Genomic DNA, 72,089 nt, shown 5'->3' on the forward strand with positions numbered 1-72,089 from the left:
ACATCAGTGACCATTGCATAGTAGTCATGCTTTTGAGAGTCACTTCAGCTAGATATTCATGCATTAGATATGCATGTTCAGTAGAAAGAGTTCAACTTTTCAGTATGTTCAGTCATGCATTCATGAGATCAGCCTAGTTACGCATCCATGCATCAGAAATGCATGTCTATTATGAGAATTCAGCTTAGGAGTAGCTTCAATCGAGTATTCCATGCATCAGATATGCATGTCTAGTATGAGAGTGTAGAATATCAGTAGTTCCAGTTGAATAGTCAAGTTTCAGATGGTCCTGTTCCTTAAGTAAGTTCAGTCAATCAGTATTCTTAGCGTATCAAGAAACATTCAAGGATGAATTTTCCAAGGGGGAGTAATTGTAAGACCCCATAAAATTCTCTCATAGTCTTACCCTTAGAGCGTGTTTAGTGAAGTGTTAATCCGGCCGTAAAATGTAGAGAAGTGTCTTCCCAAGTGTGAAGTATTTTGAACCATGAAGGAATTATGCCCATTATAACATGTTGACTAGAAATCCCCAATTGCGTGCAAGCCCATGCAAACCAAGTATTCATTGAAAAGCCTTAGTGAATGAATAGTGACATGATGGCATGAAATTCCCCAATTACGTACTATTTAATACATGCTAGGTATTTGATGAATGAATTATAACATGATATCATGAAGTTCCCTAATTATGTGTTCTCCGGTACATGCCAAGACTTAAATATATGTGAAGTGCTTGATGCAAGGCCTTGTTGAATGGAGTATGATCCAATGGCATTTCCCCCTATGTTATTACAGGTTTAGGATTCCTAAATGCTTGAAGTGATGCCTTAGTTATTGTAATGATAAATGATTATCCATGGTCTTGATTATTCAAGAATAGTTATGTTTTACTTTTATGTATCGAGTCCTGGGGGTATTTATACCCAATAATTTAGCTGCTATCTAAAGTTCGTGTCAGTTTTCACAATAATTCCAGTCGAGCTATGAATTTTAGAACTCAGCGAGTTATAGAACTCTGTATTCTCATACAGATATAGAACTTAAGAAATCTCAATAATCTCTGTAATTGCAATCTCAGTATGACTAGGAATCTAGCCTCAGTTCTGTACCCAACTCAAATATAGTAGTATTGAAGTGTTCAGTTCTAACCTCTATAGTAATCGAGTACTCTATTCAAGGCTCTGTATCATTTAGTAAGATAACGAGATTTAGTAGTATTTTGTTAGATACAGAACCAAGTGAATATAGCTTAAACTCAATAAGATCATTCGAGAAACATGATCAGTATTAGATTCAGCTTAGTTTGTGTTCAGTAAGAATCCATTCAAAGTCTTTTAGTTGGGACTAGTAGCTAGCACCGAGCGAGGGCAAGGATGACGGCTCCCCGTCAGAGAGGTAGAGTCATTAGGAGCAATTACAGAAATCCAGAACTGTGTAGCCAGCGTAGAATGGAGGAGTCACCCATCAGGAAAGACTGGTCATCCGTCATATAGGATTTACTATTATATTTCCTTAGGCTTGACTTCCTGCGAGGGTCACCAGTCAGATAGGCTTAACCAGAGAGGTCTTTACCCATGGCACAAAATTGACACCCTTCTACCTGGGGTTACAGGTTGGACCCCACCAGTTGAGATTTATGGCAGTTAAGTTAAATGACTACTTCCCACAGTTATAGTTTCAGTATTAATCTAAGAAATCAGGGCTGTCAGATACAGTCATCTATCTCAGTGAGGAACTCAGATAGTTCCATTGATTCATGGACTACCAGTTAGATTGGCTTGGTCCCATAAAAAGTTATTCAGTATCAGATCTAGAGATCACCCATCAGATAGGCTTGATCTCAGTCCCAAATTCAGTTGAGTAATCTCATAATTAAATCCCGAGATCAACCGTCAGATAGGCTTAATGTCGGCCTCTGATTCAGTTGAGTAATCTCATTATCAGATCCTGAGATCACCTATCAGATATGCTTGATCTCAGTCTCAGATTTAGTTGAGTAATATTTATTATCAGATCCTGAGATCACCATTTAGATAGGTTTGATCTTAGTCTCAGATTCAGTTGAGTAATCTCATTATCAGATTGTGAGATCATCTGTTAGATAGGCTTAATCTCTGTCATAGATTCGGTAGAGTAATCTTATATCAGATTCTGAGATCACCCATCAGATAGGCTTGATCTCAGTCTCAAATTCAGTTGAGTAATCTTATTATAAGATCTATAGATCACCTGTCAGATAGGCTTGATCTCAGTCTCAGATTCAGTTGAATATTTTTGTTATCCGATCTATATATAACCCGTCAGATAGGCTTGATCTCAGTCTCAGATTCAGTTGAGTAATCTTATTATCAGATCTAGAGATCACCCATGAGATAGTCTTGATCTCAATCTCAGATTCAGTTGAGTATTATTTTTTTTAGATCTAGAGATCACCCGTCAGATAGGCTTGATCTCAGTCTAAGATTTAGTTGAGTATTATAGTTATCAGATCTAGAGATCACCCGTCAGATAGGTTTAATCTAAGTGTCAAATTCAGTTGAGTATTCTTATTGTCAGATTCGGACATGATCTTTTCTTATCATTGGTAGTAGATTCTAAAATCTTCCGCTAGAGAGGTTTGATCTTTGATGCAGTCAGTTATGATTAGAAAGCTAAGAATTCAGTCAATGATATGAGTATATTCAGTTAATCAGTTTTAGTATTTTGAGTCACGATGATTTTTGTTATGGTGCGTGCATTCATGCATGTGTTCTCCTTCAATACTCTCGTGATTATTCAGTTAAGTAATTGTTCGTGCATAATCCCTTGCATTTGGCCTTACCTATTCTTCATACACGGTACATTCCCATACTGATGCATTTGCGCTATGGTGTTTTATTTGACCCCATAGGTTCAGAGGCACGAGATCTAGAGTATCCTTAGTAGCTCAGTCCTAGTCAGTAGCAGTAGACATAGTAGTGAGTCCTCTTCATTTGAGGATGATCCTTTTATCATTATTACATCAGATTTTGTTTATTTTTAGTAGATGGATTTAGTTGAGGATATGTTCCATCAACTCCACAGTACAGACAGTTCAGAGGCTTTTTGGACAGATGTATCAGTGTTCAGTTTTCAATTTTGAGTATTTTTTTGATGTTTTGAATCTTATGGTCAGTTTCTTCATTTATTATCTATATTATGCATTGTTCAAGTACAGATATCAGTAGAGGGTTGGCTTGTGGTCCTTTGGGATCATGAGCACCGTGTGACATTTTGGTTCCAAAAAATCGGGTCGTTACAATCCCTATGTCAGCACTAGGCTAAGTACTACTCCCATCTTAATAATAGTTGATATTGTATGGTTCACTAAACTAAATAAGTTATAAGATGTTCATATATAAGACAAAAATAGTAGAAACTTTATCTGGAAAGCATTCTACATCTTGTAAATATAAAGGACTGAGTATTCATTACCATAAGCATATTATCTTACTTCATAAGATGTGGATAACGTGTCACCTTTAAATAATGAAACTACATATGACAACTCCCATAAATTGAAAAATGTAAGAAATTTCTAAATCAAGTCCAAAATTATGAATTACACAATATACTAAGGAATTAAAATCAAAAATATGTAATGATATTAAAATTCATCGAAAATGTTGGTTTAGGACTCAATTATAACAAGGGACTTAAATATTAAAAAAATCATGAAATTCATGAACCATAGGCTCTAGGGAATGAATTAAATTGATGAATTTAGTATACTTTGGGACTAAATGGGTGGAAGGAAACCCAATGATAAAATCACACAATCCTAGAGGTAGAAAACTTGGTGAAACCTTTGAATTTGGAGTATGAAATAAAAGAACCCAATTTTTTGTGTTGGGATAAAAAAATCACCTCTTTCTTTGTTTTCTCTTGATATATTGACTGAATTTTGAGTAAATAGAAATTTAGGGTGTTACAGTCTTATATTTAAGTCTTAGGTTAGATTAAATGGCAGATTTTTTGTGTTTTTACAGTGGAAAAGATAAAACAACCCCTTTGAAAATATGGTAACAGTGAAGAACAATTTTTGCTGATGGTTAAGGTGACGAACCTACAATACCTTGACGTCCCAATCATTTAAACCATCAAAAAATGACAAAATATTAATCTTTCTATTGAAGTCTAGATGCTTTCCTTGTAGTGTGATGGTTCATCACCTGAGTTGTCACACTCTGGAAGACAGACACCCTCTTCTAAATTAAGCGTAATGTTTTACCCTGATATCAAATTAATGAGCAGTTGGTGCTGTAAAAAAAAATACTCAAATATCTTTAATTTTGTGAGTTTTGAGACCTAAAACTATTCATGTGTAAGGATTTATGATCGTTTGATGTTGAATCTAGAAAGATTCTTCAAAAAAACTAATTTTGTAGGGAAGGTTGTGACTTGGCTATGAGTTAGGAGTTACTTGTGGCCTTAATACTTGTGTAAATCACTTCTTATACTGTCAAAAGATGATTTTTTGTTCTATATTTACTCGAAAAAGGGATTTAATCTTAGTTCACATTTTTGAGGTGTCACAGTATCTCCCCCTTGGGGTTATTCATCCTCGAATGAAAACTAAGTAAGGTGAAAGGCTTGGGAAAGAGCTGCAACCCCACTACAAAATTTTAAAGAGCTGAAAACTCATGATTGTTCAGTTTATAACTGAAACATAGACTAAATCAAATATGTGAATGCATATTATGGCATAAGAATTATTGATTGTCATTAGATGGAAAGAATTAATATAGAGAAAATTATTACCTAAATCTAAAAATGAGTTCGAAGAGAAAATATGGGGGTTATTTCTGATCATATCTGCCCTTGATTCCTAAGTATCTCCATAAACTAATTTGATCTGCCATTGAACTTTACTGAAGCGACATTGTTACTCCTCAACTAATGAAACTGATGATCAATAATCTCAACTAGGACATCCTCAAAAGAGAGACTATCTTTCAGACTAACATTATTTAAAGGCATAATCGATGTTGGATCACTAATGTATTTCTTCAACAGCTACACATGAAAAATCAGATTAACTAAAGCTATGTTTATAGGAAAATCTAACTTATAAACTACATTGCCAACGCGACACACAATCTTATAAGGACAAATAAAGTAGGGACTGAGTTTTGATTTCTATCCAAATCTCTTCACCCTTTTTATGGATAAAAATGTCCATATAAAAGATCACCGACAAAAAACTCAAGTTCTCTTCTGTTCGCTTCTGAATAGGAGTCCTGACGATTTTGGTCTATTTTCATCCTTTCTCTAATAAACTTAATATTTTTCATAGCCTCATATATTAAATATGTACCTATAAAAGTGGCTTCACTGACATGACCCAAAACCAGGCCATGTCGTATTGGAATATTAAACCCATCATGCACTTGATATCCCCCTGTAATCCCAACCTAACCATTATTTAAATCCACCAACGTCAGATGACCTTCGACCATAAATCAAGATATAGGAAACAAAGCCAATATCCTAACTTAGACAATGTGTAAACATTTCATTTACATCAACATACAAACCAACAAACCCAAGTCCACAGTCATCCACAATTCCTCTTTATAAATTTGGTGTTATATATATATATATATATACATATATATATATATATATATATATATGTATGTATATCTGGACAAGCCCCCAACAATAGCCAATAACATGTTTTAATAAGTCTATGACCAAAGATAAGAGACTATGAAAAGTATGCCTTCCGAAGTAGGGAAGCTCACCATTTCAAAGTCACAAGACAAACTGCTTCGATCACATAGTCACTATACAGGAAGAGAAGAAGAAGCTCCGACCCCTATATTACATGGGGACAGAGCGTCCGAAGATGGTATTGGAGCGCTAGCATGTAACTCAAGGTTAAGGATAAAATGGGGTCATCATTTAAAATAAAGTCAAATCATCATATTTAACCACATTCATATTCATGGGCATACATGTTGATATATATAACATGCTCACAGCAAGCTAAAGGAAAACAAGACTTAACAAGAATTTTTGATGCATTCAATTATGACTCATGAAGTGAAGGACTCTGACCTTCCACACTTATAGATTCAAATACTTCTTATTAGGCAAGGGACTTTAACCATAATTACTTTTACTAGGCAAGGGACTATAACCTCATGCCCTTACGTTAGGCAAGGGACTTTAACCTCAAGCCTTATTTAATAAGGGATAAGACATGACCTGACCTCGGGCCTTGTCGTAATGGGCATTCGAAGTCCAACCAGGACCGAGGATCGCCCTCTGTTACATAACTCAACCACCTATATCCAGCCTTAGATGGATGAAATTTTAAGCATATAACAAAATAGCATAAATGTTCTCATGAAGAATCTAGGATTGGGTCACAACCACAACTAAACCAACCGAGTCCACCCGTACCAAATCAGCCATCCAACTATACCAAGTCAAACCAAAGTCCATAAACCATTCCATAACAAAATAGAAAACCAAAACTTAAGATGTTAATCAATCCCAAAATGTAATACGATGGAACAGTCAGAAATCATGTCTAATGATGCTAGCCTCCCAGTTTATTCCAATGTCAAGGTCGACACTAATACCGATCCTGCCCATTCCAACCCCTAGAAGTGCCACAAAGCCTTTATCCAAAAGAGTAAGGAAATCAGGTTGGGAAATGCCCCCAACTATGGCCAAAACCAATATCCAACATAAAGTCAAAATGTCTAACAATATCCATAACATGAAATTATACTTTCCAAAAGGATGGAATCTCACCACTTCAATCCAAATACTGTCCTTGAGTTAATCACTATGTAGGAGGAGTTGAACGGCTAGTCAGTCGCCAGTAGATGGCTTAGCGAGTGACCGCTAGCATGAATATTAGTATAATGATAAAATAATGCTAGTTATAAAACAAAGTAAAACCATCCACTGCACACAACCATACACACACACACACACATATATATATATAACTATTTTGGGAAAACGGACAAAGTTTAGCATGCCTTTAAAACTTTTACCTGGTTTGTGTATCTTGGCTGTCCTAAACCACTCACGGGCTATACAGGTTCAGCTCCCCCTGCTGAAAGACCCCCAATGCATGTAGTAGTATGTCCAGGAAAGTATCCTATGGGATGTCTAGTACATCCCCCAAAGTGTTACATCTTACACACGGTCCACTACGAGAAATCCTCATATCGGCAAATATGACTTTCAAGTTTTAGTCCCCCCTCCCCAGACCCCAACCTTCCACGACTTTGCTACACACCTCGCCATTAATGCCTAACTAAAACCATTTCTCAATGACCAAACAATCCATTTACAATTTAGTTAACCAAGCCTAATATTAGTGGTATCGTCATACCACCCTTTACTTGCAAGTAATATCTATACCAAAGTAATTTACTTTAAGGGGACTTTCAAGTGGCCTTCCATATACCATATTAAACCATTTTGGAGACTTTGATGTTAGACATACGCATAACTATTTAGCCGTTAGCCTTTTCAAACAATTTAAACCATATAATTCTTTATTACATAAGCTAAAAACAAGCAAGAGTTTCATTAAAAGAAGTCAATGCAATGAATATACCTTTATAAGCTTTTTATCAAATATATTGGGGGCGTAATATAACAAAAACCAATTTCAAAGACCATTAAAACCTTACCATGTAATCAAATTTTCCAAAAAAACCATTAATGCATATAAAATCATAATTAAAATCATAAGAAACCATAACCAAGTATTTAATAAGAAAACTCCCAAATAATAGTTGAAAACCATAATCATGAAATAGTAAAACCATGAAATCAATCATATAAACCATGCCTTTAGTTGAAATTACAATGAGGTAAGAGAATCATGCCTTATACCCAAGAATTGATGGAAAGAAATCACAAAAGCAAGCCCTAAATTAGCCCTCAAGATAAAACCCTAGCTTTCCTGCCCCAATGCTTTTGAGAGGATTTTAGATTGTATAGGAGGAGTTTCTAAGTGTTAAAGAGATAAATAATAAAGTAACTAGCCTCCCAAATAGTCTAGAAGTCGTGAGATCCTATTAGGGTATTTAGGGAAATGTCCAGATTACCCCCACTTAAGTTGCATTAAAATCCCATCACTGGGATACGACTAACACTAATGAGTCATACCCTTCCGATACGAGTGGTAACCGCCACTCGTATCTTAGCCCAACCACTAGACCCAATATTGTCCACCATATGATTCATACCCATGACCCGTATCCCTGGCAAAATGAAATGCCAAGAGGATCAAAACAAAACCCGCTATATGAGTCCCTACTACAACTCGTACCAAGCCCTACTACTCAAACCCCTAAGTCGTACCCATTTAATGACATATTCCTTTCCACTAACTAACACTGGTTAGTATACGACATAACCATACCACTCATACCCCAATATACGGCTCGTACCCATGAGTCCTATTGGGTCCGGAGAATAAAGGTTCATGAATTTTCTATGGGACAAAACCCAGGATGTTCAAGCCTCCCCACTAGGAACATTCATCCTCAAATAATGTACAAGGTAGGGATAATAACACACAGAGTCATTCCATTATCAAACATCCTTTTTACAAAGTTTGAAAAAAAAAAGGCAAAGATGTTAATCTTTTCTTTAAAAAACTCATAAAATAAAGATGTGCTTAAGAAACATACCATATGCATGAATCCCAAGAGCAAAAAAAAAATTCGTATACTTAGACTTTATGTCCTCTTTCGTTTCCCAAGTAGTTTCTTCCACCTTATGGTTCTGCCATAGAACCTTAACCGAAGCCACATCCTTGGTCCGCAACCTACAGACTTGCCTATCTAATATCTCAACCAGGACCTCTTCATAAGACAAAGAATCTGAAATACCCAATCCTTCAAAAGGGATAACCGAAGAAGGATCACCAATGCACTATGTCAACATAGAAATATGAAAGACCAGATAAACCAAACTAAAGTTATATACAAAATCTAACTCATAAGCAATATTTCTCGCCTTTTGTAAAATCTCATAAGGGCCAACATATTGAGGACTAAGTTTCCTCTCTTTATTAAATCACATCGTTCCCTTCATGGGAGACACCTTAAGGAATACCCTATCCTCGACCTCAAACTCCAAGTCTCTACGCCAAACATCCACATAGGAATTTTGGCGACTTTAGGCAACTTAAAGTCTATCTTGAATCACTTTAACCTTTTTCATAGCTTGATAAAGCAAATTCAGGCAAAAGATGTTCGCCTCCCTATGCTCAAATGAACAAATAGGAGATGTACACCTCCTACCATACAATGCCTCAAAAGGGGCCCTACCAATACTCTAATGATAGCTATTGTTGTAGGAAAACTCCTCCAAATGTAGATGCTTAACCCAGTTTCAACAATAATCAATCATACAAGCTCAAAGCATATCCTTCAAGGTATGAATAGTTCTCTCCGCTTGCCCAACTACGAATGAAAAATAGTACTCAGACTAACCTTAGTCCCTAAACCTTTCTATAAAATTGCCAGAACTGAGACATAAACTACGTACCATGATAAGAAATAATCAACACAGGCACCCATTGAGTTTTACAATCTCTTAATGATACAACTTCATATAACTCTCTGTAAAAAAAGGTAGTCTGCACTAGCAAGAAATGAGCATACTTAGTCATTCTATCCATGATAACCCAAATCAAATCATACCGATTTTGAAACCGGGGAAGACCGGTAACAAAGTCCATATTTATCACTTTCTACTTCTATTTGGGTGAACTAAGAGATGATCAAGCCACTTCTTGCACTATCACACTACCCTTCTTAGAGTTTAAAAGAAAAACTCTAAGATTAGCTAAGCAGTGAATATGCTTCACCAATTCTCTCCTTCTATACTCTACATAAGCCAAAATCCCCATGGATAACCGTCTAAGAGCATCAACAACCATATTAGCCTTTCCTGGGTGGTAGTGAAGACACATATCATAATCTTTGAGAAGCTCAAGCCATCTCTTCAACCTGAGATTAAGATTATTCTGACTAAACACGTACTGAACTCTCTTGTGGTCAGAAAAGATATCCACGTGAATACCAAAGAAATAATGCAGCCATATGTTCAAAGAAAACACAACCGCTAACAACTCTAAATCATGAGTAAGTTAATTCCTCTCATGTACCTTCTACTGCCAAGAAGCATAGGCAATCACCCTCTCTTGCTGCATTAACACACAACCAAAACCTACTCGAGATGCATCACAATAAACCACAAACCCATCATTTCCTTTCGGCAAAGACAGGATTTAAGCTGAAGTCAATTCATCTTTCAATTTCTAAAAACTTCCCTTACAAGTATCCAACAAAGAAAACTTAACTTTTTTATAGGTCAACTAAGTCAAAAGAGCAGCTATTGAAGAAAATATTTTCATAAACCGCCTATAATACCTGGCTAAACCCAATAAGCTCCTAATATTGGATGGATTTGTGGGCCTAGGCCAACTCTTCACCACATCAACCTTTTACGGATCCACCATGATCCATTCACTAGAAATTATATGACCTAACAAAGTCATAATATTAAAACAAAACTCATAATTAAAGAACTTGGAAAATAATTGCTTTTCCTTTAAGGTCTGTAACACCACATAGAGGTAATTAACATAATCCACCATGCTATTTGAATAACCCAGAATGTCATCAATGAACACAATGATGCAGAGATACAAATATAGCCTAAACACCTTGTTCATCAAGTCCATAAATGCTGTCGGATCATTGGACAACCCAAATGACATCACAAAGAACATAAAATGCCCATACCGAGTACAAAAAGTCTTCTTAGGGATATCCACCTCCCTAATATTAAGATGCTGGTACTAAGACCAAAGATCTATTATAGAAAAGAACTTTGCACATTTTAACTTGTCAAACAAGTCATATATCTGAGGAAAAGGATACTTGTTCTAGATCGTCACCTTATTTAACTATCTGTAGTCAATGCAAATCTGAAGGGAACCATCCTTCTTGCGCATAAAAAACATTGGTGCACCCGTTGGAGAAACACTAGGATGAATAAAACCATTGTACAGGATATTGATAATTTGCTCCTTAAGTTCCTTCAACTCAGCTAGAGCCATTCTATACGGAGGAATAGAAATTGGCCGAGTGTTCGGAAAAAAATAAATACCAAACTCTATTTTCCTATCTGGAGTACTGCTAAGAAGATAATCACAAAAGACCTCTGGAAACTCATTAACCATAAGGACCAAAGATAAAAAAGGACCTTCCGAGTTGGAATCTTTAACCAAGACTAAGTAATAAAGACAACCCTTGAAGATTAACCTCTGAGATCTAAGATAAGAAATAAAGCTTCCCCTAGGAGCTAAGGAACTACCTTCACATTCTATAATTGGTTTACCAAGAAACTTAAAGATAACCTTATGGGTTTAAAATTCCAAAGATGCGTAACAAGAATGCAACCAATGCATACCAAGAATTATATCAAAATCTCCCATATCCAACTTAAATAGATCCACCAAGGTCTGCTTCCCACCAAAAGATACCACACACACCCAATAGACTCTCTTAGAAATAACTAAGTCATCTATCGGGGCAGAAATAGAAAAAGGATTTGAAATAACTTCTGGATCAAAACCAAAAGATACAGTTACATATGGAATCATAAAAGACTAACTAGAACCCAAATCAAGCAACTAATATACGTTATAAAAGAAAAGTTTTAATGTAATAGTAATGACATTAGGTGATGCCTCAGGTACTTTTTGGGATGCAAAGTCATACAAAATGTTCCAACCAAGACAAGAACTAAAAGCAGGAATAGAAGCAAATGCCACATCACCATACGTGCAGGAGTCGAAGACGAAGCCATAGGAATCTTATTCGACCCTGTAGATACCTTTTTGATGGAACAATGGCTAAGATAATGGACTGCATTTCCACATTTGAAGCATTTTCCCCATCCTTCATTGCAATAACCCCAATGAGGAAAACCACAAAATCAACAAGAAGAACATAAATAAACTAACTGACCTCTACTCACTTGAGATTGGGCAATGTGTGCCTAAGAATTATCACCATCTTAATGACGCCTATCTCATGACTAATAAGGAGCATTACTAGAAAAGGAGCAAGAACTCCCCCACTTATTTTTTTGCCACTTGCAACTATCTCTATCACCCTAAGATTGAGCACCTCCCTGATTAGAACTTCCCTACTCCTCTTTCCTATTCTATCCCAAAACTTCACCTACCTCTTCTTCTCATCCTCAACCTATGGTATATGAACAGTCAACCTTGAGATATCTATATCTTTAATTAGCAACACCGTTTTACTCTATAGAATTAAATCTCTATTCAACTTAGAAACAAACTTCCTCACTCTTGCCTTATATCAATAACTAGGTCAGGAGCATACCTTGATAGATTATGGAATTTCAAAGAAAATTCCTTTATTGACATCCTCCCTTGCCTAAGGTTCAAAAACTCCTCCATCTTAGCTTTCCTTGACTTTGAGGAAAGGATTAATCCAAAAAGATATTAGAAAAGGCCTCTCATAACCCTTCCTCTTTCATATCACATGTATCCCTATCCCATTCCTCATACCACTTATAAGCAATATCCTTGAGCTGATAATTTACAAGGTTAACCCCCTCTATATTAGTAGCCTACATCACCCAAAAGATCTTTTCCATCTCACCCAAGAAGCCTTGTGTATCCTCTTTCACCTTCACTCCAGTAAAAGTTGGAGGACCTATTTTTTTAAATTAACCAACCCTTGTGGCCTCAATAGACAAAGCACTAGCCGTACCTCGATTAGCCTAAGTCATACCCTTCCGATACGAGTGGTACCCATAACTTGTATCCTACCCCAATCCCTAGACCAAACATTGTCTAGCATACGACTCATCCAATAAAGTTGTATACGAAGCATACGATTCTTACCCATGATCCGTATCCCAGATAGAATGAAATCCCAAGAGGATCTAACACTACCCACTATATGAGTCCATTATATGACACTTGCCAAGCCCTACAAATCATACCCCTAAGTCGTACCCATTCAATACCAAAACTGTCCCACCAACTAACACTGGTTAGAATATGACATAATCATAGTACTCATACCCAAACACATGACTCGTACCCAAGAGTCCTATTGGTTCTGAAGAATGAAATTCAAGAAAATTTTCTATAGGTCAAAATCATAGTTATTTCAGGACTCTAACCCCAAGCCAACATATTAGGCAAGAGACTCTAACCACAAGCCACAATATTAGGAAAGGGACTCTAACCTTAAGTCGTCTACATAAGTACGGGACTTAAACCTCAATCTGTTATGACTATCGTTAGTCGACATTGGTACTATAACCCTTGTCCATAAATTATCATTCATTTACTGCCACACTTAGGTACTCTAGCTCATTTTACTTATTCATCACCATCTATGGACACGAGGTCTTTATGGTACCAATTATCAAACCAACACCTTATTATGCCAATGCCTTGATTCAATCAATTCAATTTAAGGCCATTAAAATGCCTATAAACCATTCATTCCTTGTTAGTAATCTTATACCACACTATAGTTCAACACACTTCAATTTCATGTTTAGGGACTTTAACCCTTTTTATCCATCCAACCAAAAAGGTCATACATTGACAAATTAAACGGCTAACAATGCCTTTTAAATACCATATACAAACTATTTACAGTTATTGGACCATTTCCCTTGTTCAAAATATTTTCATCATGTGACTAAACATTTTTCTTAAATATTTTCAGAAACACCTTTTGGTCATGCCTTTAGCATGGATAAAATTGAAATAGAAATGTCATTATTAGGTTTCTCAAAACCCATTTTATATACTACAATCAACTAGTTCCCACATGTTCAAATAACCACCACTATCATGTAAAAACGTAAGTCTAAGCAAGAGCAAACATTTCTCATCATTAGGCAATAAAACCCTTATTATTTGATATCAAAATCACCATTTAAAAATATTAACCTGTGTTTAAAATACATGGTTTTTGAGTTAATAACAAAGTAAAGAGCTACATGCCTTAATACAAGTTGATTCAAGGAAGAATTCTTGGTCTTCAAGATTTTACAAGGACACCTCTTTAAAGCCTAGCTTCAATCATGAGAGAGAAGTTTTTGAGAGGATTTTTGTGCGTTTTGATCTAGCATATGTGAAGAATGAAGGGCCAAAAGATGCTATATAAGTAGGATTTTAAGGGTTTTGGTGTATGGAAATATCCATAAAGCCCTTAGCTTTAAAGATAAAAATTGGCTTCCCATGTGGGTAAGACAAACTTAAGTAAACTATACTTTAGGGTAAAAGTGGTACCCTAATTCATACACTAGGCCATCACAAGGACCCCTACACTAACCCAGGCATGACTATAAACCCTTGTCTCATACCGAAGCATATAAATGGTACCCTAAACCATATCCATAAACCATACCTATAATAGTGTCAACTAGGGCAAGTGCTATTTATCATATGACTTGGCTTAGTACGACTCATACCTTAACATAGGATAATGGGGAGGTCAATTAGTATCTTGGATAGTTTGTAACCCCCACCACACTAGATAGGATACGAGAGGGGGTTACAGATTTGTATACAAGGGTACGACTAGTACCCTGAGCCATACCCAGTCTAGAATGGTCAAACAAGAGAACTTTTATAAGGGTCCAAATCCTAGGTGTTTCATTTACCAACCTCAAACCAGACAATAGGATATCTATACCTCCTACCATAATATGCATCAAATAGGGCCATTTGAATAAAGAAGTAATGGCAACTAATATAACCAAACTCAAAAAAAGGTAAATGGCCATCCTAACTAACCTTGAAATAAATCACATATGATCTCAGTATGTACTATAAATTCTAAATGGTCTACTCTTCTTGACCATCTATCCACAAATAAAAAGCCATAATAATATGAACTTGAGTATCAATACCCTTAAAAAAAATCTAATAGAAAGGGGAGGCAAATTGAGTACCCCTATCTTAAATGATAGTCAAAGGGACTCCATAAAATTTAATTTAGTCTCTATAATAGAGGCTACCATAATTCTTAGCTGAATCTAAAGTGAGAATTAGGAAATAGGCGGACTTATTCATTTAGTTAAAAAAATCCAAATAGAATCATATTATTGGTGGGTAGAAGGCAACCCTGTAATATAGTCCATATTCACCAATTCCCACTACCAAGTAGGCATACTGATATCCTAAATCATACCATTAGGTCTTTGATGGTCAACCTTAATAGATTGACAATTTGGACACTTAGCCATAAATTTCACAATATCATTATTAATGCCATTCCAATAAGATACTTCTAGTGGATCATGATACGTCTTAGCAGCTCCTAAGTAAATAAAATACCTTGAACTATAAGCTTATGTTAGCATCCATTATCTTGAGTCATCAATATTTGGAACATATTATCTGTCCTAACAATAAAGAACACTATCTCCCTCTTTGGAGAAAATATCAATCTTCTGACTCTAAATCGCTGCTTTCAACTTAAGCAAAATAGGATCACTATCCTTCTTTTCATTCACCCTAATTAAAATTGAAGATTCCTAACAAAGATATTACCTTAATGGTAAATCATCCAACCGAAATCCCATCAAGAAACTTAGTGAACGTTGCAAAATAACTCTTTTTTTCATCCTATACATGGGAAACATTTCCTTACATAACCTGTTAAAGGCGCCAACTACCAAATAGGATTTACCTTAATGGTAAAACGTACTCATATGATAATACTTTCACAAACTAAGCTAGCTCCTTTGACAAAGATTTATATCTTTCTGGCTGATCATATATACTAGTATTTTGGGACCTGTAAGCACATCAACATGAACCCAATAAAGATAATTCCACCAAATTATTCAGTTAAAAACCATTATTGCTAATCTAAGCTCAAGATTTAGGTAATTCTTCTCATGAAGCTTGAGATTTCTAGAGGCAAATACTATAATCTTTACATGTTACCTTAACAAACAACCAAGAAAAATTCTAGAAGAACAACAATAGACCATAAACCCATTTGAACCCTCAGTTAGACTCAAAAGTAAAACAAAGGTAGGTCGATTCTTGAACTTATGAAAGCTCTTCTTGTAAAAATTGGATCACTGAAACTTGATTTTCTTCTATGTTGACAGACATACTGGAAGTGATAGAGAAAAATCCCTCAAAAAATCATGTATAGTAAACAACTAAAAGAAAGAAACTCCTAATATATAATAGAGATATGGATCTAGACCAACTCCTAAGTTTTTCAGTTTTTTAAGGATCAGTCAAAATGCCCATTCAAAAAATTTTATGACCAAGAAAGGCTACTTATTTTAACTAAAATTCAAACTTGTGGCACTAGCAAATAACTAGTGATCTTTGAGAATTTGTAAGACAATCCTTAAATGGTCTGTATGTTCATCCCCACTCAAAGAATAAGAAAGGAAGTCATCAATAAAGAAAAGGATGAATAGGTCAAAATACTGCTTGAACAACTTGTTCATCTAGTCTATCTAAATTGTTGCATTAGTCCAAAAGAAATAACAAGAAATTCAAAGTGGTTATAGCATATTTTGAAGGCTATCCTCGGATTGTCACATCTCGTACTTTATTCTAATCATAGAAAGATCTAAGGTCAATCTTAGAGAAGCAATTTACACCCTAAAGTTTGTCAAACAAGTCATAATTACTGGAATAGGATACCTATTTTTTATTGTGACTTTGTTCTACAGAAGGTAGTATATGCATATTCCAAAACAACCATCTTTCATGTAGATGAAAAGAACTAGAGCACCTTATAGAGAGATGTTGGGCATAACAAAACCCTTGTCTATGAGGTCTTTTAATTGTTCCTTAAAATTCTTAATCTTGATTGAATCAATTCTTTAAGGGTGGTTATCTAGAATTAGATCAATTCCGAAGTCAATTTCCTACTCGAGAGGAACACTTGCGATTCTTTAAAACACACTTCTAAAAATTCATTAACCACTGGTATTTAATCAATTGATGGATTTGAAGGCTTTAAATCCATAACTCAATGTCAAGACCCTATTTCTTCAATCATGATTGAACCTACTATACCCCACCATTAGGCAAGCCAAACAGTAGCCGAGAACACTAATTAATGGGCTAATTGGTGAAGAATAGCATAAATGTCGAATATAATGAAGTGAAAAAAAAACATATGCCAAAGTTAAGAATAAGAATAAATAAATAGAAGTAACAATATAAATAACATCCCACAGCCTAGTAAAGTCAGTACAAGAGCTACTAATAAAAAGAATATGAGTACTATATAAATCAATATATATTATATCAAAAATAGAAAGACTAATAATGAATAGAAGAGGGAGAAATGATAAACTTCTACTCTAAGAGCTCACGCTATCTCTGAACTCTGATGACAATAGTGGCGGCATCAACAGTGACAACTAGTACTCATATCTACTCCAAAAAAGAATAGAAGTATAGTATGATCACTAACACCATGAGTACTCAGTCGTCATCATCATCCAATTGAGCTAATTCGTAAGATAAATGTAACAAAAATGCAAGATAAATAAGCTAAGTCAAGGGAAGAAGAAAAAATTGAAAAACATTTTAAATACTAAAGTAAATAACAACATAATAATGTTAAAGAAAATATATCTATCACTACTTAACTAGAACCTATAATTCAAAAGATTCAAATAAAGTAAGTAACCCAATTCAATTCCTCATAAGCCTAAAGGGTGCAATAAAGAAGAGGTATAATAGGTATTATGGTAATTTATCAAATCTCAAATTGTTAACTTTGGATCCTTCCATATTGTAAACACAACCTTAATAAAAAGTTACTCAATGCCAGAATTCAACAAGAACTAGTATCTTATATTTCAGAATGGGAAAAAAATTGTTATCAGAAATAATGTCGAAATTAAATCGATCTTATCATCTCCCAACATCAATATAAAATGAACCATCTTGTATCTTAATCCTCACTGGTATCTGTAATGTAATTAAAATAACATGCAGATCCTATTGAGTCTACCAGGAACTAATAGCAATAAATGTCTAAGATGGGCTGAAGGCACCCACTTCTAACTTTACCTTGGTGGGCCGATGGGACTCAATTATAACCTTACCTAACGTGAACCGGAGGAACCCACCACTGGCCCAAATAATCCATTTTAAGGAAAATTCTACACAAAGGGGGCTAGGATGTAAAATTTCACTTCAAGATACCAAATAACTCTCATTTTGTCCTATGATAGAAATTCAATGCTATGAATGAGCGATTAAGTCAGTTAGGCCTAATTATGATTATTAAATAAACTAAATTATCCAATTCATACTAAATGTAACTCCAAGTCCTGATTCCCAACCCAAATCTATCAAAATATCATATAGACTCTATAATTTAACCCTATATCGGAGAAAGATAAGCTTAGCCTACCTGGATGCCAAAGAAAGCCTAGTGAAGTCTGCTAAATCAATTATTTATGCTTTCAAAAAGCTTCTTCATGATACCATGGTATCAAAATGGTAATCTAATATTCAATAAAAGAATAACGGTGCCCATATTCCATTATTATTCTTTGGGTCTAACATTTAGCAAAAATCCCTAGTGGCCCTACTTTTAAAAGCGATAACATATCCCTCGATGCACAAGGCTCATTTAACCTAAAGAATGGGTTAATTTAAAGCTCAAATGATATTATAATCGACCCAACAATAATATAGTAATTTTTGTATAAATATAAGAATTAAACCAATAATTTAATGAAAACTTACAAAGATTTCGACTAGGAAATAATTAATCTAGGCTCACAAATCTCCAAAATCTCCTAATGAACATTTCTCAAAATTTCCCACTCTCTAGGGCTTCTAGTTCTTGAGACTTGTGAAAAATAGGGAGAAAATTGTGTAAGACAAAATTTAATTGCCTCCCAGGTGCCTTTTAAGCGGTCACCGCTAAAGTATCTACATACTACTTAAAAACTACACCTGGGGTCTTACCCTTTACTAAATAGGACAAACAACCACTTAAGCGGCATCCACTTAAGCAAACTGTGCTACACTTTAGTGACCCATAAAGGCCCTGGTGACGTAAGAAGCCTCTACTAAAGTACACAAAGCACTTCTTTAGAGGATGCATCAGCTGAGTGATACTCCAGCTAAAACTTTAAAAACTCCATGTTTTTGCTGACCTCTCAGGATTCATCCAGAATCCCATGAATGCAAATGAACTATGCAGCCTATAAAATTTAACATTTCAATCTCAATGGTGCCATTAAAATTTACATATAGGGTTATTTCAATGAAATAAAGGCCCCACACCCATAGGCTATTTTTATCAATTTTCTATCAATAACCTAAAAGTGTTTGGAAGCCCAGGACCCAAACTAAAGGCCCCATAGGCTAAAAGCGATGCTCAAAAGCTGATAGAACTGTCATAATTGGCATATAATTTGCTTATATTAATTTTACACCCAATAGACAAATTTTACCACTGAAGACGTCAAAATAAGGAATTGTCTCTAAGAAGCAAACGAATTACTCAGTAACTAAACTGTCAGCTCCAGTAAGTTATAAATGATTTTGCAAAGCAATAGAAAAGTACTTAATAGTGAAAATGCATAGAAAAATAGTAAATAACTTGGAGGGTCATTGTAATATCCACTACTAAAAGAACTTTCATCCACAAAAGTAAATAGTTAGGATGTACCTAAAGGGTCAAATAGTGAGGATACTAGGCTTGTATCATTCTCCCAATCTATCAAGTAGCCTTACAATATATGGCGATGTATCTACTGAACCTTAAACACTAGAATCTACCAAGAGCATAACCTTATGATATCCCTATCTAATGTGAAAATTGGCTCCTCCATGATGGTCAACATCTCATCTAGTTAAACAGAGTCCTACCTAAGAACATATGACACATTGAGAATATAATGCTACAACATCAAGACATAGAAAACTATCTAAATAGTAGAAAAATCAGTGGGAAGCTCTAACTCATAAGCCCTCTCTCCAATTATGTGAAGGAACTCAAAAGGTTTAGTATATCTCGGACTGAGCTTGCCTTTTTATCCCAAACCTTATCAAATATTTCATGGGAAACAAGCAAAATATTGCCTAATCCCAAATATATAAATCAAGACATAAAGTCTACGATCAAGATATGTCTTCTGCCTATTCTGAGCTTCCTTGAGTCTATCCAAAATCACCTTGACTTTATCAAATTACTCCCGAATCAAGTCATTAGCATGAGGCATAATCGTATGGGTCTCAAATCAACCTATTAGAGAATGATAATGCTTTCCATATAATGTATCAAATGATCCCATTTCAATACTTTAATGGTAGGTATTATTATGTGCGAACTCCACCAAAGCTGAGTATTTCTTACACTGATCTCAAAAATCCATAACACAAGCTTGGAGCATATCATCCAGAACCTGAATAGTCTGCTCCGACTGTCCATTGGTGTAAGGGTGAAAAGTTGTGCTAAGATTCACCTGAGTGCACAAATTCTCCAAGAATTCTCTAGATAATCTATAACACCGATTCCCTATCAGAGATGGTAGATATAGGTACTCCATGCAAGAAAACTATATCATTGATATAGATTTGTGCTAACCTCTCATCACTGAAGGATATCTGAATTTGAATGAAATGTGCTAATTGGGTAAACTGATCTATAATAACACAAATACCATCAAAACTATGGGAGGTGCAAGGCAACCACTAATGAGATTCATAGTGATCTGCTCCCTCTTCCACTCGAGAATGGGTAATTTTTTAATTAGGCCACTAGGCCTCTAGTGCTCGACCTTCACCTGCTGGCAACATAGGTAATGGCCTATGAAATCTACCATCTTTATCTAACATGACCCAAACTTTGGACTATGTCATATGGGAACCTCAAGCTCACATAAACTAGAGGTTAACCCAATAACCCAACCTATTTATCTCGACATACCATAGGAGTTAGAGAAAATCAAAATCACAAATCAGAATAACAAACTAACATATGCATAGTGTTCATTTATGGACTCCGTTCGTCCATGAAGACCAAGAATCCCTTTTCTAAATTCAAGTTAAGGATTTTCTTATGAATTTCATGATTGGGCTGCTTTTGTTCATGTTGATAATGATGAATTGAATTGTATTCCATGAATGAGTGTTAAATTCCATATGGGATGATTGGTATCAGTATAGATTCATGAAGCCCAAGGACTAAATCCTAGAATGATTAAATTGGAATTGAATCACGATAATTAATTATTGTGTGATATTGTTTACATATTCTATGCCTACTATGTGTTTGGTTGAATTCCAAGATGAAGGGAAAGTGTCTAATTAGCTTGATATCATGAAATCCCCATGTACGTACAAGCTTATGCCTATCACGTGTTTGATGAAATGCTTCAGTAAATGTATTATGATGATTATTATGTATTCAATTAAGTCATGCTTTGTTATTTTTCTTCCATCGAATCTTGGGGGTAATTGTACCTGAAACATTAGCTGTGTACCTAGAGCTATGTCATGTTTTCATGATACTCTTAGTCAAGCTATGAATTCTTAGACTTTCGATAGTCTTATGACTTAGAAAAAATCTCCATGATCTCATGACTCAGTCAATTTTCAGATATCAGTAGTAGTTCATAAGTCAATAGAACTTAGTAACTTAGCTCATGTTTAGTTCAGTAAATCCTGTTCGGTGTCCATTTAGATAAGGGCCCTATCATTCTCTTTTAGGGACACTATCAGATAAGGGTCACCCACAGCTTGTCTTTACCATTGACAAGGTATTACACCCTTCTAATTGGGGTTACAGATTAAACCCCAACTCAACCATAATGGCGTATCAGGGGCATGTTGGTTAAATACTACCTCCCATAGTTTCAGTTCCAGTTTTAGTAAAATAACTCATATAGTTTTTCAAATTCAAGACTGTTAGATACAGTCAACTTAGATGCAGTAAGGATCTCAGATAGTTCCATCAGATTCAGGACTGTCAGATACAGTCACCCATGTAATCATTTACATTTAGATACAGCTATTTATGATATTAGTTATATTAGTTATTAGTATGTCATGTCATCAGTATTCATATTCAGCAATCATAATATCACAGTGTTAGTTACAGTTACGTATTTATGTCTGCATTCTTACATTTATGTTAGATAGTCAACAAGCATTATTCATGCATATTAACCCTTGTTTTATCCTACCTCATATGTATACTTAGTACATTCCATTGTACTGACGTATTTGTGTTATGGTGTTTTCTTTTTCTATTATACAATAGGTTCAGAGACACGAGTTCCAAATCAGCAGTAGATTCCAGTCTCAATAGTTAGAACAGAAGTGAGTCCTCATTCTTTGAGGACATGATTATTTCTCCACTATTTCATTGATTAGGTATTAGTTAGAGTTAGTTGAGGATATTTTCCATCAACTCCTTATTTAGATTATTCATACAGTAGAGGATTCCTGACTAGATGCAGACTATTATGTTTCAGACTTTAGTGTTTACAGTTTTGTTTTGGTACTGTATTACCCCACAAATGTTATCTTATCTATGTTATGTTCAGTATTGAACCTTATGGCCTTTTAGTGCATGTTTCTATATTATTCAGTGTTTTATGTAGATACAGGTATAGATATAAGTTATGGATTAGCTTATGATCTTTCGGGGTTATGAGCAACGTGTAGCATTCGTGTTTAGTAAATCATGGTGTTACAAACTTGGTATCAGATCCAGGTTCAATAGTGTCCTAGGAAGTTTGAAAGCAACATCTAGTAAAGTCTTGTACATGGGTGTATTTCATGCCATATTTAGGTGCAAAGAGGCTATGAGATGTTTAGGAATAGTTTCCCTTCTTTTAGTATTCATGTCGTGCCAATGAGCATAATCACAAGTCAATCTCTTGGTCTAATACGCTTCTTCTCTTTATTTTAGAATATGCCTCCTAAGAGAAGAAATCAGTCAGCCTCTCAGCTCGAAGAACCTTTGGACGATCATGTTTCTCATGAAGAGTTTGGGACCATATTTACCACTCTTACTCAGTTAGTAGCTGCCTATAATGAGTGACCAGCTGTCATTCCGGATAACCCAGTGGGAAACTCAGCTGCAGCTAGGATTTGGGACATCACTTAAATGAATCCTCCGTCCTTCTATGGGTCTAAAGTAGATAAAGACCCTCAAGAATTCATTAATCAAGTTTAAAAAGTGACAGACATCATGGGGGACTATTGTTGAGAGTGCTCGGTTAGTCACATACCAGTTGCAGGATGTGGCTCATACTTGGTTCAAATAGTGTAAGTTAGAAAGGTCAGATGATGTAGGTCCTATAGAGTGGGAAAAGTTTTTAACTTCATTCTTAGATTCTTTCCCCAAGAACTTAGATAGGCTAAGGTCATAGAATTCATCAACCTCAGGTAGGGAAATATGACGGTGAAACAGTATTCTCTAAAGTTTACTCAATTAGTTAGATATGCCTTTCATGTGGCTGCAGAAGGTAGATTCAAGATGAGTAAGTTTGATTTAGGGGTAAATGATAGCGTGGTTAATAAATGCAGATCCGCCATGCAAAATAGTGACGTGACTTTAGCCAGACTTATGACCCATGCTCAGTAAATAGAGGAGTAGAAGATTAAGCAGAAGGAAATGAAGAATAAGAAAGGTAGGACAGGTAGCTTCAAGTTTAGTCAGTCTAAATCAGAAGGTGGAAACCATTCTCAGTTTCATCTAAAGTCATCAGTTCCAGCTCCTTCTTCAGCCAGTGCTCCAGCTTCTAAGTTCACAGATAGAGTGCCAGGTTTTAAGTCTCAGGGCAGTGTAAGCAATGCCTGAAGTAATCACCTTTGTCAGACTATTGGTAAGAACCACAAAGGTGCTTGCATAGCTGGCAACAATATCTATTTCGGTTGTGGAAAGCTAGACCACAGAGTCAGAGACTACCCTTAGTCAGGTTATCAGATTTATCTCTACTCCTCATCTTAGTCTAATCACCCAAATCAGTAGGGTGCCACCACCAGTGCTATTAGCGGGCAACACCCAAATAGACTATATGATCTTTAGACCCGATAAGATCAAGAAAATTCTCCTGATGTAGTTACTGGTACATTACCAATCTTTCATGTGCATGTTTATGCTTAGCTAGATCTAAGAGCTTCTTTGTCTTTTGTTACTCCCTATATAGAAGTTGATTTCAGAATCAGTCCTAAAATTCTAGCAGATCCTTTCTCAGTCTATACCCTAGTGGGAACAACCATCATAGCCCAGCTGGTATACAGGAACTGTCCGGTTTTGATATTCTAGAAAATCAGTTCAGCAGACTTAGCCAAATTAGAGATGAATGATTTTGATGTCATTCTTGGTGTGAATTGGCTTTATTCCTACAATGCGATAGTCGATTGTAGAAATAGAATAGTCCAGTTTCAGTTTCCAAATAAACCCGTCCTTGAGTGGAAGGGTATTTTATCTGCTTTCTAGGGTCAGCTTATGTCCTACCTTTGGGCAAAGAAAATGATATCTAAAGGATCTGTCTATCATTTAGTTTGAGCTAAGGAAACTAGTTCTGAAACTCCCAACCTTGAATCAGTCCCAGTAGTCAATGAATATTCAGATGTCTTTCTCGAAGATCTTCCGGGAATTCCTCCCGAAAGGGAAATAGACTTTGGCATTGATCTTCTTCTAGATACTCAGCCTATCCCTATTCTGCCATACAAAATAGTACCAGAAGAACTCATAGAATTGAAAGAATAGTTGAAGAATCTCTTAGATAAGGGATTCATCAGACATAAAATTTCCTCATAGGGTGCTCCAGTCTTATTCATGCGTAAGAAATATGGTTCTCTAATAATGTGCATTGATTATCGTCAACTCAATAAGGTCACGGTTAATATCAAGTATCCTCTTCCCAGAATAGATGAATTGTTTGACCAACTGTTGGGTGTCATCTATTTCTCTAAGATAGACCTTAGATCCGGCTATCATCATCTCAGAGTTAGAGAAAGTGACATTCTAAAAATAGCTTTCAGTTCTTGTTATGGACACTTTGAATTCTTAGTTATGTCATTTGGTCTTACCAATGCCCCAATAGCTTTCATGGACTTGATGAACTGCGTGTTCAAGTAGTACTTAGACATGTTCCTCATAGTCTTCATAGAGGATATTCTGGTCTATTCCTGCACTGAGCGCGTCTCGCAGACCATCTCAAAATAGTATTTCAAACACTCATAGGTCATCAGCTATTCACAAAATTTAGTAAGTGAATTTTTTCTAAGGTCAGTAGCATGTCTTAGTCATATCATTTCTAGTGATGGCATTAGAGTTGATCCTCAAATGACCAAAGCAGTAAAAAACTAGCCAAGACCTGTCTCCCCATCAGATAGCAAGAGTTTCTTGGGTTTGGCTGTCTATTACAGATTGTGGTTTAAAGGATTTTTATCTATTGCATCCCCTATGTCCATATTGACTTAGAAGAAAGTTAAGTTTTAGTGGTCAGACCCTTGCGAGAAGAGTTTTTAGGAGTTGAAGACTCGACCTATCTCAGCCCTAGTCTTAGCTCTTCTAGATTGTTCAGATGGGTTTGTGGAGTATTATGATGTATCCAAAGTTGGTTTGGGTTGTGTCCTCATTCAGCATGGTAAGGTCATAGCCTATTCCTCCATAGAGCTTAAACCCCATGAGAGAAATTATCCTACTCATGGTCTTGAGTTAGCAGCCATAGTCTTTGCCTTAAAGATTTGGAGACATTATCTTTAGGGAGTTCATGTAGATGTCTTCATAGATCACAAGAGTCTTTATTATGTCTTTTATCAAAAAGATCTCAATGTTTGTCAGAGAAGGAGGTTAGAGAACTTGAAAACCTATGGCATGAGTGTCCTCTATCATCTGGGTAAGGCCAAAGTAGTGGCTGACACTCTCAGTTGGCTATTTATGGGTAGTGTTTCTCATGTAGATGATAGTAAGAAGAAGTTAGCTTTAGAAGTCAACCAGCTTGCCAGAATAGGCATTCTCTTAGTCAATTATTTAGAGGTGGTGTATATGTTTAGAGTAGTTTAGAATCATCTCTAGTTTTTGAGGTAAAACAAAAGTAAGATAGAGATCCTAGCCTTGTCAAGTTGAAAGAGTCAGTTCAGGATAAGAAAGTATTGGTTTTCTCCCAAGGGGGAGATGGTGTTTTATGTTGTTAGGTTCATCTCTATGTTCCAGGTGCAGATGACTTACGACAACAAATTCTTACAGAAGCGAATGGTGTGCACTACTCTATTCATCCAAGGGTGACAATGATGTACCGTGACTTATAGGAAATCTGTTGGTGAAGTGGGATGAAGAGAGACATTGGAGAGTTTGTGGCTAAGTGCTATACATGTCAGTAGGTTAAGATAGATCATCAGAAGCCTAGTCGATTTTCAGGTTGGTGATCATTTCTGTCTAAAGATCTCTCCCATGAAGGGAGTGAAGACATTCGATAAGAAGGGAAAGCTCAGTCCCCGATAAGTCGGTCTGGTCCCTTCAAGATTCTCCATCATTTCGGCAAGGTATCTTATGAGCTTGAATTTCCTTTAGATCTAGCCTCAGTTCATCTAATTTTTCATGTCTCTTTTCTCAAGAAGTGCATAGGTGACCCCTTAGTCGTAGTCCCTATTCAAAGCTTTGATGTTCAAAATAGTCTCTCTTATGAAGAGATTCTAGTCGAAATCTTAGACTATCAGACTCTTAGATTGAGGAACAAAGAAGTCCCTCTAGTTAAAGTTCTTTGGCGAAATCAGTCCATCGAGGGAGCTACTTGGGAAGTAGAAGCATACATGCATACGAAGTATCCTTACCTCTTCTCTGCCAACTCATATCATGCTCAAGGTAATAGTTCTCCTTAATCTTGCTCAGTTTCATGATAAGTGTTCATCACAAACTTGGTATTTAGTTTTATGTTTATGTTCCCAGTATAAATTTGGTATCAATTACCATTGCATATTAAATCGTGCATTCATGAATAAATTTCACCTGCATCAGATATGCATGTTCAGTATGTTATGTTCATCTTGTCAGTCATGAGATCATGCTCAAGTTATTCATGTTCAGTTCAAGTTCATTTTATTGTTTCCCTTCTTAGTCAGTTTCATTTGAGGATGAATGTTCTCAAGGGGGAGATATTGTAATACCCTAAAGATTTCTAGCAAATTTCATCCCAACAATGCCTAGTATGATATTCTAAAGTGATTGATAATTATTCCACAAGGAATTTTCAAGATTGCTACTTTTTGTCATGTGGTAAATTCAATAAACTTTCATCGATATATGATTCGGTTAAATTCGATAACCGGGTAAGAAATTATGACTATTTAAAGTTCCCATCATAAAATAGCGCCATATTAGTTAGCGATGCACCTTTCAACAAGAGGAAATGGAATTTGGAAATTTCCAGTGGGTGTCTGCGATTATCGCGCATTGCAGTAGCACTTAAATTTTGAATTTGTCCTTTTTCTAGTGTGTCAATGTGATTTCCCCCACATCACACCAAAGTTCTAGGACACGAAGGAAGGGGCAACGTGATGGCTCCGTGTCACGCCATCCCTCAATTTTCCAATTGTTAATTTAAAGTGACACGACACAAAAATTGCGCGTCGCGCCAGGGGCCCAGTTCGGGAAAATTTTACTGAAATTAAATGACGCATCCAGGGTTAAAAGGGGCAATTTCCTACCCCTATTTAAACCCAATAACACATGATTTAGAAATTCTTCACCCAAACTCTATTATTAAGTTTCTCTCAAGAACAAGGTAGGGTTTCTATTGGGGATTCAAATTCAAGAAGGTTTCACCATCAATCATAACGAAATCACGAACTAAGGTATTTATAATGTTCATTCATGGACTCCTTTTATCCATAAAGCGCAAGAATCCCTTTTCTAAATTCAAGTTATGGATTTTCTTATGAATTTCATGATTGGGCTGCTTTTGTTCATGTTGATAGTGAGTAATTGAATTTTATCCAGGAATGAGTGTTAAATTCCATATGGGTTTGTTTGTATCGTTATAGATTCATGAAACTGTAGGACTACACCCATGAATGATTAAATTGGAATTGAATCACGACAATTAATTGTTGTGTGATGTTGTTTACACATTCTATGAAAACTATGTGTTTGATTGAATTCCTAGATGAAGGGAAAGTGTCTAATTAGCATGATATCATGAAATCCCCATGTACGTACAGGCTTATGCCTATCACATGTTTGATGAAATGCTTTGGTAAATGTATTATGATTATTATTATGTATTCAAGTAAGTCATGCTTTGTCAGTTTCCTTTCATCGAGTCCTGGGGGTACTTGTACCCAAAATATTAGCTGTGCACCTAGAGCCATGTCATGTTTTCATGTTACTCTTAGTTAAGCTATGAATCCTTAGACTACAAATAGTCTTATGACTCAGGAAAAATCTCCATGATCTCATAACTTAGTCAGTTGTCAGATATCAGTATTATTCCATCAGTCAACGAAACTTAGTAACTCAGCTCATGTTCAGTTCAGTAAATCATGTTCAATGTGTATTTAGATGGGAGTAGGAATTAGCACAGTGTGAACCCACGGATGGGGACATACACTATCAGATGAGGGTGTAATAATTAGAAGTTATCCTTGCATTCCATAATTTTGTAGCCAGCATAGTTTGAGACATCAATACTGTCCGATGAAGGTTGATGAGGTGGATAAGCACTATAAGCTAAGGGCCCCATAATTCTCTTTTGGGGACACTATCATATAAGGGTCGCCTACAGCTTAACCTTACGAGTGATGCGGTATTGACACCCTTCAAATTGGGGTTACAGATTTGACCCCAACTCAGCCATAATGGCATATCAGGGAAATGTCGGTTAAATACTACCTCCCACAGTTTCAGTACTAGTCTTAGTAAAAGAACTTAGATAGTTCTTCAGATTCAAGACTGTCAGATACAGTCGACTCCGATACAGTAAGGAACTCAGATAGTTCTATCAGATTCAGGACTATCAGGTACAATTACCTATGTGATTAGTTATATTACGATACAACTATTTATGCTATCAATTATATAAGTTATTAGTATGTTATGTCATCAATATTCAGATTCAGTAATAACGATATGATAGTGTCAGTTCCAGTTACGTATTTATATATGCATTCTCGCATTCATGTTAGACAGTCAGCTAGCATTATTCATGCATGTTAACCCTTGCATTAGCCCTTGCATTAGCCTACCTCACATGTATACTCAATACATTCCATTGTACTGACGTATTTGTGCTATGGTTCTTTTTTTTATGGTTCATAGGTTCAGAGGCACGAGTTCCAGATCAATAGTAGATTCTAGTCTCAGCAGTCAGAATAGAAGTGAGTCCTCATCCTTCGAGGACATGATTATTTCCCTACTATTTCATTTATTAATTATTAGTTAGAGTTAGTTGGGGACATGTCCTATCAAATCCTTATTCAGATTGTTCAGATAGTAGAAGCTTTCAAACTAGATGCAAGCTATTATGTTTTAGACTTCAGTGTTTACAGTTTTGTTTGGGTATTGTCTTACCCCATAGATGTTATCTCATCCATGTTATATTCAATATTGAACCTTATGGACTTTCAGTGCATGTTTCCACATTATTCAGTATTTTATGCAGTATACAGGTACAAATATCAGTAATGGTTTAGGTTGTGGTCCTTCACGGTCATGATCACCATGTAGCATTTCAGTTCGATAAATTGGGGTGTTACATGGTCATCCCAACTACCCTTGAAATCAATTTTACACACTCGCAGCAGATCTTTCAAAGTCTGAATGGTTCTTTCTACAAGACCATCTATTTGAGGATGGCAGGCTGTACTGAGATGAACTTGGGTACCAAGACCCTTTTGGAATGCTTTCTAGAAATGAGAGGTGAACTGGGTACCTTTGTCTGAGATAATAGATAATGGAACACCGTGAAATCTGACCAACTCTCTGATGTAGAGTTTGGCATAATCCTTGGCTGAATAAGAGGTATGGACTGGAAGAAAATGAGCTGATTTGGTCATCCTGTCTACAATGGCCCAAACTAAATTAAGCTAATGATGAGTACGAGGCAAAACCATCATAAAGTCTATGTTAAATTCTTCCCATTTCCTAGTAGGAATATTGAACTCTTCCACGGACCCACTAGGCTTCTAATGCTCTATCTTAATTACTGACATGTAGAGCACTTAGCCACAAATTCTGCCATATCTCTATTCATCCCACCCCACCAATAGATCTTACAAGTCGCGGTACATCATTTGGCCCCTGGATGAATTGTGTAGCTCACACCATGCGCTTCTGCAAGAATTCTTTAACTTAAGTCATCTACACCTGGAACACACAAATGACCCTGACAATACAATACACTATCTCCCCTTTAGGATAAAAGCTCAACCTTCAGATCATTGACTCACTCTATCAACTTAACTAGATTGGGATCTCTATCTTGCTATTTTTCACCCCAAAAACTATAGATGATTCTGAACTACTCTAAACCTATATATATCACCATTCTCTATATTGACTATGCAAACACCTGGTCTGGAAAGCTGATGGACTTCCTAAGCTAACTTCTTCTTACTGTCCTCAACATGAGCAACACTACCCATAGACAGTCTACTGAGAGCATAGGCCACTACATTGGCCTTGCCTAAATTATAAAGGATACTCATGTGATAATCTTTCAAGAGCTCTAACCACCTTTGCCGAAGAAGGTAGAAATTTTTTGGAGAAAAGACATACTAAAGGATCTTATGATCTGTGAAAACATCTACATGAACCCCATATAAATAATACCTCTACATCTTTAAGGCAAATATTATGGCTGCTTACTCAAGATCATGAGTAGGACAATTCTTCTCATAGGGTTTAAGATGTCTAGAGGTGTAGGATATGACCTTACCATGTTACATGAGGACACAATCCAAACCTACTCTGGATGTATCACAACACGCTATGAAACTATCTAAACCATCTGAAAGAGCCAAATAGTAGCTGAGGTGAGTCAAGTCTTAAACAACTAAAAACTCTTCTCGCAAGGATCTGACCACTGAAACTTGACTTTCTTCTGAGTCAATCTAGACATAGGGGATGCAATAGAAGAAAATCCCTCATCAAATGTTTAATGCCCCAAGCATAGTGCTCGGAATACTATACAGTGCTCATGACCCCGAAGGACCTCAAGCTAACCCATGACAGATATTTGTACTAGTACACTACATAATATGATATAATAATGTGTAAACATGCATTGGAAGGCCATAAGGTTCAAAACTAAACCCAATCTGAATAATATAATATCTGTGTAGGGTAATAAAATACTTAAAACCAAACTAAAAATACTAAAGTCTAAAATATAATAGTCTGGAAAGCGTCTAAACATGACTATCTGAATGAGTTAGGAGTTGATGGGACATGTCCCCAACTAACCCTAACTAATAAACTAATAAATGAGAAGATAGAGAAATCATCATGTCTTTGAAGGATGAGGACTCACTTTTAACTCTGACGACTGAACCTGGAGTCTACTAATGCTCTGGAGCTCGTGTCTCTGAATCTATGGTATAAGACACCATAGCACAAATGCTTCAGTACTTTGAATGTACTGGTTTACATGTGACGTAGGCTGGGTGCATGGGGTTTATATGCATTAATAATACTGACTAACTGACTAATGATGAACATGAGAATACATGCAGGCATACATAGTAACTATATCTGAAATTGTGATAACATATGTATGCTGATGACTATCATGACTAATGACTGAATTCTGGTAACTGATAACATGAATGACTATATCTGACAATCTTGAATCTAATGGAACTAGTTGAGTTCTGTACTCTATCTGACAGTCTTGAATTCTGAAAAACTATCTGAGTTCTTTTATGAGACTGATATTGAGACTATTGTAGGTAGTAATCTAATCGACATGCCCCAAATGATGTATTATAGCTGAATTGGGGTAAAATCTATGCCCTGATTATAAGGGTGTCAATACCGCACCACTGGTAAGGACAACATGTGAATGACGCTAATATAATATAGATGTCGGTGCAAGACCTCATGTGTAGGTGCAAGATTTTGAGGCTCAGCAGCAAACTTCTTCAGTAGAGACAGGATCAGTGCTTGAGACTGAAGCCAGCCCTTCAGTTCAGCAGCAGGTTTTGCTTTTTGTTTTGTTGATATTCAAAAAGTGTCTAAAAAATCCAAGTGGTGTGAGACACAGCTACATGCTTTTGTCAAATAGTTTGTTATTGCAGTGGACAAGAGAATCAAGGATACCCTTGAGCCTTTTGTGACTTTGCCTGAGTGGGTTATAGATTTGGAGAACTGATTCAATGCGCAGGCAAAAGAAATGTCAGGGGCTATTCTTGCTAAATTCAGAGTGGCATTGGACAAGGTAAAGGTAGATGTTGAGGTATTGTGGCAACACTAATTTATGATGCCAACAGGTCAGGCCATGCATAAATCTGAGCAAGAAATTCCAATGCATGACTTCACTGGAGACTCACCAAAGAAAAAAAAAGTAAGAAGAAAGGTAAAGGAAAGAGAGAGAGGCCCGATAGTGATAAAGAGCGAAAAACAGAGAAGAGAGAAAGAAAGAAGAAGGAGAAGAAAGAGATGAAAAGGGCAGAAATAGAGTCATTACTTGATAATGAGAAATGGGAGACAGCCATCTGAGCTAGCACTGCAGGTGCCTCATCTAGCAGGGCTCCAGCTACTGTAAAGCCAGATGCTCCCGATGGAGAGAAGACAGCAGATGATGCAGTAGTAGGGTCGGAGAACCAAGATCTATTGGCTTGATTTCCTTCAGGTATACCCTATCCCTTATAGTAGTTTATTTTTTATTTTAAGTTGAGGGTGTAGGGTAGGTTGTTCTTTTAGCATATTTTGTAGATAATTAGGAGTAATACAAGTACTTGAGGTAGTTAGCTTGTTTTGTGATTTTTGAGTACCTCTCCATTGGTCTGATATATTCTCTACTTTGTGAATTCCATCCATTTGTGACCACTGTGCATCTTTTTGTCGCTTAGTATGGCAACTGAATAACCTTTGTTAAACAAGTACATGAACTGTATTAGTTGTGGTATGCAAGATACTTGTGTGCTATGTGTGTGTAGGGTCTTACTCAGTTTCCGTTGTGTATTGAATTTAGAACTTGCCCAGTTGGTTTTGCCATGGTCATAGGATAGGAGTTAGGAAAGGATCATAGGTAGTTTTTGATGATTAGTCCACTTTTAGCCAAAATGACCTTCCCAAGGTGAGTAATATCCCTTGATCCCTGTTAGAGCCTAACTAGCCTATTTCTTTCTATGAAACCTCTCACTTTTCCGTTTACATCACAATGAACCTCTTTTGTCCCTAGTCCTTCTTGGACACTGTACACCTTATCTTAGGCAAATAGCTTAAGTTGAGGGTGGCTATCATAGGGGTATGTGATACAAAATAAGTCTGAAGAGAGGAATAATAAAAGAAAAGAATAAAAAGTTGGGTATGGTGAAAAAGGAATAAGCAATGAGAAAGTTATGTAAAAAATGATAAAAAGATAATGTGATAATAAAAAAGACCGCATCCATCTTGAGCATGTGTGATCAATAAAAGAGAGAAAGAAAAGAAGGTTAAGAGTTGAAATCCCAAGAGTTTAGTATAATGTATAGGAGGCATAGTAACTCTAAAATATCCATGGATATCATACCAGCCCCTGGCCTACGTTACAAGATTAAGAAAAGCACTATAGTGATCCTAACTGACCTATCTGAAAACTTAGGTATTGACTGTAAGGGTAAGCCTATGGCATATGACATATAGTTCTTGGAACTTCATTCTGAGGGTGAGTCTTGTTTTATCCCTGTGTTTATATATTTGAATTTTGATATGAGTTAAAAAGGGATTTCTTTCTTGTGAGGGCACAATGTGTATGTTGCTAGTCACTGACTTGTTCAGATATGTTTGATCTTGGTATATCATGGTTGTTATTGCTGAATTTTTTCCGTTTCTTGATTCTTGTGAGTTGCATGGTTGTTTTTCAAAACATCAACAGTGAGCTTTAAAATTGACTGACCTTGGAGATGGTGAATGTATTTTGAACTAGTATGAGTTGTTAGGTGCCAAATTGTACTTTGTATTTTATTAGTTATGTTATGGTTGCTTGAGGACAAGCAATTGTTTAAGTTGAGGGTGTTTCTTTGTGAGCCTACGCTAAAACATTTGAGGCTTTTATTTCTAAATAATTGTAAGGTCTTCAGCAACCTTAGTAGTTTTGATTAGTTTACTTAGATTTTTACAGTAAATGTTGAGATGTAGGAGAACCAAAAATAATGGAAGAAAAAAGGCTGAAAAGTAAAGAATAAAGGACAAGTATTGATGGCGATGTTCATGATAATTCATCAGCCTGGTGATAAGATGTCAAGGATGCTGTCATCCTTAAACAGAGAATGGGAGTTGAAGATATTTTTGTGACGACATTTGTGATAATCCTGTTGGTGATAAGGCATCAATGTCGTCCTCAGCCTTAGACAAAAAAAGCCAAAAGTGCAGAGGAGCTGATGACATTTGTGATAAGCCGTCAGACTCCTGATAAACTGTCACGGATGTTGTCGTCTATTTCGAGAAACACTACAACTTTAATTTTATTTCATTATTTAGGTTGAACTATTTAAAACTTTGTTTTAGGATTTTTTGGAGGCATTCATTCATCATCATCATTATTCTAAAGAGAGTTTGATACTTTGAATCTTGGAGAATATTTTTTGATATTTCATTCTCTATCTTTTTGGATATGAACAATACAACTACTATGGGAATTTACCGTTGTGATCTAATCTATTATTCATAATTATTATTCATCTCTGTATGTTAATCTTCTCAATTATGAATTCAATTATGTGTTTCGTTCTTTGCATCATGAGTGTTTAAACTCTGTTAACCTGAATTATGGGATCTAGGGTTAGGCCATGATGATGTGCTAAACACTCAAGGTTTTATCGGTGTTAGGATTTCTTGATAATTCTGATATTTTAATTAATGTCTTTTCATTGCAAATAGTAGACACACGTACTTTGATTTGCTTGAGAAAGGAATCATATACAGTAGGAAGTGAATTATCAACAGAGACTCAAAAATACTTTGTTTAATAATCAATGCTGTAACAAGGTTGATTAACCTGAGGTAAAATCTGGGCAGTGAATAGCGATTTTCTTAGTACGAGAGGATTATGAAATTAGATTCTTAAATAGGTCGAGAGATAATTAAGCATATCATCGATAAAGATAGCTTGTTATCTTAACCACCATGAGAATCTTGAGTCACCTTTAGCATCTATCATGTATCGTAAGCCCTACTGAACATAATTCTGGTTATTTCATAAAATCTTAATTACAAACATAAAAATTAAAGTGATAAACAATTATTAGTGAAACTTCAACCCCCATTTCAGGAAATGTTAAACTATCAGTAAATTAAATAGCAAACGACTTGAGTTTACAACATATTCCCTTTGGGAATCGACCCCAACCTAGTTGGGTTTTACCTTGACAACGATTGCTTACACCCATTCAAGAGTGTATTTTGAGCGTTACCAAGAAGAATTTCATCAAAACATATGATACGCATAACTTGTACATACATGGGGATTTCATGGTATTATGTTACTTAGACACTTTTCCTTCATCTAGGCATTTAATCAAACATATTGAAGGCATGGTGCGTGTAAATATCGTTGTACGATAATTAAACATCATGGTTCAATTCTAATTTTATCATTCAAAGGTTTAGTCATAGGTTTGCATGAATCTATATCTATAATAATTTAACCCACATAGAATTTATGACCCAACATGGAGTAGATTTAAATTTCTCAATATCCATCTGAACAAGAGCAGCCCAATCATGAAATTCATAATAAAATCCATAAGCTTGAATTTAGAAAAGGGATTCTTGGGCTTCATGGATGAAAGGAGTCCATGAATGAACACTATGCATACCTTGGTTCATAAATACATGAAGATTTATGGAGGAAATTTTTGATTCTAAATCCTCTATGAAAAGCCCTAGGTTGTTCTTGATAGGTTTTTGAGAGAATACAGTGTATTTTGGGTGAAAAGTGGCTAAATCACGTGTTAAAGGGATTAAATAGGGGTGGTAAATTGACCCTTTTAACCTTGGATGTGTCTTGTAATTTCAGTAAAAATTTTCCGAATTAGACCCCTGGCGTGACACTGCGCTATCGCTCTGGGTCACTGGAAATTAACAATTGGGAAACTGAGGAATGGCATGAAAAGGACAATTGCCATTTTAGCTTGTGTCACGACGCTCCACTGAACAATATGGCGCTATTTTGTGACGGGAACTTGAAATAGTCATAAATTATTAGCCGGTTATTATTGATGGAAAGCTTATTGAATTTTTCACATGAAAAAAAGTTTGAATCTTTAAAATACCACGTGTACAAAAGTGGATTCATCTTTCAAAGAAAGCTCCTAACATTTTTTAGACAATTTCAAGATAGGAAAAGGTACGATGTATTACACCAATATAGGATTGAGAGGTTTTCCTACTAGTTAAGGGTTGACACTATCTTTGAGGCACCTGCTAGTAGAGGATGACACCCTAGTCATACGTTAGATCAGATTAGTGGATCCACACTACCATGTGTTATTACCTGTGGAAAGGTACTAACAACCTTTAAACTAGGCTTACAGGTTCGACCCCAACTAGCTTAGATTGGGGCATGTCGGTTACATGATAGCTCCCACAGTTTCAGTCAGCACTCAATCTATATCACTTAAGATTTGCTTGACCAAGTAATCAGATTGCCAATTATTCCATCGTCTAGTTTTAAAAATTATTTATTTATTTAGATCATGTCAGTACATGCTTTGCGTGGATTTGAATTTATTTTACATGCTTATGTTTTCATGCATAGTAATCATACTTGATCCTGATTACATCTTTACAACATATCAAACTTTACGTGATATTTACATACAGTATTCATGTTTTACCACTTCCCAACTTACAAAATTGTTTTCATCTCATGATTTATAAATTTCACTGTGACTTACCATCTCAAAGAGCAGACATGTTTTAAAATGCAAATTTCAGCAATTAAATTATGTATTCCTCTATAAATCACCTTTTAAATATGTTCATGATTTAGTACATGTTCCTTTATATTCAGTACATTCTAAAGTACTGATCACATATAAGTATTTACGGCTACATTCCTTCATGATATAAGTAGCAGATGTCGTCCACCCCTCAGTGTCTAGCATTTCTTAGTATTCAGCCAACAAGTGAGAATTTCTATTATTTCTTGGACTCTATTTCATTGAAGTTCTTGTATTGTATTTCTATATTACTAATGTATTGATTATTCATGTAACAACTATTTAAACTCAGTATAGTAGAGGCTTCATAAAATCATAGTCAGAGTCACTCATATTACTCAAATTCTTCATTCAGATATATTATGTTATAAACTTTTATAGTATCACATGTATTTAGATTTTCTCATGATTATGCTTTTGTTTTGTAAATTCATCTGATATATTAAATTTAATTTAGATTCTCAAGTATTATGCCAGTTCATGGCTTAGATTGGGATCACTTATGCTTCTAAGCACAGTGTTACCACTAGAGGGTTGTCTCGAGTCATGACAAACTTGGTATCAGAGCACAAGGTTCAAGTGTCCTAGTGTGTCAATGAAGTAGTTTCAAGTAGAGTCTTGCAGAACGGTAAAAATATGTCTGTACGTTTCTTCAATAGGCTATATGGCATTTAAGAAAATTTTCCTTCTTTCATATCTCATATAGTACTGTAGAGATGTTCTCAAAGAAACATGTAAAAATTCTCATCTTGCTCAATTCATTCCAACTCTATCTTATTGTTGAGGTAACAAAAATAGTCAAGCTTAAATTCCTACTGATAGAGTGTTATCAAAGAATCTCTTTTGATAGTTTTGAGATAGCACATAAGATAGAATGGATCCCATCAGTGCCTTTATATTCCAAAGTTGTAAAGATTAATTCATGTTCATGAAAATTAAGCACTAATCCACAGTCAGAGGTGCCTCAGAGACCTTCTTAGGATCTTATGACAGCATATTATCAAGAATTAGAAGCATGAACCAAGAAGTTTAGCAAGAGTAAATTGGGGATAGTGTTTATTTGAATTTAGTAGATTATGGATTCATTGAGCAAGAAAGGTGTTATGCATTTTTGTAATAGCACTTCGAGATAGGTTTCTTAGTTAAGTAAGATTTAGAGTATTGTAATGTTTTACTCTGATAGATATTAGGCAGTGACCACAATGATAGAGGATCTTTATATGGTTGAGTATGTTCATACATGTAATACCCTAAATATTAATTGCACAGTCCAACCCTTAGTACGTACTTGAGGCACTTAGAACCTAAAAAATAAATCTAAGAGTTAAGGGACTTAGTCGTTTTGACTCCTTTTAAACTTTAAAGATTTTTTTAAGTTGACCCTCTGGGCTTAGAGACAATGATGTTTGAGTTAAAACATATTCAGGGGTGAAAATAATATGTCACGGGTAGGTTTCAGAATTTTTATAAGATGATTGGATCGCATTTAAATTGGCAAAATAGTAGCTCACCGCGAGTAGGCCGCATCATGGTAAGTATCGCGATGACCATGCCATCGTATCGCGATTAATACCATTTGCGCATTTGTTAATTTCCAAAGGGTCACCGCAATTGCACTGCATCATGGTGAACCGAAAACATCAATTGTCATATTCCAATGAGTCACCACGATTCCACCATATTGCGGTGGGTATCTCTATGACCCACTCACCGCATTGTGGTTATGCCTCAATCAGCAAGCCAGTTAAAAATTTTAAATCCCAAGGGCAGTTTAATCTTTTGCCCAAATCCCAAAACCGTGAAAACAAATGATTAAGTGTATTATTGAGAAAAATATGTTCATTTTCCATCAAATTTTTCTCTATTAAAAACTGTAGGCTTCAACATTCAACTTCAAGAATCCCAAAATTTCCTTCATTCTTTTCCCAAAATAGTTCTAAATTTAAGGTTCCCAATTCAAGGATTCCAAGAATCAACTATCAAGAGCACAAATAGGATCTCAAAACCAAGCTTCTTGATCTAGTAAATCAATAAAGGTATGTGGGGTTTTGAACAATGATAAATGTTTCATCTTTGTGCCCAAAACTATTTTTAAATTACAAGTTTATATGTCTTTACAACAATTTCAATCTAGGATTCATACCCATTTATTGCTATTTGAAGATTATGAGGATTTAAGTATTTTTGATGTTGTATTATAGTCTACTTTCGTATATTGATCATTATGTTTTTTATTTTCCAGATTTTGAGTTGAATTATGAATATCTACACTATCAACAATGAGCATTACGATGTTTTGACATGAATTTGAAGAATGTGTTGTCAAGCCCTAGTTGAATATTGTTATTTCAAGAATGATTATGCTTTTAAGAATACCATGATATGTTTTTAAACAGATTTGTATAAAGATTTGGTCTTTTGATCTTTACCTAAGATATGGAATCCACTTTACAGCTTAAATTCAGTTTTGAATGAATACACGCACAGTTAGTTTTCAGTATGAAACATTATGACTTTTAAAGTGAATTTCCCTATAGAATAAGCACATAATTAATGGAGTAGTATTTAGCTCCAAGTGGAAAATATGAGTTTTGTGCATCCTACTTTCCTAGAACTACAAGCCAATGTAGGTACAGATCCAGTATTCCTATTTCAATATGGATGACAGTTATAGATGTGATCACTTAGCTTAGGTTATACTCCCTGGCAAGAGTATGACACCTTTTCCCAACATGAGGTTTTCCCCTTAGGGAAATGAGACGTTAGACTCAATGATAGACCACATGGTTTATGTGGGATTGAAGAACCTCTCTACTAGTAAAGAACAATAGAAAGGCTTTTAAAAGAATTTTCTTAATAGTTAAGATCTTCAAAATAGTTTTAGAAATATTTTTCCTATAGCTTAATAGAAAAGAATGATAGATAGTATTTCATATTTTATAATTCTAATTTAATGGCTCGCAAATTTACGCAATATGTTTTATCATTCATGATTTATAGTTTTCATCTTTTAGTTATTTCATCCATGTGAGTCATCACATACAGCGTACATATTCTATGAACTTTTATAACATTAAGATGTTGATTTACTATGCATTCACCCCCATATACTCATTACATCCTCAAAGTACTGATCCACATATATGTCTATGTGCTACATTGTCACATAATGTAGTTTCAGGTGCTCAGTCTCAGCAGTGTGAGTGATTCTGGGCATCTCTATATATATCCCTACAGATGGTGAGTCCTCAGAGTTTGAGGGCTCCTTTGTACAGATTTTCAATTTTTATAATATTTGATTATTTTCTTAAATTTAGTTTGAGTTTTTCGGGGTTTGTCCCAATGGCTCTCTAGTTTCTTAGTGTTAGAGGCTTGACGGACTACTAGCTATTATTTTTAGACTTTCCATATTTATTATTTAGATAGTATATTCAATTGATCAAAGGTAGTTTTTATATAATTTGATATTGATGCTTGATTTGTTTAACTAAATACGAGTTATGTACTTAGTAGTAGGCTTATAGGGTTAGCTTGAGGATACGCATAGTCTTGAGCACTGTGTGGTATCTCAAGACCAAGTTTCCAGGAATTAAAAACATTGTATCAGAGCCTAAGGTTTTGAGATTCCTAGGAAGTCAAAAAAGCCATGTTACGTAGAGTCTTTATTAGGGGTGTAAAGTACACCACATTTTTGAGTGAGAGGCTAAGGGACATTTTAGGAAATCATCTTTTTTTTTTTCAAAATCCATCATGCTTAAAACTATATCCATCTGCTATTATCGTGTGCTCTTTCATGAAATAATATGCCTACTAACAAAGTTAATGCCTATAATAATGATAACCAGCCACCCCATCCTGTTGATTTTTGAATGAGAATATGTCTCATACCGAATTTTGAGTTGCCTTTTAGGAATTGGAACAAACTGTGGCTACAAATGTTTAGGCCAATAATCAGGCTGTAGTTCCTCATAAAAAAGAGGGTGATTTAGCTGCATCAAGAATTCATGACTTATGAGGATTAATTTACCTGAATTCTATGGGTCAAAGGTAAGTGAGGACCCATAGTTATATCTCGATAAGGTAAAGAAGATCACTAATTCATTCATATTACTAAAGAGGAGAGTGTGGAATTAGCTTCATATAGGTTAAAGGATGTTTCTTATGATTGGGTTTTTTTATGGAAGAAAGGGAGGGGTGAGAATGCAACTTCTATGAGTTGGTATGTATTTCAGGATGCTTTTCTAGATAGGTTCTTTCTGCGTAATTTACGCAAAGCAAAGATTGAGAAGTTTATAAACTTGAGGCAGGGCTAAGTAATAGTGAAGAAGTACAACCTCAAGTTCAACCAGTTGTCAAAGTATGCTCTTAAGTTGATAGATGACACTAGATCTAGTATGAGTACATTTGTTACTGGAGTGTCTAGAATAGTAGTCAAGGTGTGTAGGACTACCATACTTACTGGAGATATTGATCTTTCTAGATTGATGAATCATGCCCAATAAATTAAGGTAGAAAACTTGAAGGAGAGAGATAGAGAAAATAAGAAGGCTAAAATTAGGCAGTCCGAGTATGGTCAATCAAGATTTACAGGAGTAACTTGTTTGCATTTTTAGAGTCGTCCACCTTAACTGGCACCATTTTCAACTAGTGCCCCCATACCCAAAACTAAGCAGGAATAGTAGGGTAAAACTTCTATATTAAGATCTTAGAATAGTATGGGTGGAAGGCTTAGCTATCTTCCATATTCTAACTATGGTAAGAATCATCTTGGTGAGTGCTTGTTAGGACAGAAAGGGTGCTTTGGATGTGGTCACTTGGGCCATAGTATTGGGGAGTACTCATATGCTAAGAAAGAAAGTAGGAATGTTCATCCCTAGACTCAGGCTACTAGTGTACCAGCTCCTATAGCTCACCCAATCCCTCCTAAGGGCTTATCATCCAGTACTGGTCGCAGTAGCACCAAAATCGGTTTTATGCTTTACCATCCCATCAGAAGTAGGAGAGCTTCCCCGATATTATTACTGGTATGCTTCGTGTATTTTATTTTTTTATTTTTGTGTTGTTAGACCGTTGGTTTAGTTTATCTTTTGTTACCCTACTAGTTGCAGTTAATTTTTAAATAGGAGCTAAAAAGATCCCTGAGCCATTATTTGTTTCTACTCCAGTGGGTGAGTCAATTATTGCCAAACAGATTTGTAGCAAGTTTCCCATTACCATCCCTCATAACATCATGTTAGTAGATTTGATAGAATTTAACATGGTTGACTTTGACCTTATTCTTGGTATGGATTGGATCCATTCTTGTTATGCATCCATTGATTGTAGCAACTAAGTGGTGAAGTTTCATTTTCCTGATGAGCTAGTCTTTAATTGGGAAGGCAATTCAGTATTTCCCTAGAGTCCTTTCATATCTTTTCTTAAGGCTAGAAAGTTGTTATCTAAATGGTGTATTTATCGTTAAGTTCGAGTTAAAGACACTAAGTCTGAGACTCCTGCAGTTTAACGAGTCCGCGTAGTCAATGAATTATGTGTTTCCTAAAGATTTGCCGGGGGTACCCATCGATATGGAAATAGCATTTGAAATTGATCTTCTTCCTGATACTCAACCCATCTTTATTCCTCCATATCATGTGGCTCCTGTCGATCTTAAATAATTGAAAGAGCAATTCAAAGACCTCTTATATAAGGGTTTCATAAGACCTAGTGTTTCTTAATAGGTTGATCCTATCCTATTTGTGCGTAAGATAGATGGTTCTTTGCGAATGTGCATTGAATATTATCACCAGAATAAAGTCACAATTAAATACAAATATCCTCTTCCTAGAATCAATAAGGTGTTTGATCACCGCTAAGGAATAAGTTATTTATCAAATATAGACCTTAGATCCAGCTATCATCAGCTTCGAGTAAGGGTACTTGATATCTCGAAGACAACTTTAAAACCCATTATGGCCATTTTGAATCCCTAGTCATGTCTTTCGGGCTGAAAAATGCCCCAACAGCCTTCATGGAATTGATGAACTATGTGTTCAAACTGTACCTAGATATGTTTGCCATAGTTTTTATTGATGATATCGTTGTGTATTCCCATAGTGAGGATGCTCATGCAGACCATCTTGGAATTCTGTTGCAATCTCTTAGAGATCACCAGCTGTTCACCAAATTCAACAAGTATGAATTTTTTCTACGGTCTGTAATGTTTATCAGTCATATTATTTCTAGTGATGGAATTAGAGTTGATCCCCAAAAGACCTAATTAGTGAGAAACTGTCCTAGACCCATTTCTCCATCAGACATCAGAAGTTTCTTGGGTTTAGTTTGCTATTACAGATGGTTTGTTGAGGGCTTTTCATCCATTGCATCTCCCAAAACCAAATTTACTTAGAAAAAAGTTAGGTTTCAGTGGTCAGATTCTTTTGAGAAAAGTTTTTTGTAATTGAATACTCGACTCACCTCAGCCCCAGTCTTAGCATTACTTGATGGTACAAATGGATTTTTTTTTATTTTGATTTCTCTAGAGCTAGTTTGGGTTGTGTTTTGATGTAAAAAGGTAAAGTCATAGCTTCTGTCTCTAGACAACTTAAGCCTCACAAAAATAATTATCCTACTTATGATCTTGAGTTAGCTGCTATTGTGGGTGTATGTTGATGTGCTTACGGACCATAAAAATTTTGTTGTATGTGTTTACGTAGAGAGAGATTTGAATCTCCATCAGAGAAGGTGGCTAGAATTCTTGAAAGATTATGACATGAGTGTTTTGTATTATCTAGGTAAGTCCAATGTTGTGGAAGAAACCTTTAGTATATCTATTGGTAGAGTTGCTCATGTGTAGAGTGATAAGAAGTAGTTAGTTTAGAAAGTTCATCTATCGTCGAGATTAGGTATTGATTTAGTTTATTCAGCTGAGGGTAGTGTGTGGGTACAGAGTAGTGTAGAATCTTCCTTAGTTTTTGAGGTGAATTAGAAGAAAGATCACTATCCCATCCTAGGTAAGTTAAAGGAGTCAGTTAGAGAGTGGAAGGTAAAGGGTTTCTCCCAGAAGGGCGATGGCGTGTTGAGATACCAGAATAGATTGTGTGTGTCATGCATTAATAAATTACGACAACAGATTATGAATGAAGCGCATGGTATGTGTTACTCCATTCATGATGATGCTACTAAGATGTACCAAGATTTGTGGTAGATCTATTAGTGGAGTGGTATGAAGAAAGATATTGCGGAGTTCATAGCTAAATGTTTGGTTTGTCAACAGGTTAAGGTAGTGCCCCAAAGGCTTGGTGGTAACTTGCAAGAGTTTAGTATTCCAACTTGCAAGCGGGAAAAGGTGAACATGGATTTTGTAACAGGGTAACCACATTGGCGATGTCGACAGAATTCAATTTGTGTTATAGTAGACAAGTTGACTAAATCAGCCCATTTCCTACCAGTTCATACATCCCAATCAGCTGAAGACTATGCTAAGTTTATATTAAAGAGTTGGTTTGATTGCATGGAGTTCTTTTGTCTATTATTTCAGATAGAGGTACTCAGTTTACCTCTCACTTTTTGAAAGCCTTTCAGAACGGTCTTGGTACCCAAGTCCATCTTAGTTTACCTTTTCATTCTTAAATAGATGGTCAGGCAGAGAGGACTATTCAAACTCTAGAAGATATGTCGAGGGCATGTGTGCTTGATTTTAAGGATAATTGGGATGAGGATTTGCTGTTGAATGAGTTTGCCTACAATAACAGTTATCATGCTAGCATTCAAATGGCCCTTTTTAAGGATCTCTATGGGAGGAGATATAGATCACCTATTGGTTGGTTTGAAGTGGGTGAGGCCATGTTGTTAGGGATAGATGTGGTGTTCGAAGCTATAGAAAAAGTCCATTTGATTCAAGAGAGGTTGAAAACAACTCAGAGTCATCAAAAATCATATGTAGATGTGCGGAGAAGAGATCTGGAGTTTGAAATTGGTGATTTCGTTTATTTTTAAGTTTCACCTATGAAAGGGGTGAAAAGATTTTACAAAAAGGGAAAGCTTAGTCGCCTCTATATTGGCCCTTTCAGAATATATATCCATGTTGGGAAGGTGGCATATGAGTTTGAGTTTCCTGTATATTTGTCCTCTGTTCACCCTGTATTCTGTGACCTTGTTAAAGAAGTGCATTGGTGATCCAACGATTGTATTACCCTTAGAAAGAACAAATATTCATGCTGGCCACTATTATGAAGAGATTCCAGTTGAGATCCTTGATCGCCATATTTCTATACTAAGGAACAAAGAATTTCCCTTGGTCAAAGTTCTTTGGCCAAACGAATTCATTTAGGGAGCCTCTTGGGAAGCAGAAGAAGACATGCGAACCAAGTACCCTAATCTTTTTGTTGCAGATTCAGATTCAGTTCAAGGTAATACGTTTCCTTAGATAATCTCTTTTCATTCCAAGTTTCATCTTTACCTAGCCATTATCTTTATAATTCTTGAACTTGTAAATCAGTTTAGTCATGCTTTCAGTTGTGCATGCTGGTTATGGCCTCGGTTTTTCAGCATCTCAGCTTTATTAGTTCATTCTAGGACAAATGTCCCCTAGGGGGAGATATTGTAATACCCCAAATATTTCTAGCAAAGTCCAGACCTTAGTACATACTTAAAGAACTTAGAACTTGAAAATAAATCTTAGAGTTAAGGAATTTAGTTATTTTGACTCCCTTTAAACTTAAAAAATTATTTTAAGTAGACCCTTCGGGCTTTGAGATAATGATGTTTGAGATAAATCATATTCTTCGGTGAAAGTATCATGTCGCGGGTAACTTTTATAATTTTTGGATGACGATTGGATTGCATTCAAATTGGAAAAAATAGTAGCTCACCACGATTTGGCTGTGTCACGGTGAGTGTTGCGATGATCATAATATCGCATTGCGATGAAGGCCATTCCAACATTCATCAATTTCCAGAGGATCACCGCGATTGGACCGCATCGCAGTGAAGAGCACAAATAGGATCTCAAAACCAAGTTTCTTCATCTAGTTCATCAGTTAAGGTATGTGGGGTTTTGAACAAGGATAAATCTTTCATCCTTGTACCCAAAACTAGTTTTAAATTACAAATTTAGATGTCTTTACATGAATTTAAATCTAGGGTTCATACCCATTTTTTGTTATTTGATGATTATGAGGTTTTAAGTATTATTGATGTTGAATTAAATGTCGACTTTTTTAAATTGATGAGTATGATTATATTTTCTATATTTTGAGTTGAATGAATATTTACACTATCAAGCATGAGTATTATAATGTTTTGACATAAATTTGAAGCATGGGTTGTGAAGCCCTAGTTGAATATTGTTATTTCACGAAAGATTATGCTTTTAAGCATCCCATGATATGTTTTTAGACAACTTTGAATAAAGATTTGATCTTATGATCTTTAGTTAAGATATGGAATCCACTTTATAGATTAAATTCAGTTTTGAATGAAAAGATGCACAGTTAGCTTTCAATATAAAACATTATGACTTTTTAAGTGGATTTTCCTATAGAATGAGCATAAATTAAGAGAGTATTATTTAGAACCGAGTAGAAAGTGTGGGTTTAGCTCATCCTACTTTGGGTGAACTATGGGTCAACGTAGTTACAGATTAAGTATTACCATTTCTATATGGATGACAGTAACAAATTTGATCACTTAGCTTAGGCAATACTCCCTAGCAATAGTATGAAAACTCTCCCCAACATGAGGTGTTCCCCTTAGGGGAATGAGACATTGAAATCATTGATAGCTCACATGGTTTATGTCAGTTAGAACAACCTCCCTACTAGTAAAGAATAATAGAAAGTCTTTTAAAAGAATTTTCTTAATAGTAAAGATCTTCCGAATAGTTTTAGACTGACAAAAAAGAATGACAGATAGCATTTCATCTTTTAAACTTTATATTTAATGGCTCGCAGATTTACAAAATATGTTTTATCATTTATGATTTATGGTTTTCAGGTTTTAGTTATTCCAGCCATGTGAGTCATCACATAGAACATACATATTCTATGAATTTTTATAACATTAAGATGTTGATTTACTGTGCATTCGCCCCCATATACTTAGTACATCCTCAAAGTACCGATCCACATATATGTCTATGTTCTATATTTTCTCATAATACAGGTTCAGGTGCTCACTCTCAGCAGCGTGAGTGATTTCAGGACTCTCTATCTACATCCTTAGAGTTGTTGAGTCTTTATGGTTTGAGGGCCCCTTTATCTAGATTTTCAGTTTTCATAGTATTTTATTAGTTTCTTACAGTTTATTTCAAGTTAGTTTGGGGTTTGTCCTAATGGCTCTCTAGTTTCTTAGTTGTAGAAGCTTGTCTGACTACTAGCTATTATTTTTAGAGTTCCCATATTTGTTATCCAAATAGTATATTTAGTTGATCTCAGATAGTTTTGATGTAATTCCATAGCGACGCTTTATTTGTTTGCCTAATTAGGAGTTATATACTTAGTAGCAGGCTTACAGTGTTAGCTTAAGGGTACTCGCAGTCTTGAGCACCGTTTGGCATCTCGGGACTAGGTTTTGGAGCATTACAATACAATTTTGTATGGGTTAGTGTTTTATGATTCCTATTCAATGTAATAAGTAGGTATAAGTGTATGAAAGTTTTGTGGATATCCATGTTAAGTGTTAGAATAAAAGTTTGAATCTTTGATGATAGAGCAAATAGAAGAAAGAGCTTTGAAATATTAAATAGTGAGAACTCATGGTATGATGATACTCTTGAAGATTCTATGTTATTAAGTATTTATGTTATTTTATGACTTTTTGGGCCATAGAAAGATAACAACTTCTATCTTAGAAGGAAGTACTAAAAATGGGTTTTACACTTTAAGATATAGCCATTCATGGTGAAATAATTATTTATGTGCATTATTTTTCTTGAACTCTAGAGTAGAGTAGTTGCAGTTTAGTTTAGATTTTAGTACAGAGTTCCACAAACATAGAATAATGGCTTGTATCTACAGGAGAGATGGTTGAACAAGGAACTAAGTTAGGCTCTCATATTATAGTAGTGAAGCTAGTTTGTTATGGAATAACACTAAGGGAGGATGATGCCCAACCCATTCTTATCTTGATACAAAGTTTTGTACTTCAGTTTTCACGAAATCTACTTATGCCCTACAAGTCAGCTCTATGATCATAGATTATATTCAAGCACTTGTTATACAATCATGTGTGCTCCCAGTTCATAGTATAAAGAGTGCCAGTTCACTCAGAAGTACGGCTCCTATTCCATGAATTTATGAACCCCAACTCAGATCATGCAGCTTATGACTTACGTAATCATGCTTTATAGTATGTTCAGTTCCCATAACTCATGGTACACCCTTAATGACTAGTTAATTTAGATTATGTTATGTATATCCTCAATTTAGGTCTCTCTAATGAATCCATGCCATTGAAATCTATTCCTTAAGCCTCAGTTATGTGTCAAAGTTATGTATAGTATTTTTTCACACTTTAGGTTCTCATATGTTTCCACTTCCTATGAACTGATGATGGTGATGAACAATTGATTTAGGCTGGCGAGGGTAAATGTTCCTTATTACATTAAAGATTATTTTATGATTGTTTTACCTAAGGCTGTAGTTCAAAAGGAAGATTGAGGAAAAGATTTTAACATATGTCATGGTTAGTTGAGAATTCTAAGTGTTTCTTTTTTGGAATAGTGCATGGAAGTTCATATAGAAAAAGGTATTAGAGAGTATGGGAAAATTGCTACATGGGGTCATTGCTAAGAAGTTCTTATGTAGTTATAATGTAATGATAGACTTGAATAACATGTTGGTATAAGAGTGGATAAATGCATTATACATTAGTAAATTCCTAGTAAGTGGTTGAAGTTAGTTATTGAAGTGGTAAGGAGTAATATTCTTTAGATGAGAGCTCCGAAAACACTTAAGATATTGAATTTATGGTTTAGACTGGTATTATGGTGTTTGCATAGTACCTTGTGACTTAGAGTTAAGCTTGAACATGGTGAGAGAATTTAGTTCAAGTCAGACTCTAGTAGAGGGAGTAATTAGTACGCATGTTAAGATTACAAGTGAAATCACATAAAGTGTAGCTAAGGGAGTATCGGAGAAGGGTGGGTAATCTTTAAAGTTAGTAGTTTCATTGCTAAGGCATAGTAGGTAAATCTTAGCTTATGTTTTATATTCCTATATTCCATGATTTAGAGTTATAGCCATGTTGTTCCTTCATTAGAAATCTTACTTAGATTAGGCCCAAAAATCCTTTACCCCCTAATGTTAGTAAACCATCTGACAAGGTGTGTGGAAGGAATACTTCAGTTGAGTTATAAGCTTTCAAAATGAGACAATTTGTATAGCCAATAATTTAGTTTAGAAATCAAAAAAATAAGCTACTATAGTTTTCCATTTTGTCATCCAGTCTTAATATCTAAAGTTTCTTGAATATGGCTATTCGATGAAGTCCTTTATTTTCATTTATTCTCTTTGTAAAATCAATTGAGTCCTTACTCTAAGTCCAAATCAGTCCCAACCATAACAAACTCCCAGAGTTAGAAATTGATATCATGTCAGTTATCAAACTTTAGAATTCAGCTAGACAGTATTAGTGGGTTCCCATATTTTCCAGCTGTAACAGGATGCACTCATGAATTCAGCTCAGTCCATGCATCTTATATAAATTTCATATTTAGATATTAATTCATGATCTTGCTCATAAGTGTTCAGTGCATTATATCAGCTTTTTCTTAGTATTTCAACCAAGTAAGTATCATTTAGGGACAAAAGATCTCGAGGTGGCGATATTGCAATACCCTGAGTTTTCATGTTTAAATCTCTCAGTTTCCTACATTGCAAGTCTCTCCTCGACCTGATATCATGGCAAGAAGTAATACAATTTTACCTTTAAGTGTAAATCGGCTGCCAATGGTTATGACTCACGTGATCACCCTTAATTTGACCTTATGAGTCATTATGAGTAATTGTAGTCACAACAGTGCGAAGCCAAGAATCTGTTGTAGTAGTAATGAGTCTTGTTAAGCCTAAGCATACGCAAAAGTGTAAGTGGTCTCACCAAGTAACACAGTAGCCTTAAATAAAGAAAATATCGATCCCTCAGAGACCTGCGTTAAGGAACTATCCAATTATAGTTTTACAATTGATATGAACTAGTGCAACGTAGCTAAAAGAGTTTTTAAATTTAATAATTAAAAGTAAACAAAAATAATGTGGAAAAGTAAAAACTTTGGACACTCAATGGATGAAAACCCGAGGTTAAATGATTATGAACAATCATAAAAAGGAATTGAACTTCATTCGTTAAATTACTTATCTTTGTTGTTGATTCACTGGGTTTATCGTATGATCATGGTCTCCCGACCGCTAACCTTCTACTTTACCGAACATTACAACTTTATCGTTGAGCGGGGATGTAATAATCCAGTTAGATTTATTAAGATGTAGACTAAAATTTAACCAAAGAAGGCTTCTAGGCATATCCCTATCCTTGTCGCTAATTCAAATTACATATTTTATTAACGAATAAGAACCATGCTCTACTTATCCCCTGATTCTACCTTCTTATTCCCCGTCTGAGCTCACAAAGTCAACAATCGATGTATTATAATGTCCGAAAATCCTAAAAGTAGTTGAAAAAAGGATATATAAACAACCAAATATGATAATCAATCAAAAAAACTCAATTCAAAGCAATCGTAATCATATTCTTAGCTTTAACCCCGAAAAGGAGGATTTTAGCCCCTAATGGAGATAATCATAATCGAAATAGAGGAAAACATATTATAATCCATTAACAAACTAAATTAAAGCAATTAAAACCCTATTTAAAGTTTTTATAAGCCCCTATACAAGCCTTCAAGACGCCCATGGTGTTTTACAATGAGTACAAGTGTCCTATTTAAAGGATTCAAGGTTGACAGTGTGGGAATAAAGGTCGTGGCATGTTGGTCTGTCCAGTCAAATGGGGTTCACGGTGCACTGGTCATTCTAGTAAACTAGGGGTTATAACATAAACCTTAATCAATTCGTGTAGGTGTCTCTTTGCCCCTCAATCACAAGGTTTCACTGGAAAACCATTTTGATGTCTAAACTTTTTTTGTGTATTTGTCTTCCATACCAAGCCTTTTAGTGTTGTTTCCACATCATTTACAGATGGTATATCCTCCATATATAACTATAATAAACTGGCAAAGAATCCTATAGTATGAAACACCATGGATTAGTTCTAAAAAAAACACAACATCAAGAACGGTGAACTAGAAACTCAAGCTAAGTACTAGTTTCGTCCTTTAAATCATTAGCTTAGTGTTTTGACTCTTGTATTAATTCAATTGAACCTTAGACATTATAAAAAGGTTTTTCCACAGATAATTACACAATAATACCAGTAGGAAATCTTTTCACAAACAATAATCCATCGTGATCAACTAGACAAACACCTAGCTCAAGCTAGTAACACTAGTTTTCTCTAGTTTGACTCTAAGTGACCAATTGAAGTACTAAAATGTTTGAAAGACAGCATAAATATTATAATTACATAATTAAACACTTAGAATCTCAATTATATCATCATTAATAGATTGATAACATAATAAGTCCTTGAAATAATGCTAACTAGGCTAGGATAACAACACTAGGGAGTACAAAACCACATCAAATCACCACCCCACACTTAAAGCCTTATTCGTCCTCGAACAACTCTTTACTCTAAGTATCGTAGGATGAGATGACTCTATATTTATATTAAGATGAAGATACTAAATCTAGTACTATAGTGCCTACAGAGAATGCAAGTTTCTACCCTAAGCATGTTATGTACACAATTGAAAGTTCAAGAATACTACTCCAAAACAACCTAGTCTCAAGAATTGACTCACCTAGTCAGAAAACTCATACATATTGTTCAATTACAGATATCGTACAGCTCACCAAACTATCATAAAAATGTGACCTAACAACAAGAGAGTTACCCATAATTATTCATACAAAGCAATTTACCAAAGAATGGGTACAAGAATTAGATGACGCTCACTATCACAAGTAATTAAAAATTTACACAAGATGAAACATAGGTTTTCCCTTGGTGTAGTACTCAACTAGTATAATAATGTAAAGAATTAGGATCAAATAGGTCTTCAAGGGTTATAGTGTAGGCTAAGGCACAAGAAGGAACTATTTTGGATAATAATAGTGACTATCTACCCTAAGAGCTTTAATACATCACCTTGTATGATTAAAAACACTCTCCAACAATCAACTTACATAACTCTATCTACCTATATCTTTTAGTTTTCTCTATCTCATTAAGCTCATTCATATAAAATATGGTGGAAGTGTTTTCTATACATTCACAATCTACTGCTACTGGATGATTATAAATTGGTAAGGAAGCACTAGAGCTCGTACGTCTGAACCTATGGTATAAAATACCATAGAATAAAAGAAAAGTCTGTGTCAGTATGTGTGAATGTATTGGTACCCAAAGTGAGGTAAGGCTGAATACAAGGGTTCATGTGCAAGAACTATATCTAATTAAATATCATGAGAATAACTGAATGAGAATACATGCATGACTACATATACTGTAACTAAAATAATGAGTTCTTAATACTGAGCTTTACTGATAACATAGATTACCGATAATTGATATAACTGATATTGGGTGACAGTATCTGACGGTCCTAATTCTTATAGAACTAGGTGAGTTTCATATTGAACTGAGTGACTATATCTAAAAGTCCTAAAATATATAGAACTATCTGGGTTCTATTACGGAGACTGAGACTGGGATGAGGTTATGACTGTGGTAGGTAGTCATATAACCAACATGCCACAAATAAAGCAATGTAACTTAGGGTCCAATATATAACCCCTTTTGGAAGGGTATTAATACCGCACCACTGGTAAAGACAAGTTGTGAGTGACCCTCATATGATAGTGTCCCTAAAGGAAAATGGTAGGACCCTCAACTGGCATTGTTAATCTATCTCATCAACCCTAAACTGTTAGTGTTAATGTCTCAACCTATGCTGGCTACACATATCTAGAATGCAAGGGTTACATCCTTTCCTGTCAGTGTGTGCCCTTTTTTGTCGGGTTCCTTCGGTGCTGAATCCTACTCCTAACTAAATAAATACTGATCTAATTATACTTAGATGAACTCGACTGAGTTCATTGAGTTCCGTAGAGTAATGGAATATTACTGAAGTTTGTCAATTGACTTAGTTCATAAGATTACTGTGTTTTACTGAGTCATGTAACTGACTGAATTCTACTGAGTTCTAAAATTGACTGAAAATAATACTGATCATGGCATAATTCAGATTATCTTGAAACTGACACTGGCTCTAGGTAGACAGCTAAATTAACCGGTATTAAATACACCCAAGACTCTATAGCATGAAAATAAATAGGACATGACCCTTATTGAGCTCATAACAATTGTTAAAAATTCCTAATACAACCATTGAGGGATTTCATGATACACTTGATACTCATAGTCTTGTACATGAATACGAATACATTCCAACATATCATAAGTTCACAATCTACTCTCATAAACACTCCATCAATTCATCACAAGACATAACATTAGCATAGGAGTCATTTTGAAAATGTAGTTATAGCCTAAGTTCATCATATAGATAAATAAGGGTTCATAAAACACAATTCTACTCAAGTAGTCATTTTGTCATACACATGGAATGCATATACTTAGGCTTAGCCATGAACATTAATACTTTTACATCATGGCTACAATCCACATGCTAACACAATATCATGAAATGACACTAAAGATTCAAGCTGGGGAATCATAAAACACATCAACATGATCATAATCTATCCACAAAATGAACACCAAAATTTATAATTTAAAATTGGATTCTTAGACTTCAAGGATGAAAGGGATCCTTTTATCAATAATTTACATACCTTACAACGTAAATCCTTAAGGGTCTTTGAAGGAATTCTTGAGCATTGTTCTTGAATTTTGAAACTAGGGTTTCTTGCTTTTGAGAAAGAAAGATGAATTTTGGGGAAAATTGTATGAATAATGAAATATTTAGGTGATTTAGGGATCTATTTCATATTTGGGCTTGTCTTGGTTCATGGGAAAATGACCTATTTACCCTTCAAGGTGCAGTCATTTAATGACTGAAAACTAGGCATCAATGCGATTGACGATAAGCCATCTACGCGATACCCAACATGTTGCACCATGATCATGATAAGGCTCAGTAGTTTTGAGTCTATTAACCTGCAACAATGTTAACCCACATGAGAGGAGACGCGGCGCGCTAAGATCGCATTGGTCCACTATTTGAAGACACCAAATGTGGTCTAAACGAGTTTCAAAAAATCCAAAACTTGTTCGGTAATACCCAATGACCTTCCTAATCATGAATCAACAAAAATATAAAATATTAATGAACATTATGGATGCGGAATGATATTTCCAACCTTCAAAGGCTAAAAATAAACTAAGTCTGGAAACTTAGCTAGGATTTTCTAAGTTTGGGACCCCATGACAAGCTTAAAAGACTGGATTAAGCTTAGAAATTTTGCGGGGTCTTACAATATCTCTCCCTTAGGAACATTCATCCTCGAATGAGACTGACTAGGATGGGAGAAATGATAAGATGAAGTACATACAGAACATGAACAACTGAAACATGACTACATGACTGACATTACTAAGATTCATACTTTGCATGCATATCTGATGCATGATTTCATGACAGAGTTGTAAAATGAATGCATGACTGAGAGTACTTATAAATTGATCATGCATATCTAATGCGTAAATACAATACTGAACTGACTCATGAACATGTGACAAAACATGTAATGGCAAGATACTAAGTTTGAAATAAAAACTGAACATGGAGCTGAATACCAAGTTTGTAACTTAAATTTGAACATGAAACTGAATAAGCTTAAGAAAAGCTATTACCTTAGGCTGAGTCTGAGTTCACGGAGAAGAGGTGAGGATACTTAGTCTGCATGTTTACTTCTGCTTCTAAAGTAGCTCCCACAACGGAATGATTCCGCCAAAGAACTTTGACTAGAGGGACTTCTTTGTTCCTCATTCTACCAGTCTGATAGTTAAGATTTTCAACTTGAATTTCCTCATATGATAGACTGTTCTAAATATTTATGCCCTCAATAGGGACTGCGACTGTTGGATCACCTATTTATTTCTTATGCAAGGAGACATAAAAGACTTGATGAATTGAAGCTAGATCTGAAGGAAATTCGAGCTCACAAGCTAACTTGCAAAAAAAAACTGAGAATTATTAAGGGATCGACATACCAAGGATTGAGCTTTCCTTTTTGTCAAACCTCTTTACTCCCTTTATGGAGAGATTTTCTAGTACACATAATCACTAATCTCGAACCCAAGATCCTTTTTGCGCATATCTGTGTATGATTTTTGTCAGCTCTAAGCTATCTTGAGCCTCTTTCTGATTAACTAAACTTTCTTTAATGTATCAAATACCAAGTCTAGCCCTACTATATAGGCTTACCCACTTCGTACTAATCGATTGGAGATTTTCATATCCTATCATTGAGAGCTTTGAATGGTGCCATTTGGATACGAGAATGATAGTTGTTGTATGCAAACTCAATCAAAGGCAAGTGGTCATTCCAACTACCCTTGAAATCAATTACAAACACCCTTAGCGTGTCTTCAAAGGTCTGAATGGTCCTTTTGCTTGACTATTTATCTGAGGATGAAAGGCTGTACTGAGATAAACTCAGGTACCAAGACCCTTTTTGAATTCCTTCCAGAAATGATAGGTGAACTAGGTACCTCTATCTAAAATAATAGATAACGGAACACCATGTAATCTGACCAAATCCCTAATATAGAGTTTGGTGTAATCCTCAACTGAATAAGAGGTATGAACCTGAAGGAAATGAGCTGACTTGGTCATTCTATTTATAATGACCGAAACTACTTTTTGCTGATTACGAGTACGAGGTAAACCTTTCACGAAGTCCATGTTTACTTCTTCCTACTTCCAAGTAGGAATACTGAAATCCTGCATGGACCCACTAGGCTTCTGATGCTCAATCTTAACCTGCTGACATATAGACAACTTGGCCATAAATTCTATAATATCTCTTTTTATCCCACTCCACCAATAGATCTCCCAGAAATCAAGGTACATCTTAGTGGCCCATTGATGAATCGAGTAATAGGCACCATGAGCTTCTGCACGAATTTTCTACCTTAAGTCATCTACACCTAGCACACTGAGGCGACCCTAACAATGTAAAACACCACCTCCTCCTTGGGAGAAAACCTTTACCTTTTGATCTATGACTGATTCTTTCAACTTGACTAGACTGGGATCTCTATCTTGTTTTTCCTTAATTTCAAAAACTGGAGATGATTCAGAACTATTCTAAACCCATATACTACCTTCTGCTGAGTTGACTAAGTGGATACCTAGTCGGCAAGCTGATGAACTTCCTGAGCTAATTTCTTCTTAATGTTCTCAACATGACCAACACTACCCATAGACAATTTACTAAGAGAATTAGCCAGTACATTGGCCTTGCCTAGATGATAAAGGACTCTCATTTCATAATCTTAGAAGCGCTCTAACCACCTTCTCTGTCAGAGGTTAAGATCATTTTAAGAGAATACATACTGAAGGGTTTTTTGATCTATGAACATATCAACATGCACCCCATACAAGTAATACCTCAAAATCATTAAGGAAAAATCAACGACTGCTAACTAAAGATCATGAGTCAGATAATTCTTCTTATGGGGTTTAAGCTACCTGGAGGTGTAGGCTATGACATTACTTTGCTGCATAAGGACATAACCCAAACCTACTATAGATGCATCACAGTATACTACGAACCCATCTAAACCATTTAGAAAAGCCAAAACTGGAGCTGAGGTAAATCAAGTCTTTAACTCAAGAAAAATTTTCTCGCAAGGATCTGACCACTAAATCTTGAATTTCTTCTGAGTCAATCTGGACATAGGGGATACAATATAAGAAGATCCTTCAAAAAACCATCTCTAATAGCTATCCAAACCCAAGAAACTCCTAATTTCTAATGGAGAGACAGAGTAAGGCCAGTTTCTTACTGCTTCAGTCTTTTAAGGATCAACTCTAATACCATCACCAGAAATAATATGGCCAAGGAATTCTACTAACCATAGCCGAAATTCTCACTTACTTAATTTGGCAAGCAATCAATGATTCTTGAGAGTCTATAATACTATTCTTAGATGGTCTACATGATCACGTTCCCTGCGGGAATAGATAAGAATGTTACCTATGAATACTATGAGGAACATATCCAAGTACTGCTTAAATAGACTGTTCATCAAGTCTATGAAAGTGGTTGAGACATTGGTAAGACCAAAGGACATGACTTAAAATTCAAAGTGACCATACTGAGTTTTGAAGGATATATTTGGAATGTCACATTATATTACTCTGAGCTGATGATAGCCTAATCTGAGGTCTATCTTAGAGAAATAACTGGAACCCTAGAGTGGGTCAAACAATTCATCAATTTTGGAAAGTGGATACCTATTCTTGACTATGACCTTATTGAGTTGATGGTAGTCATGCACATTTGAAGAAAATATCTTTCTTTCGCACGAATAGAACTAGTGCACCCCATGGGGACACACTACGTCTGATGAACCCCTTGTCTAGGAGATCCTTCAAGTGCTCTTTTAATTCACTGAGTTCTACTGGTGCCATTATGTATGGTTGAATAGATATAGGCTGAGTATGTAGAAGAAGGTTGATGCAGAAGTCTATTTCCCTTTCGGGAGGAATTCGTTAAAGATTTTTGGTAAAGACATCTGAATATTCATTCACTACTGGGACTTATTCAAGATAGGGAGTTTTAGAACTAGAGTCCTTAACTCAAATAGGATAATAGACACATCCCTTAGATATCATTTTTCTTGCCCGTAGGTAGGAAATAAGCTGACCCCTAAATGCTAAAGTACTAGCCCTTCACTCTAAGATAGGTTCATTCAACAACTAAATCTAGACTATTCTATTTTTGTAGTCGATTGAGGCATAGTAGGAATGAAGCCAAACCTTGTTGAGAATGACATTTAAATTAGTCATCTCTAATTCGACTAGGTCTGCTGAAATGGCTTTATGAGGTATCATAATCGGAAAGTTCCTGTATACCCACTGGGCTATGATAGTTTTACCCACTAGGGTATAGACTAAGAAGGGCTCTACTAAAATTTCGGGACTAACTACAAAATCAACTACTATATAAGGAGTAACAAAAGGTATAGAAGCTCCTCGATCTAGAAAATTGTAAACATGTATATGTAAGATCCATAATGTACCACTGACCATATTAGGAGAATTTTCTTGATCTTGTTGAGACTAAAGAACATATAGTCTTTTTAGGCGTTGCCTACTGGTGGTGCTTGAAGTGGCACACTGCTAGTTTGGGAAATTGGACTGAGCTGAGGAACGGTTATGCTGACCCTGAAAACTGACTGGGGATAATCTCTGACTCCGTGACCTAGCTTTCCATATCCGAAACAAGCATTGCTGCCAGCTTTGCAAATACCCTGATGGTTCTTGCTACAAGTCTCACAAAGAGGATGAGTTCGAGTATTGCTAACACTGCCCTGAGAGTTAGAGCCCGACACCCTATCTTTGTTACAATTCCTGAACTTAGGAAATAGAGTATTAGCTTAGGAAGGAGATGGAAAAGATAACTTTGGGTGAAACTGAGAACGATTTCCACCCTCCGACGTAGACTGACGAAAATTGAAACTACCTATTGTAGTGCTCTTATTCTTCCTTTCCCTCTCTTTAACCTTCTTCTCTTCTATCTATTCAACATAGAGAATAATCCTGGCAAGTTCCATCTTACAAATCAGTATAGTGGTCCTTCACTCCTTAACCATACTATTATTTACCCCAGAAACAAACTTACTCATCTTAGCCTTGCTATCTGCCACCATATGAGGAACATACCCAGCTAATTAAGTAAACTTAAAAGAATAATCTTTCAATATCATATTGCCCTGCCTAAGGTTGTTAAACTGTAACACCTTAGATTCTCTTAGCTCTAGGGGAAAGAATCTATCTAAGAAGGTAGTGGCAAACTAATCCCACTCAATGGAACCTGCATCTTTGACCCTTTTTGCTTTTTACTATTTGAACCATGTGTGAGCCAAATCCTGCAATTGATATGCAGCTAAATCAACACTCTCACTAGTAGTAACCCCCATAATATTTGCAACCCTCTAAACCTGATCAAGGAATTCCTGAGGGTCCTCATCTCACTTAGACTCCAAAAAAAATAGAGGATTTATTCGGGCGAAGTCCCGAATCCTAGCTGTAGTTGTGGTGGCCACTGGGTTGCCAAAATGGCAGCTAGTTGTTCACTTTGAGCGGCAACTGAATTAGCAAGAGTAGTGAATACAACTCTAAACTCTGCATGAGAAACATGTTTATCAAGGGGATCTGCCTGAATGGGCTGAGTAGCTGATTAATTACTATTTCTCCTCTCATTAGTCCTTTTGGGAGGCATGTTCTGTTAACACAAGGAAGGAATGAATTAGACTGAGAGTTAAATTTGAGTTCATGGTCACTTGTAGGACATGAATACTAAAGGAATAGAAACTGCTCCTAAAACATCTCATAGCCTCCTATACATAAATGTGGCATGCTATACACCCATGCACAAGACACTACTATATGCAACTTTCAGACTTCTAATAATTCTATTGAACCTTAGGCTCTGATAACAACTTTGTAATGCCCCAATTCTGGTACCACGGATGCTACATAGTGCTAATAATTACAAAGGACCACTAGCTAACCCATTAGTGGTACATGCTGTAATAACTATATAATGATACTGAAATATGTGGAATAATAGGTTGAAATGCCATAAGGTTCAAAACAGAAACATAACTGATAATGTGGTATAACTATACCAAAACTGAAATAACTGTCTAAACATGCTATAGTTTGAACATCTAGTTTGAATGTCTCTAAACTATTTGAATAAGGAGTTGATGGGACATATCCACAGCTAACTCCATCTATTGAAAATTGAACTAAAATAATAAAATAATCATGGTATCATCGAATGATGAGGACTCCCTACAATCTACTATTGCTGGCCAAATCTTAATTGCTAAGGATAATTTTGAGCTCGTACGTCTGAACCTATAGCATAAAACACCATAGCGCAAAAGAAAAGTATACATCAGTACGTGTGAATATACTGGCATGCATGGTAAGGAAAGGTTGATTGCTAGGGTTTACATACATGAACCATAACTATCTGAATGTCATGACAGTAACTAAATGATAATACATGTATGACTATATAGACTGCAGTTGAAATCATGAGAATTTTGAAAATTGAGCTTTAATTATAACATGGATTATTGATAACTGATATAAGTGATACAGAGTGACTGTATCTGACAGTCCTAATGCTAATTGAACTACCTGAGATCCGTACTAAACCTAGTGACTGTATTTGACTGTCCTGAAATCTAAAGAACTATCTGAGTTCTATTACTGAGACTAAGACTATGACTATGGGAGGTAGTCATATAACCGACATGCCCTAAAAAATCAATGTAGCTGAGTTGGGGTCAAATCTATAACCACAATTGGAAGGGTTTCCATACCTCAGCATTATTAAAGATAAGCGGTGAGTGACCCTCATCTAACCGTGTCCACAAAGGAGAATGATAGGACCCTCAATTGTCAGTGTTAATCCAACTCATCAACCCTCAACTGTCAGTGTTGATGTCTCAACCTATGCTGGATACATAGTTCTAGAATGCAAGGATGTCTTCTAAGGGTCACACCCTCTACTGTCAATGTACGCCCTCATCCTCGGGTTTGCTCGGTGATGAATCCTATTCCCAACTAAATAGATATTGAACTAATAATACTGGGATGAGCTGGATCGAGTTCACTGAGTTCTATTGACTAACAAAATATTACTGAAGTATGTTAAATGACTGAGTTCATGAGATTACTGAGTTTTCCTGAGTCATGTAACTGAATAAATTCTACTGAGTTCTGAAAATAACTGAGAATGCTACTGATCATGGAGTGATGCTGATTATCTTAAAATTGACACTGGCTCTAGGAAAACAACTAAATTATCGTGTATTGAATACACCCAGGACTCGATAGCATGAAAAGAAATTCGACATGAAACTTATTGAACTCATAACAATTGTTAACAATTCATAATACAACCATTGAGGGATTTTATGATGCACTTGATACTCATAGTCTTGTACATGAATAGGAATACATTCCAACATATCATAAGTACATAATATAGTCTCATGAACCCTCCATTAACTCATAAACATACATAAAATTAGCATGGGAGTTGTAGTTATAGCCTAAGTTCATCATGTAATAAGGGTTCATAAAACACAATTCCACTCACTTAGGCATTTTATCATACACATGAAATACATATACTTAGGCTTAGTCATGAACATTAACACTTTTACATCATGGCTACATTAATCAACCCAATTTTATGAAATTCAATCCACATGATAACATAATATCATGAAAATATACTAAATATTCCAACTTGGGAATCATACAACACATCAACATGATCATAATCAATCGACAACATGAATATCAAAATTTATAATTGAAAATTGGATTCTTGGACATCAAGGATTAAAGGGATCCTTGGATGAACACTTTACATACCTTAGAATGTAATTCATTAAGTGTTATTGAAGGAATTCTTGAGCCTTGTTCTTGAATTTTGAAACTAGGGTTTCTTTATTTTGAGAGAGAAAGATGAATTTTGAGGAAACTTGTGTGAATAATGCAATATTTTTGCCATTTAGGGATCAATTTCGTGTTTGGGGCTGACCTGGTTCATGGGAAAATGACCTATTTACCCATAAAGACACGTTCATTTAATGACTAAAACCTTAGCATTGACACGATTGGCGACGCGGTGTGTTGATGGCATAGAAACAATTGGCGACGCGGTGTGTTAATGGGACCGATGCAATACCTAACGCGTTGCACCATGATCATACTAAACCTTAGTAGTTTTGACTCTGTCAACCTCCAACAATGTAAACCAACGCAATAGGCGATGCAGTGTGCAAAGATCATATTGGTCCACTATTTTAAGACACCAAACGTGGTCTAAACGAGTTTGAAAAAATCCAAAACTTTTCCCAAAAAACCTAATGACCTTCCTGATCTTGAATCAATAAAATATAAACTATTAAAGGAAATTAAGGTCATGAAATGAGATTTCCAAACTTTGAAGGTCAAAAATAAACTAAGTTTGGAATCTTAGCTAGGATTTTCTAAGTCTGGGACCCCTTGACAAGCTTAAAGGACTGGATTAAGGTTAGGAATTTTGTGGGGTCTTACAAATATCTATTTCCAACTATGCTTGAGAAGCTAAAATTTCTTTCAACATCTATTCCATATTGATAATTAGAGTCGAGGCCTGATTCTGCTGCTGAAACTGCTGTTGTTGGTTGTTCTATGATGGATTTGGTGGTTGAGTCTACAACTTTAGATTGTAGGAATTCCCATAAGTCAGCATTTGAGCATTGCCCAAAAGCATCACTATCTTGGTATATACAACACACATAGCCGCAGAATGACAACTGTTGCCACAAACCTCGCATCAAGTACTTATTTAATGAATTGCATTAACTTTTGTTACAGGCCGTGTAACCTTATATTTCATATTACTGAGTTAAGTAGTTAACTAATTCTGTAGTACAGTAATTTAAGCAGATATAACAGTAAATTTGTCTACCCCAACACACCTACAACCTTCTTTTTAGCACTTCTTGAGTCAGAATGCCAATCAAGATTCCCCTGTGTAATCCAATTCAACAAGGTGTATATCTCATCAAACCTCAATTCTAACACTTGACCACCTACAGTTGAATCTAGAAAAATTTTCATTCTGTGATCAAGTGTCTCAACAAAAGTGCGAGATAGTACCTCATTTGACTGATAATGATATGTACAATCAAAAAGAAGAGCTTTGAACCTCTCTCATGCATGATATAAGTTGTCATCTAGCTTTTGTTTGAATCACACAATCTCACTGTGCAATCTCACAATTTTGGTAGACGAAAAGAATCGGATGTGGAATTTTTTGAGCTAATTCATCCCTGGTTGTGATTGAACTTGTTGACTTAGTGTTCAACTACTTCTTTACTTCCCTTAACAGTGAAAAAGGAATAATTTTAGCCTAACATAATCAGTTGACACAGCCATAAGGATGAATGTGTTACTGATATCCAGAAAGTTCCATAGATGGACTTGTGGTTCTTTATGTGAAAGCCCTATAAATTGTCCACTGTTGATTAAAAGTTGCACCATGTTTTGTTTCAGCTCTAAGTTACCTGCAGTAGTTCGTTTCTGAAAAAAGAAGGACAAAATGTTTGAAGTAGGATAGACACTTCATGAAATGTACCGGGGGATGGTTGATCTTTAGCCATTAAAGCAGGATTATCTTGTTCCTCTTGAATTTACAGGCTATGAGGAAGAAGGACTACTTTGATTGATAATTGGTAAAAGCATTGCTTGAATTCGGGGCTTGGTTCAAGAAATTCCTTATCATTTACCAGCTTATTAGTCTATAAACTTGTTTATTACAAATTCAATACCCAGACCAAGTGCAAAGCACTAAAGAAATCTAAAATATAAGACAAAATAAAATAGATGCCAATTTACAAGTCTCTGGCAACGCCACTAAAAACTTGTTGCACACAAGCGCATATGCAAGTTTACGTGATCTTACCAAGTAATACAGTGGTCATAAATAAAGTCAAATATCAATCCCTCAGAGATTGGTTAAGAAAATATAAAATTCTAGTTTAACAAATGAGATTAACTAGTGTAATTTGGACAAAAGAGTTTTTAAAGTTTATAATTAAAAGTAAACTAAAATAATGCGGAAAGGTAAAAACTTTGGACAATCAATGGATAAGAACCTGGGGTTAAAGCACTACGAACAATAATAATAAGTAATTGAACTTCATTCGTTTGATTACTTATCTTGGTTGTTGATTCCCAGGGTTTATCGTATGATTATGGTCTCCCAACCTCTAAACTTCTACCCAACTTTATATTAAAACTACATCATTGAGCGTAGATATAATAATCTAATTAGATGCATTAAGATGTCATCCTATAAATAAACCGAGCAAGGCTTCTAGCTACATCTCTATCCTAGTCCCTTATTTAAATTCCTTATTTTATAAAACAATTACCCTGTTCTACTTATCCCCATATTCAATTTTCTTATTCCCATTCCTGTTCTAACAAAATCAATAATTTATGTATTCTAAGGGTCTAAAAATATTAAAATAGTTGAAGCAAGGATAAATAAACAAACAAATATGAGAGTCAATAAAAAAACTCAATTCAAAGCAATCATAATCATGTTATTCACTTTAACCTCGGAAAGGTGGCTTTTAGCCTATAATGGAATCATAATCACAATTGAGGAAAACCTATTATAATCAATAAAGAAACTACATTATAGCAACAAAAATCCTATTCTAAGTATTTATCAGCCCCTCTCCAAGCCTCCAAGACATCCAAGGTGTTTTAGAATAAGTACAATTGTAAAATTTATAGGATACAAGTTTTGTTGTGAAGGAATAAGGGTTGTGGCATGCTGGTCAGTCTAGTCAAGTGGGGGTCATGGCCCCCTAGTAAGTCCAATCAAGTAGGGGTCGTGGAGACACCTTTATTCGAGTAATTTATAGCTTTTATATCCTCCATATATAACCATAATAAAGTGATCAAGCATCCTATTGTATAAACTACCATAGATTTGAGCTCAAAATAACACAACATCAAGTATAGTTATCTAGAAACTCAAGCTAAGAACTAGTGTCGTCCTTTAAATTTTTAGCATATTGTTTTGGCTCTTAGCATGATTCGATTGAACCTTACACTTTATAAATAAGTTTTTACACATATAATTACACAATATTACCAGTATGAACACATTACACTCACTATAATCCATCGCAATCAACTATACATACACCTTGCTCAAGCTAGTAACACTAGTTTTCTCATTTGACTCTAAGTGATAAATTTAAGTAGAAAATTGTTTGAAAGACACCATAAATATTCTAATCACATACTTAAACACTCATATTCTCAAATATATCATCAGTAACATATTAACAACAAAATAATTCCTCAAAACAAGGCTAAATTAGCTAGGATATCAACAATAAGGTGGACAAAGCCACCACAGTTCAAGTCTAGCATAAAACTCGTAGTCTAACATTATGAATCATTGTGTGGACCCATATCATGACTAGCAAATTATAAAGAATCAAGAGGCATGTTTTAGTGGTTTAATGAGTTACTTAGATATATATTAATTTCTCAAATAGCTCCTAGCTTTTGGACAACTCAAAACATCCCTTAGCGATTAAATTCTTATGAACTATATCAATATATTCAGCATCAAAAAAGCATAAATTTTAGTATACTGAGTATTTTTAATCTCACAACCCACCAAAACATAGATAACTGAATTATGTTTCCACTGATATTTTTCCTAAATCCAATATCGGGGAGGGGGGGAGGAAAGATCTGGCTAAAATACTAAAGCACTGGCAAAGATACAAAAAATACGAATCAGAACGTCTCATTATGGTTCAATATGAGGGAGTCTTAACCTTGGAAGTAATGGTTGAAAAAGGATTTATGACTACGACTTAATCCATGACTCATGGCAAGACCTTAAGAGTTGTGGTCTAGGTCATTGGGACGACTTCCAGAAATTTTCGATATGATTCCTAAAGGGATTTTTTGGTCCTTTCCGACTCTTTTATCTCTAAAACAATGTTGTTTCACCCTTCAAATAATTATTACCAAGATTAAATATTATCCAAACCTATCAAAACTTAGAAATCATTCATCAAATAGTAAATAGAGGTGATTTCTTTCTCCTAAAACCAACTAGGGTTCTTCAAGTTGTAGATCAAGCCTAAGAAATATATCAAAGAATTCTATGTTCAGATATGTGGGGTATTCATCAATGAGTTCCTTCTACCCATTGAGTCACAAAATCCCCTTTTTGTCCAAGTTAGAACTTTTAAATCTCCTTTGTTAAATTATCCAAATCTTGAATTTAATAAATTTTTTCTAAATAATTTGCATTCAATCCATGTCACCATGTGTTTCCATGTGAATTAGGCTATTTCATATCCTGAGTTTCAATTACCCATGTTATATTCAATCGATTTTATGCTAAATCATCAAGTTGCGAATTAAACCATGTAAAAGTATCGTCCTTATAATTTTAACACATCCCCTTATTCAAATTCATGTACCTCATGCGTTCATTAAAATGTATTATGTTTTGGGACTCTTAATTATGACTTTCTACCAATGTTTTAAGTGATATTATCTTATTTTTGTATCACTCAGTGTTGGTGGGTTATCAACACCAAATACCTATGTATTTTTGCATGTTTCAATTTTTAAGTAACAAGTTAGCTTGAATCATGATATTATCATCATATTCAGATTATCATTATTATAATGAATTCAATATTATTATTTCATGTTAATACATCACTTTACATGTTCATGATTTTATTCAAGATTGTGCATGCACTATTATTTTCAGAATAACATGTTTGAAAATATGAATCATCAGTGCATAAAGTAGCTCATAATTCCACTGTCATTCAGTTGAGAGTAAGATTTAGCACCAACTGAACCCAGGGATGGGGGCGCACCTTTCATTATAGGGCATGACTTTAGTAGCAATTTCTGAGTTCCAAAACAATGTAGCCACCATAGAATTTAAGAGGTTTTCTACCCGTTGAGGGTTGGCACACTCTTAGGGAATGTACTAGTAAAGGGAGACACTCTAGTCCTACAGGACATCATATTAGTCGATCCATATAGCCATGTATTAGTACCTGTGATAAGGTACTAACACCCTTCCAACAAGGGTTATAGGTTTGACTCAATTAGCTCAGATTGGAGCATGCCGATTACATGATAGCTCCCAAAGTTTTAGTTAGCACTCAATTTATATCAATTCAAGTTTCCTTGATGAAGTAATTACATTGCCAATTATTCCGTCAGTTAGTTTTGTAGATTATTAAGTTATTTAGATCATGTCAATACATTCTTTACATGTCCTTGAATTTATTTTACATGTTCATGTTTTCATGCTTAGTAATCATACATGATCCTCAATACAACTTTACACCATATCCAACTTTACATGAGATTTACATATAGCATTTATGTTTATACCACTTCCTAGCTTACATAATTGTTTTTATCTCATGATTTATAAATTTCATTGTGACTTACTTTCTTAATGTACAGATATCTTTTTAAATCTTAATTTCAACATTTAACTTATTTCCTCAGTTTTTAAGAACATTTTAAATATTTCCATGATTTAGTTCAAGTTCAAATATACTTAGTACTGGCCACAAATATGTATTTATGGCTATATTTGCTCATGATATAGGTACGATATGTAGTCCACCCACTAAGGTCAGGCATTTCTCAACATTCAGCTAGCAGGTGAGGAGTTCTCTTATTTTGAGGACTACATTTCATTCTAGTTCATGTCTTGTATTTCTATATTCCTTATGTATTTATTTCTGGTAGTTGAAGTATGTCCCACCTATCAATTGTTAGTAATATAGAGGCTTCATAAACATCCAGTCAGAGTCACTCATATTATTCAAGTTTTTCCTGTAGATTTATCGTGTTTTAAAGTTTTATAGTATCACATGTATATAGATTTTCTCATGATTATTCTTTTCTGTAGTAAATTTAGCTTATATATTTAATTTAATTTAGATGCTAAAGTTACATGCCAGTTCATTGATTAGCTTGGGATCACTTGTGGTTATAAGCACCGTGTTACGATTAGGGGTTATCTTGGTTCATGATAAATATTGTATAAGAGAACAAGGTTCAAATATCCTAGGATGTCTAGGAAGTAGTGTCTACTAGAGTCTTGAAAAATGGTACAAAGAAGTCTGCACTTTTCATTGAGAGGTTACATGGCATTTAAGAAATATATTCCTTGTTTCATATCTTAGATCGTGTTGTAGAGATGTTCCCTAAGAAACTAATACAGATTTTCATCATGCTTCATTCATCCAAACTCTACCTTTTTGTTGAGGTAGTAAAATTAGGCAAGATTAAATTCCTACTGATAGAGTTTTCTCAGACAATCTACGCAGACCGTTATGGGATTGCACGCAGTCTCGAAAAGATCCCATCAATGCCATTATGTTCTAAAGCTATAAAGATTTTATTCACGTTTATGAAAATTGTGCACTATGCTATAGTCAGATGTTCCCTTAGATCCCTTCTCAAAATCTTATGATAGACTATTACCTAGAATTATATGCATGACCTAGAAGTTTAGCAGTAGTAAAGTAGGGATAAAGTTTATTTGAATTTAGTTAGTATGGGATAATTCCTAAGTTTATTGGTTGCCTAGAAGTTCCTATGCAGTTATAACATAATCATAGGCCTGAATGTCATATTGGTATAGGAGTGGATGAATCCATTGTACGTTAGGTAATTCCTAGTTAGAGTTTAAAGTTAGTCATTGAATTGGTATGGAGTAATATTATTTAGATAAGAGCTCTAAAAACATATACGATACTGAATTTAGACTTTATACTAGTATTATGGTTTTATGCATAGTACCTTGTAACTTTGAGTTAAGCTTGAACATGGTGAGAGAATTTTGTTCAAATCTGACTCTAGTAGAGGGAGTTTTCAATATCCATGTAAATATTACAAGTGGTGTCACATGAAGTATAGTTAAGGGAGAATCTGAGAAGTGTGGCTAATGTTTGAAGTTAGCAGTTGCATTGCCTAAGGCATAGTAGTTCAATCCTAGCTTATGTTTTATATGCCTCTATTTCTTGTTTTAGAGTTGTAGTCATGTTGTGATTCCTTATTTAAATATCATACTCGAATTATGCCCAAAAATCCTTTGTCCCCTAATGTTATTAAAACTTCTGACAAGGGGAATTGAAGTGATACTTCAGTTGAGTTATAAGCTTCAGTATGGGTCAGGCCATATACCCATTAATTTAGTTTACCAATCACACAAATAAGCTCTTGTAATTTTCCATATTTTTATCTTCTCTTACTATATGAAGTATTATGAATATGCCTTTTCCATGAGGTCCTTTATTTTTACTGATCTTATGTGTAAACTCAATTGATTCCTTTCTCCAAATCTAAATAAGTTCCAACCACAACAAATTCTCATATTTAGAAATTGATATCATTACAATTATCCAACTTCAGAATTTAGTTAGACAATACTAGTAGGTTCCCATATTTTTAAGTTGTCATAGTATGCATTCATAAATTAAGCTCAGTCTATGCATCATGCATCAATTGCAAATTCATATATTAAGTCATGATTCAACTCGTAAGTGCTCAGTGCATCCTCTTAGCATTTTCTTAGCATCTTTACCAAATTAGTATCATTCAGGGATGAATGATCCAAAAGGGGAGATATTGTAATACCTCGAGTTTTCATATTCTAAACCTCTCTAAATATAGCCCCATGAAGTTTGATTTCCAATGTCGTAAGTCTCTCTTTGACCTAATATTATGGCGAGAAATTATGCAATTTTACCTTTAGGTTTTAATCGACTACCAGTGGTTACGACTAACATGAAGACCCGTAATCATACCATACAATTCTTTATGTGTAATTGTATTCACAACAGTTCTCAAGCAATAATTGTTCCAATTATTTTTAGTCCAACATACAACTAGTAGTTTGACATTACGAATCATTATGTGGACCCATAGCCTGACCAGTAAATGATACAACAATCAATAATAATGTTTTTGTGGTTTTATTAGTTACTTAGATATATATTAATTCCTCAAATAGATCATAGATTTTGGACAAGTTAAAACATCCCGTAGTGATTAAATTATTGTGAAGTATATAACAATAGTCAAATTCAAACGAGCATAAATTTATTGATAAGAAGTACTTTTGATCTCATGAACCACCAAAAGATAGATAATTAAATTATATTTCCAGTGATACTTATTTTTCCTTAATCCAATATTAGGATGAAATGTTATGGCCAAAATACTGAAGCATTGTCAAACTGCCCAAACTACGACTCATAATATTTAATTATGGGTTGATAGGAGGGAATCGTAACCTGGGCAGTAAAAGTTGAAAATGGTTTTTTGACTATGAATAAAGCCATGACTATAGCCATACCTTCCGATTTCTGACCTGGGTCAGTGGGATGGTTCCAGACATTTTTCAGATGATTCCTAAGCGGATATTTTGCTCTTTTCCCGCTATTTTAACCCCAAAACTATGTCGTTTCACCGTCCAAACAATAGTTATCAAGCCTAAATATTAACCCCAACCAATCATAACTCAGAAATCATTTATCACAGATCAAAATGAGGAGATTCTTTTCTCCTAAAACCAACTAGGATTCTTCAAGTTAAAGTTCAAGCCCAAGAAATTTATCCAAGGCTTCTATATTCAGATATGTGGGGTATTCATCACTAGTTTCCTTTCACAAATCGAGTCCCAAAATCCCCCTTTTTTTCAAGTGTGAACTTTTAAATCTCCATTGTCAAAATATCCTTTTAAGTTATGAATTTAATCCATGTTTTCGTAGTAATTTAAATTCAACTGATGTCACCATGTGTTTCCATATGGATTAAGTTATTTCATGTCCTAAGTTTCATTACCCATGTTAGATTTAATTTATTTCATACTAAATCATCAATTTATGAGTTAAACAATGTAAAATTGTTATTTTTGTAAGTTTAACACGTCCTCATGTTCAAATTCATGTACCTCATTCGTTCATTGAAATGTATTATGTTTTGGGACTCTGAATTATAAGCCTCTACCAATGTTTTAAGTGATATTATCGTATTTTGTATCATTCAGTACTGGTGGGTTATGAAATCCCGATACATATGAGTTTTTGCATGTTTTTATTTTCAAGTGACAAGTTAGTCCGAATCCTGATTTTATCAACATATTCAGATCATTATTTTAATAATGAACACACCAGTATTATTTCATGTTAAATACATTAGTTGACAATTTCTTCAATATTTTGCATGCACTGATATTTTTAAAATATAATGTTTGCACATATTTGTCATTAGTTCATACACTAGTTCATGATTTCAGTGTAATTCAGTTGGGAGTAGGATTTAGCATCGAGTGAACCCAGGGATAAGGGTTTGCCTACTAGTAAATGATATAACTTTATTAGTAATACCTGTGTTCTAGAACTATGTAGCCATCTAGGATTTGAGAGGTTTTCATGCCAGTCTGGGGTTGACACTCTCTTAGGAGCACTTGCTAGTAGAGGGTGACACCCAAGTTATTCGGGACATAAAATTTATGGATCCACACAGCCATGTTAGTACCCATGGAAAAGTACCGTCAACCTTCCAACTAGGGTTACAAGTTATGTGCTATAGGAATATAGCCCTTACGATGCTTACACTATGAGAAGATGTATGTACCTAAGGCTATGTTGTTAGATTTGATATGTTTTGTAGGAAATTTTGTTTTAGGATGCTAAATTCAAGAATAACTATGAATGGTCCATAAGCCATAGTTAGAAACGTAATTTCAGCCTTCTCTACCCTAGGTACAACTTTCTTCTAATAACCAGTAAGGAGACTTTACTATTCATATCTTGGACATAGCATAAAGTCAATCATGGACAGATTCTTAACAACTTCTATAGTGCTTTAGTATTCTTGCCATACCTTTTCACCCCGATATACAGTTAAGGAAAAATTTGTATTGTTAGA

Source organism: Capsicum annuum, chromosome 7 (assembly GCF_002878395.1).
Source record: "Capsicum annuum cultivar UCD-10X-F1 chromosome 7, UCD10Xv1.1, whole genome shotgun sequence".
NCBI lineage: Eukaryota > Viridiplantae > Streptophyta > Magnoliopsida > Solanales > Solanaceae > Capsicum > Capsicum annuum.